At 40.5% G+C, this 60,948-nt stretch overlaps 5 protein-coding genes across 10 annotated transcripts in view; 4 read left to right on the top strand and 1 right to left on the bottom strand.

The window, feature by feature from the left end:
- Window positions 1-5,279: 5,279 nt before the first annotated feature.
- On the bottom strand, window positions 5,280-13,248 carry LOC120804765 (myogenesis-regulating glycosidase-like). 4 transcript variants are annotated; one of them, XM_040154367.1, is made up of 6 exons: window positions 13,179-13,248; window positions 10,787-11,278; window positions 9,291-9,822; window positions 7,555-8,359; window positions 7,328-7,446; window positions 5,280-7,163 (listed from the first exon to the last, which is right to left on the bottom strand). In XM_040154367.1, exons 2-6 carry the CDS (start codon window positions 11,062-11,064, stop codon window positions 6,816-6,818), a joined length of 2,082 nt encoding a protein of 693 aa, XP_040010301.1. In that variant the 5' UTR covers window positions 11,065-11,278; window positions 13,179-13,248; the 3' UTR covers window positions 5,280-6,815. The 4 variants fall into 4 exon arrangements, with proteins under 4 accessions (XP_040010301.1, XP_040010302.1, XP_040010299.1 ...); XM_040154368.1 differs by having other exon boundaries at window positions 13,142-13,236; XM_040154365.1 differs by having other exon boundaries at window positions 13,085-13,187.
- A 440-nt stretch (window positions 13,249-13,688) lies between these two features.
- LOC120804769 (izumo sperm-egg fusion protein 1) lies at window positions 13,689-18,402 on the top strand. Its single transcript, XM_040154371.1, is given in 11 exon segments — window positions 13,689-13,849; window positions 14,774-15,053; window positions 15,332-15,406; window positions 15,593-15,676; window positions 15,795-15,815; window positions 15,939-16,028; window positions 16,299-16,426; window positions 16,653-16,760; window positions 16,762-16,804; window positions 17,668-17,836; window positions 18,292-18,402. Coding segments are annotated over 11 exon segments (1,104 nt in total). The 5' UTR covers window positions 13,689-13,771; the 3' UTR covers window positions 18,320-18,402.
- Window positions 18,403-21,652: 3,250 nt separating this feature from the next.
- dusp2 (dual specificity phosphatase 2) lies at window positions 21,653-24,596 on the top strand. The gene is made up of 4 exons (XM_040154372.1): window positions 21,653-22,315; window positions 22,618-22,739; window positions 22,917-23,136; window positions 23,514-24,596. The coding sequence occupies exons 1-4, from the start codon at window positions 21,928-21,930 to the stop codon at window positions 23,729-23,731; spliced, it is 948 nt and encodes a 315-aa protein (XP_040010306.1). The 5' UTR covers window positions 21,653-21,927; the 3' UTR covers window positions 23,732-24,596.
- A 6,696-nt stretch (window positions 24,597-31,292) lies between these two features.
- adra2b (adrenoceptor alpha 2B) lies at window positions 31,293-36,690 on the top strand. Its single transcript, XM_040154369.1, has 2 exons — window positions 31,293-32,069; window positions 32,302-36,690. Exon 2 carries the CDS (start codon window positions 32,325-32,327, stop codon window positions 33,903-33,905), a length of 1,581 nt encoding a protein of 526 aa, XP_040010303.1. The 5' UTR covers window positions 31,293-32,069; window positions 32,302-32,324; the 3' UTR covers window positions 33,906-36,690.
- An 8,696-nt stretch (window positions 36,691-45,386) lies between these two features.
- gpat2 (glycerol-3-phosphate acyltransferase 2, mitochondrial) overlaps window positions 45,387-60,948 on the top strand; it is a 116,141-nt gene continuing 100,579 nt past the window's right edge. For all 3 annotated transcript variants that reach the window (XM_040155544.1, XM_040155543.1, XM_040155542.1), the window contains exon 1: window positions 45,387-45,527. The gene's annotated coding sequence lies outside the window, so the exon portion shown is untranslated. The remainder of the gene's footprint in view (window positions 45,528-60,948) is intronic.

The following is a 60,948-nucleotide window of genomic DNA, read 5'->3' as shown; positions in this document are numbered from 1 at the left end:
TTGCATTTGTCTCAATTTTCTGTTTCAGTGTGAAAACTCAATGCAAAATGCTTCACTCTTAACATGGGCTGGAAATTTCACATAGCATGCAAAATAAAAACAATTGTACCAAATGAAATAATGTATCTTGCATTTCATTGATCAGTGTCATAGCCTACCAAGTTTGCACAAGTCAGGCAGAGTAAACAATTTTTCAATATGTAAAATCTGTGACTGACTACAGACTGATATTTGTTCAATAAATCCATGATATGATCAACCATTCAATTGATTAGTGTTCTGCATTTCATATTACTATTTATAGCAAAAAAAATAGCTTTGTTATGAAGCCTTAATTAGATGAATGACAAAACAACACATAAAATACGAGCAATCGGGAGAAAATCAATAAATGATATGGATAGTTGTTGATCCTGAGGATTAATGAAGTTGACCTTAATGTTTTGGACTTCCTGGTTTATTGCCTTTGGTCTGTAGTAGAAATTTACTGACCAAATGATTTCTTGCAGCATAAATAGATTTGCTTGACTATATATCATGCTTATCAAATACCTATGTAACTGAAGTATTTAATTTAATCACAGATTTTATGTTTGACTTTATGATATAATCAAACCAATGTATTGTTTTATGTTGTGTAGGTGAATTATGTCTCTGTTGTAACCAGCACTATAAGAGCTAAAATAACAAAGTGCATTGTTTTTTGCTTCCTACAGAGTTGAATGCCAGTGGTCAATGTTAAATAAGCAAAAACGGAGGCTGTTTGGTTTCACTCGTGGAAGATGTGAGGTTGGTCTTCCTTTGAGAGATGTTGAGAACTGCCGCCCAATTAGTGTTGGAGACAGATGAGTTGTCAGTTTAGAGGTTAGGGGTTACACAAGAATCACACAAGTGTGTTTCCTGTTGGCTCATTTATTTTTTGAAGCTGGCATTGATGAGACTTTAATTTAATTGAAGATCCTCATTTAGAAGTTACTGTTTTAACTTATCAATACAAAGTGCTGTTATACAAAGCACTGAAAGACCAACAAGGGGAGTTCCAACGATCCTGTTTATGATTCTGTCCACAGGATAGTCAGTTTATTATGGTTATGTGTCGACTGAACATTTTAACATAAACATGGCCCAGCTCTGAGACCACAGCAAATATGCAAGGGATTAATAAGTTTTATTTAACAGACATTGATTTTGCTGAAAAAAGATGAAACAAATTGTCGATTCTAACAAATTAGTCTGGCAGAAAATATAAGAAAATATAAAACAAACTATACATAAAATCAAAACGACGCAAGAGAGGATAATGCCAGGGGAGAGGGAGCCTCCAGACTACCCTGATTCCCTGGTGGAGCTGGAGGCCATGGAGGAACATTCGGAATACCAAACTGATACTGGGTAGGGCCTCGCTTTGCTCTCAAAACAGCCTCAATTCTTCACAGCATCTACAAGATGTTGGAAACATTCCTTTCAGATTCTGGTCCATGTTAACATGACTGAATCACATCATTTCTGAGGGTTCATCAGCTGCACATTCATGCTGCCAATCTACCACATCCTAAAGTTGTTCTGGTGGATTCAGCTCTGGTGACTGGGGAGGCCACTGAAGTTCTCTGAACTCCCTGTCATGTTCATGAAACCAGTTCGAGATGACTTTTGCTCTGTGACATGATGCATTGTTGTGCTGGCATTATCCATCAGAAAATGGTGAATTCATGGATTCATGCTGTTGATGTCAAATTCTGACCCTACCGTCTGTGTGCCCCAGCAGAAAAATCCAGATTCATCAGAGCAGGCTATGCTTTTCCAGGCTTCAACTGTCCAGTTTTGGTGAGCTTGTGCCCGTGCAGCCTCAGATTTCTGATCTTGTGTGAAAGGAGTGGAACCTGACCTGGTCCACTGCGGTTGTAGCCCATCCGACTTAAGGTTTGTCATGTTTTGCATTCTGAGATGCTTTCCTGCTCACCACAGTTGTAAAGAGTGGTTATCGGATTTTACCGTTGCCTTTCTGTCAGCTCCGACCAGTCTGGAGCTGACAAAAGATGTTTCTGTCCGCAGAACTGCCGCTATTGGATGTTTTTTGTTTTTCGTACCATTCTGAGTAAACTAGAGACTGTTGTGCATGATCAGCAGTTTCAGAAATACTCAAACCAGCCTGGGCGGCACCAACAATCACGCCACAAAGCCACTGATATTTGATGTGAACATTATCTGAACATTAACTGAAGCTCCTGACCTGTATCTGCAGGATTTTATGCATTGCACAGCTGCCACACGATTGACCAATTGGATCATTTCATGAATAAGCAGGTGTTCCTAATAAATTGCTCTGTGATTGTATTTCTCTTCAGCATCCTCTACTTTTGGATGTGATATAAAATGTTCAGAAATCTGTTTTTATGTGTGACAGTATTCTGCATTTCTGTACAGCATGTGGATTAAGATGCTACACTTGTGCAGCCGCTGACCCTAAATCCGGGACAGATTTGAACTTGACCTGCCCTCTTGAACCGTTGTTTCTCCCTCGACGTGAAAGGTAAGTTGTTCTTCCACACCTGAAGTATTAATATCTAATATTGAGCAATTCAGTGATATTATCTATCAGACGGGGTCTGAGCTGACATGTTGCTGTACTTAATGCCTGGTGGCTTTTGTTGTTTTCGAAACTGAGGTTTTTCCATCATGTCTTACATGACTCATCACTAATAGGTGCCAAAGGAGCATTGCCCCATGGCTTGCTGTCAGTGGGAATTGTGTAACAGTGCCCTACCGACTGGTCCCAGTATCATCCTCCTACTGGTACACTCTTCTTTCTCTGAAGCTCTGGAAAAGCTGAAGTTTAGAATATTTTACTTTTTTTCTTACCGAATTTGAAACAACTCAGGAGCAATAAACAAATTTCTAATATGTACAAGCTGTGAATTTATACAAATAAACATTTGTTCAATAAATGAAAATATCATCCACCGTTGAATTGTTTAATTCCTTCAGTTCTGCATTTCACATCTCATCAATTATAAAGATGAGAGACAAAACAGGACATAAATAATGAACAATCATGAACAAATCGATATGTATAGTATATGGTTATTTGTTGATCCTGAGGATTATTGTAGCAGACCAGCAGACCTTAAGATTTTGGACTTCCTGGTTTAATGATTTCGGTTATTTTTTAAACTTATCACTGCAAAGTGTTGAATGGCAAAGCACTGAAAGGTCAACAAACTTTCTCACATCTTCAGACAAATAAAATGCCGTATCAGGGTGCTCTCTGTATCAGAGATGAAGCTGGATGAATCTGTCAAATCTCTCAATGTGTTATGTACTTGGACCTGCCAAAACATTCTACCTTTGTAAAAGACAGCATAAGGCCACACTTTTTTATACAGTTGGAAAAAAAGTAAATCAGTCAATGTGGCATATGTATAGCCCACTGTGAATCAGATAGTCTTTATAGGTGAACAAACTGAAGACAAGCTAATGCAAAAGTATAGTGGTTTACAAGTGAGAATTACACAGTTGGTCAAATATGATATCCAAAATTGTTCTGGTTTTTTTTCGCAGGAGCTTTAACACAGATGCGTTCATTGAATAATCACTGTGAAATGGAGCATAGGGATGTCATGTGAAAACATCTGACTTCAATTTTGGTGATTTTCATGTTTGCAATTCATTTTAAGGATTACATACTTATGTTCAGGATAACACATTTCTTTGACCCCTTTGGAACTTCGTTCAATATATACTAGAAGTCAAACAAGCTTTTCACATCAAACACACTGTAAAATGTATGTATAAAGAAAACGCAAAGACCATTTTCTTGTTCTCTATCTCCATACTGTAGGAAGTACTCAAAAGACCATTATTCATTCACTTAAAAACACTTCTCCTTTAGCATTTCAAACTCTGTTTTATCACGATGTTAATATCTGCATTGATTCCACAAATGTCTTGAACTTTAAAATATGGGGCAATACATTTATTAAGTGTTTTGACAAAATACCCTTGAAAATCCCATTAAATGATGTCTATCGGCACATATCTGACCTTTTGCATTTTGCTATTTATGTACTAATTATAAAATAGAAGAATTGTGAAAATACGGTGGTGTTTTCTTACAATAATTCATCTAGTTTCTCTATATGCCTGCCACAAAGACATATGAGTGATATTATTCCAATGTTGCTGTCGAAGTTGCTGTGTGTAAGCTTTGAGCATTTCTGACTTTGGCTCCATGTTTTGGTGGTATCATGAGTGCGAGAAAGCAACACAAAGACTACCAAATAACAAAAGACTATTTCATCAAAGGAAAAATATCATATCAAAGATGCTCTGATCCTATAACAATTTTTTATTTGTGTACACACACACACACACCAGACACACACACACGTATATAAACATATATATACACACACACATACACACATGTATATAAACATATATATACACACACACATACACACATGTATATAAACATATATATACACACACACATACACACATGTATATAAACATATATATACATACACACATATACACGTATATATACACATATACACACATATACACGTATATATACATATACACGTATATATACACGTATACACGTATACACACATATATACACGTATATACACACGTATATATACACGTATACACACGTATATACACGTATACACACGTATATACACACATATACACGTATACACACATATACACGTATACATACGTATACACACATATACACGTATACACACGTATACATACACACGTATATACACACGTATATATACATATATATATACATATATATACACGTATACATACACGTATACATACACGTATACATACACGTATATACACATATACACGTATACATACACGTATACATACACATATACACGTGTATACATACACGTATACATACACATATACACGTATATACATACACGTATACATACACATATACACGTATATACATACACGTATACATACACATATACACGTATATACACACGTATACATACACATATACACGTATATACACACGTATACATACACATGTATATACACACGTATACATACACATATACACGTATATACACACATATACACGTATACATACACATATACACGTATATATACACATATACACGTATATATACACATATACACACATATACACGTATATATACACATATACACACATATACACGTATATATACATATACACATATACACATATACGTATATATACATATACACACATATACACGTATATATACATATACATACACATATTTATATATGCAGCCAAACAGCAATGACTCTATCTTATATAGTGTAATTATTTTCAAGAAAGGCATATAGATGACTTAACAAGTACCAGTGTGCTTGGCTCTCATGCCAGCAATAACTGTGTAAGAGCAGACAGACATAGTACATTCAGATGGCAGATAAAGTATCTCATTTTAGAATAAAACTCCTCATGTACTTGTTCAGTGACAGTATTTAAAAACATAAAGGTGCAGTGCATCTAGCATATCACTGTGTGCTGAAGTGGGTGTTTTATTACCCCACTGGTTCTCTGTGCTAAGGCTGGCAGACCTTAGTTCAGCTGATAAGGCAAATTAAAGTCACAAGGCAGACATGGACGGCACATTAAAAAATGGCATCTTTGAGAACAATACTTGTTTTACAAGACAAACCAGTATCAGTAGTATAATAAATGTATTTCTTGCTGTAGATCAACAAAATTAATTCTAAAATAACAAATGTTTTCTTTTAAATCTACCCTGAGCTGTGAATTTAGATGAAAGATGAAAAAGCGACAATTTTGGCACTCAAATGACAGAATGGTACTACAGATCAGGGAATGCTGCGATACAAATACACAGTCTGTTGATCACGTCTGATGACAAGTAGCCCCTAATTTAAACCCAGAGTCACATTAAATTATTTTATATACACTTAAATAATGATTCTAATCAAAAGAAAGCAAATCAACAGAGTTGCTAAAACTATATAAATATAAAGAGCAAGAGATTAAAAAATGAGTTACATTTTGTTGTCACAGTTGCTTAATGCAAATTAATAATTTGCATTTGTAATTTGCATTATTACAAATTAATGTATGTTAGCTTAAACAGGTAGTTGAGAATGTAAAAATCAAAATACAGCAGTTGCCAAGGTGACATGAGGTTAAGCATGCCCTCTGAGCAGGGTTGCATCTGTCCAACTCAGAGTGCATATTTATTGCCGGTTCAGTGCCAACCCTCTGAAACCACAGTAAAGACACATATCAGTTCCCTTATCGCAGCTTATTTAATCCACCCTGAAATAAAATTCACACAGAGGGAAATAAATCCAATTCTCACGCGAAAGCCCAAACCAGTCTAGCTATGGGACTCAGGCTTTTAATAAAAATTTGTAATCTAGATGTCCATTAGGTGGAAGTCTATGGTGACAATACAATCTGAGATCGGTTTCAATATTGGCTGTGGAAGGCACATGAGGATGAGGATCATCTTAAGGATGGAAAAAGAGAATCAGAAGTGAACACAACATTCTTTCTAATTCTTTGGGTGGACGGTTAAAATCTGAAGGCAGAAGTCCAGATAAATAGCAGGTCAGAGGAGACATGAGGTTAATCTTTACCAAAATCACACTCTGCTGTGGCAACAGATCCCTAGTGGTCATTTCCCTTTGAAAAACAAACACCTCCTGCTATTTTTTGGCATGTGTGCTCACAAGAATGTACATGTGCATAACGTATTTGTGTGTGTGAGTTTATGCGTCTTTAACTCTTTTAAACATCCTCAGTGAACCCATGTAAAGAAAGCTACCTCATCCAGGTCCACAGGGTAGTCAGTGAGGTGAATGGGGCCTTTATCAAAATGCTCCCCCTTGTAGCTTCTCCATCGTCCTGCAGGCAGGTAGATGTCCCTCTCCTGCTTTCCTGGCTCTAACACCGGAGCTACCATCAGGTCATCCCCGATCAGAAACTGGGAGTCGATCTTATAGGCTGCCTCGTCGTCATTGGCAATCCACCAAAGGGGCCTTATGATTGGATCTCCAGTATCAAGAACCTCGCCCGCCAGTTCGAGAACCCTTGGAGCCACCAGGGTCTTGTGAAGCTCTGTAAACTTCTGCGCTATCTCTACCACCTGCAGATGAACACGAAAGGATACAGTGTTAGCATCACAGTGGCGCATGTCTCCTAACAGACAGTGTAGTATGACGGCTGGTTAATTAAGATACTCCCAGTTTCCTGGGAGGGCGCAATGAAGTCTGAACTATATACAAGTAATATACTGTAAACTTTTCTCACTTCATTGTCATAGGCCCACGGTGGTATAGAGAACTGCATGGCAGGCATAAAAGCAGACAGCTCCAACCATCGGATGTACAGCTCTCTGTCTGGCAGACCATTTTTGCCATCTAAACCACCTGAAATACAATGCAGGTGTTAGACAGTAGACTAAAACCACACCAAATATCAACACAGCCAACTTTTGACTCTAAAACTCTATGGCCATTTGTAATGGAGTACCCTACCTGTAGTGCGGTTGGGGTAGGCATTTCCTCCGATCATATCAGGTAATACAAACTGGTAGCCCAGAATGCTAATCGTCAGAACAGTTGGAATGATGGACTTGAGGCCAAGCTCGTAGCCCCACACTGAGTCTCTGTCGATGATCCTCGAGAAGCACGAGATGTTCTGACTTTGGTAACCCACCCTCAGCTCAGCACGCTCACTGAAGGGTATGGCCATCTCTGTGTAGCGGCGGGTGAAGGTGGAGGGGTCAGAAAGTGGGACCAGGGTGCTAAACTGGTGGGGGAGGTAGCTTGTCTCCCCTGCATCGAACTTGAAGGAGATCACATCATAGTGCGTTTTGAGCATGCGCAGATGCAAGGAGTACCACTCACGGGCTTCTGGGTTGGTAAAGTCCAAGATTCCTCCGATGCCGTTCCACCAGCGAACTAGAGCAGGCAGCTCACCGCTCGGCTCCCGAACAAACAACCCTTTCTCCACAGCAACACCAAAGTTAATGGAGTCGTAGTTGATAAAAGGATGTGTCCAGAGCGACACCTGAAACCCATCCTCTCTGAGTTTGTCAAACATACCGCTGGCATTGGGGAACTTCTGCGGGTCAAAGTCAAACTCTCCATAGTCAGCAGTGTAGCGGTCGTCCAGCTCCAGATGGGAGCATGTGAAGCCATGCTTGGTGATGTCAGATGCGTAGCGCAGCAGCTTCTCCTGAGTTACAGATGTTTTGTGGAGAGCCCATGTGGACCACACTGGATGTTTGAACACTTCAGCAGATGGGACCTTGACAGGCTTTGGGAAATACCGACGCACCTGTGTAACATAGACGCATACAGAGCAGAGAGTTACTATAGGGGCTATCCACATCAACAGTTTTTGGTTTTTCATCATTCAAGAATGCAGTGAAAAAGTTTGTTCCACTTTCGTATTTGGTTATTTTGAATTAAAGAAATGATTTCTAGTTCTATGACTGGAAACGGGAGGAAACAACTAGCCTGGCTCTGGAGTATGTCACCATTCCCTGCCAAGAAATAGTCTAGAACATAACCCCTGTATCGTAAAGCCATAACTTGATGTTTTTACACTTCATTTTTGCACAGATTACACGAACAAGGTGTAACATGTTAATTAGTGAGCTTTGGATGCGCTGTGTTGATCACAGTTTAGCGGAGTTCATGGTTACATCTTTTTGGACTATTGGTCTGTCTGACTAATAGTCCAAAACCCAAAGATAATCTAATTATAATCTATAAAACAGAGCAAGGTAAATCTCCAGCTAAAACCAGAGCCTGTTTGGTGTTTTTCATAGATAAATTACATACAAAAATTAATCAATCCGAATTGTTATTGATTAATTTTTTGCTTTTACACCGGTTAAGGATACATCATGAATCAGATGAACATTAGAGTCAGCCAAGACTACAACTTGGCTCTGGTATTTCCCATCATCTTCACTCCAATTTTGAGTGTGAAGATTACTTACTCTGTAGTGCACAAAAAATGCTTCTGGAAGAGAACCAATACAAACATTTCATGTGTTCTTGGTGTGGTCATTTGGTGCATTACCAAGTGCAAATGCAACAATTCCCACCTGCCCCAAGAAATCTCAACTAGCAAATGCTCCAGACTGTGAATTTGGTACTTTAGGGACACTAAGTTTAAACAAATGATACTTACAAAAAGAAAAAAATTAACTACACCGTCAAAACCGTCAAAACAAAATACACAGTATGTTTATACTCACCATGTATTTGTGAATAGATGTAACATCTGACCCCACACACACTCTATAGCTGAGTTCAGGTAAGGCCTGCTGTCCCTCTGGTGGTCTGAAGGGAGAGTCCTCGTACCGGGCCTGGAACCTCAGTGTCCTGTCCCTCTCTGACCAGCCCAAATGAAATGGTACGGAGTCATTAATCTTGATCGCAGTTGCATTCGATGACAGCCAATAGCGTTCCAGGATTCCCCCAAAAGCGTTCCGATTAGAGTAGACATCACTGGTGATGAAAGGCCGTGGTTCCTCCTCGCCCTGAATCTTGATAGGCCAGTACTGTGTTGCTGTCTCTGCCCCTCCATACCAATGAGAATCATTATAGGCCATGGTGTGCTCCACTGAGCGCTTATTTTGCAGCTCCTCCCAGCGAACACGGTAACACATCACCGTGTCCTTTGGTCGAACTGTCTGGATAAAGAAGTTGAGCTTGCCAGAATCTGACTGAGCGCAGCTCAGAATACTTGCCTCCTTAGAGCAGGAGTCCAGATCCAGAGTGCCAGACCTAGGAGGATGTGTGGACAGAGGGGAAGAAAATACAAAGGAACTGGTTAAGCACAGAACTAACCAAGCAAGTATTATTATCTGAAAGTCATTTTTTTGTACTGATGAAAAGATATCAAGCTTCCCAAAATGTCTGAGACTATATGAATACTACAACAGAGAAGAAATGCAATTGTAAAGACGAAAACAGAATAAAATATTTTATGCTCCATTCAATTACACTATTTCTCTGCAAGAGAAAGGGACTATACTATAGCTATTTCTGTCAATATGAAGCTGAGCTGATAAAGGATGTGACTAAATCAGTCTTCCCTAAGGGTGTAATCATGTGTCTGTCTCATCTGGCTTTCCATTATCCATCCACACATTGCAGACAGGCAGCCTTTTAGCACAGCTCAGCACGCAAAGGGGAACAACTGAGCTGGGGCCAAAAAAAAAAGTGATCTATGTCATGTCACATGGGTTATTGTTCCGCAAGATTTACAGGCTGTTAGTTTCACAAGGGGAATGTTTATTACAGGAACGTAATGGATTGAATTACAGTGTACAGAAGTTCTTATTTTCCTGGTTAGTCTGTGTTTTGATTGCTCTGAAATGGCCAAGGCATCAGCAGGATAATCCTGATTCTTTCCCTCACATCTGGCTTACTTATTAGTAGAGCTGAAGCGATAAGTCAATTGTAGCTATTTTGATAATCAATTAATCCTTTAAGTCACTTCCCAAGAAAAAATGCCTAAGATTCTCTGGTACCAGTTTCTTAAATCTGAGTATTTTTATCTGTTTTAATTTACTGTAAAATTAATATCTTTGAACAAAATGAGAAGTTTGAATATGTCACCTTGGTCTCTGGGAAATTGTGTTGGGCATTCATAACGATTTTCTGACATTTCATGGACAAAAAGATGAATCAAGACGATAACCAGCCGATTATTCAACAATGAATATGATCCCTACATTGAACCCACCTGAAGGTCATAGTGAAGATGACAGCCCCTGCCTGGTTACGAATGATAAAACCATCCTTGTTGAGGTCTAATAACTCAGTCTTCAGCAGCTGAGCTTTACGGAGAGATGCTGAGTAATAGCACCAGGCAACCACGGCAGCCAGCACCAACACACAGCCTAACATTCCTGCCATCACCAGGGGTCGGCCCTCCTGAGCCAGTTTCTTCTTTAGTGGCGAGGATCCAGCTCCCCCGGCCATCTGCTGCTCCCCAGGAGCCACCGGAACAATCTGATACATATTGAAGACTTGAGCCAGTGAGGTGTGCACAGAAACAGGTTTGGAGGAGGAGTGGCAGGAGTGGACAGCTGTAGTTAACTTGCTGTCAGTGTTGGTGAAAATGCCTGGAATTGATCTTCACACTGGCAGCAGTGGAGTTGAAAAAAAACCTGATGTCTACCTGCCGATCTTCAACAACGTCCCCATTTCTGAATGAGGGCTAATATTTCCAAAGCTGCGAGACAGACAGAGGCAGAGAGAGGTCAACATTCAGTTTGAAAGGTGGTACAACATGTAAAACCATGGGTCAAAAAGTGTCAAGAACCAGAAATAGTCCACTACGGATCATCAGTACACAGCCTGTAATGTCATTAACTGATCAACCTAAATGTCCAGCTTGACAATCCAGTTCTAATTATCACCACTGAGAGTTTCCAGGAACTGTATTTATAAATAGTGCTAGATTCTGTTCATACTGCATACTATCACGATTAAATATTAAAGACTTTGTTTCCTACTATACTATCAAATTTGCCAACAGTGCTGCTATATGTGTACCATCCCCACACTAGCGTATTCCAATAAAGCTACATGTTACTGTACTAAATACATTAAATTGTACTTATGTTCTGCAGCATAATTCAGCAGCAGCAGCAGCAGTGTCCAGCAGAGAGAGAGAGAGCGCAGGAGCTATTTCTGGTAAATAGCAGGTAGCCAGGCTCTGTAGCCACAAAGGCACTGAACCAATGAATAACAGAACCAATGGAAACACCAGGCTATCATCAGAGAAAGTCCAGACACCATGTCAGCGTGGTTCAGTTACATATATCTGTCAATTAAGAGCGACTTAGACATGAGTAAATAATATTTATCAGTCACAGCTCTCAAATAACCGTACTGCAGCAAGCCTACAGTTTTCAGATAGAGCACGGGGCCAATCATCCACAACAGAACCCTGTTTATCCTCCCCACAGGTATCATTACGCTCAACATGCTTATTTTATTCTGATGAGGGTTAGTGGCAATGCAGCAGGGAAGGAAGGAAACCTTGCAAAAGCACACCCTGCTAGAACCTGGTTCCTGTACGTAAACCAACACTTCACTGATAGACTGCTGCGTGAAATGTCTCCGTCTTTACATCAGCTTGCTCAAGCCTCCGTTAGAATAAAATCCTATGCCTCCAGACCTGCACCGTTTCAATCCTCATTTGTTGGATCAGTTCTAACTTGGTTTATTGTGTTAAAAAAAAAAAAAAAAAATCAGTTGCCTTAATGGCAAGAGTCTTTGATTTTCAAATCCCAAATCTAAGCACTCACTGGTTTCTAAGGAAACTGTCATAATACACACAATTATTAATACAGACACACAACGTTTGAAACATCCATAACTAGATATGGAGTAAATAGGGCTATTTTAGGACATAATACTGAATTCTTGGTACGAAATGAAAAGCAATGTGGCACTCTTCAGATTATTTTAAATCCACGTAAATTAGCGTCCCCACTGTGACCAGAAATCGTTTTAATTTAGCTAATTTTTGGGACCAAACTCGTGCAATGCAAAGTGCTTACTGTTTTCATACACAGCAGCAAATGACCACTCTGGTCAGTGCAGTACTTTAGGCTGTGCACTGTAGGTTATGCGAGTTTTCTTACAGGCACACGTAATTTTTTTTTTTTTTTGTGGTCCCGTTTGATTTAGCTAAGTACATAAAACTATTCAAATCTGAAAGCACTTTCATCTGTCTTTGCGGTAATTATCACAGTGGACACAAACAGCGCATCCGGATCTATACTGTGGTGTAATTTTTCCACACCACAGTCAAGGTGACATGCAGTATAACCTAAATAACCAAACATTTCCAGTTCCTGATCGATAACAGACTAGCACTCGTCGAGAAGGCTGTTGACGCTGTGTCGGGACATTACACTGACTGTAACCGGTTGTACCGGTTGTCACGAATTAGGTGTCAAAACGGTCGCGTTCACAACATATATGTCTTCTATGTCGACAACACACAAATAGGTTAGAAATTACATACGCGTACACTCAAACTGTCCTTTGCGGCGTTGTGTCTGTAAAAACAGAGTTGTCTCACCCCTGCATCTGACTCCCCGGGGTCAATGTGTACTTACAGCTGTGAGCGCAGCAGCCCACTGCGCAGCCGCGAAGCGGTTCGAAGTTTGCACGGTCCCGACCAACACCAAACGACCTCGAAGCGGATTCGTCCATTTATATGTCACTCATGCACCCCCCCACCCTACCCCACCCCCTCCGGTGGGCTCCTGGGAAATGTAGTTTGAAGATAAGTTGGTCTCTGAACTGAAATTGAAATAAATATAAAACAGATAAACTGATGTTAGGTATTTTTAACATTATTTTTAAATTATCGCCTGTGTTTTTTTTTTTAATCTTATGTGTTACCGTTTCCCATGGAAACCATTCAAATATCAAATACAATTCGTAGAATTCTATCTTTTTTCGGTTTTCATATATTTACAAAATGCTGGGAATACATGTAATTTAGCTGTATTTAAAAAAAAACATATTAACTCTTTGTGTTTGATTACTTTGAAGGGTGAGCAGGCAGTTTTCTTGCGGCTTGTATGTAATAATAGCAGAATTTGGCCGGACTAGTCTGTGTCGCCAGATCAACTGGCACAGGACCAACACTGGACAACTTGTCCTGAACAAAATACAGGGCTGAGATTATCCAGATCCAATAATAATGTTATTGTTACTGTGGCACGCTCCCTGCCACTGGGTGACAGCAACAGGCTATAAAACAATGAGAGAGCATGATAAGGCAAGTACTCGGTCCTTTTTTTTTATCCTTGTTTATCTTCTTAAGCAATGCAGGCATTCCTGTTATTACTGTTCCACTGAGTATCACTTGGCTAGAAGTGCCAGCAGTATTATCGACAGTAGAAAAGGTCAAGTAATTTAGCTAGTAGTTTCCTTTATTACTGTTATTGTTGTTGTTTTAAATAGAAACGAAATTTGCAAGTTTACTTTAAATATCATTAATAAAGAGATCCTGGGGTCAATTAATCGGTTTGTTGATTGAAAGAATAATCAGCAACTATTTTGATCAACGATTGATTGTTTCATATTAATTTTTTTCAGTAAAAAAACTAAATATTCACTACATTCAGTTTTCAGTTGTGAGAAAATGATGATTTTCTTCGTCTTGTGTGATAGTAAACTGAATATTGTTGGGTTTTCTGCTGTTAATTGGACAGAACACGTAATCTGAAGACCTCACCTTGGGCTTTGGGAAACTGTGAGGGCATTTGTTACTATTTTCTTTAGCAACTAAATGATTCATCAAAAAAGTAAAAGATTCATCAATAATTAAAATAATTGTTAGTTTCAGCCCTAAAAATTGTGATTATTCCTCAATAAATTGTGTTACATGAAACAATCTCAACAAAATTGACAGAAAATACTACACTATATATACTATACTGTAACCTTGCCCCAGAAAAAATTAGCCCAACATGGACTTAACAGCATTTTTCTTTTCACTAACAGGTTATCTGGCAGTGGAAATTAGCCTAATGGTAAAAGTAGAGACAGAAGTGATGGCAGTAACACTAGTACTTGTGCACGGTACTAACAGTATGAGTACCAGTTGCAATAAGAACATATAAAGAAGTGGTGATAATGGTTGCAGTAACAGAAATAGTTGTGTTTGTAGCAGCAATAATATTTGGCAAATCTGTTTCAGAAGCTGCACCGACTGAAAAATCACAGGAACCGAAGTGAGTCATCCTCATGTGCAAGAAGTTCAGGGTGCAGATGGAAGATGCTGCTGATGCTGGCGTCTTTGCTGTGGTGTGTCCCTGCAGCCAAGGCCTGTCTGCAGTGTGACCGCAAGATCAGGCTCCTACATGAGGACTTAGTCCTGTCCGCTCCCACTGTGGACGACCAGATTGAAATGAAAAAGATTTGTGACCACGCTTATGTGACCTACAAAGAGACCAGCAGGGAACTAAAGGGAGTCATTGGTGAGGTCAAGACCTGGTTTAGCACAATATGGCATGGCATGAGTGTGGTGTATGCTGATAATTCACATAAAGCAACTTATATCTCATAGCCTGTCTTTTATTTTCATTGCATTTTTGTAAACTGTTGTCAGGCCACCAAGGTTTTTTTTTCTCTGATCTGGCTGCTAAAGTTTTTACCACCGTGGCTGTAATTTTGTTCTGGATAAAAGACTCAGTGAAGTGCCCAAAGTAAAATGATAAAATCAGTACAAGATGACTATCTGTTTCCCGTTACTCAGATCCCACCACTTTGTACAGAGCCAGAACTGAGTACCAGAGTGAATTTGACCGCTTTCTGAAAACCCAGCACACTGGTAAGAAACAAAAAACATCATTCATCGCAGCAATTATTTCCAGATGGATACACAGTACTAGAAACTTGGAACAAAAACTATAGCAAAACACCAAATCATCACCAAATGTGTTTAAATATGACACATTAATCAAGACAAACTCTATATTCACCAGAGTTTTTAAGACAAAAACTGTTCTTTCTAAAGGCTCTGTAACATTTGAAGCCATACAGATCATGGAGAAGGGGAGGAAGATCTTAGAAAAACACTTGGACGCCTTCATCCGTGATGGTAATTGACATGAATAACAGTGAGTGTTCTGCACAGTATGAGACAGGACACTTTGTATAAGTCAGTTACTGAGTACGAGATGCAGTAGTTTCAGATCACTTATTTGTCTCTCCCTCAGGATTATGCCCCAACAAGTGTGGTAAGTTTGTTCTGTCTGGCTCTTCCGTCTGTGTCACTGTAAATCCTTGAATGCACACAGTACCATACATACCGTGCGTGTTTACCAGGCACGTGTGTGCGCATGTGTGTGTTTGTTTCTCAGGGCTTCTGAATCGAAGAGTAATGGATTGCTTCTCTTGCCGCTACAAGACATACACCTGTCTCTCTCCGTCTGGCAAGCAGGACTGCGGTGGTATATTTCTATGTGTTTGTTCGTGTATGAATGTTGTTGGCGAGTGGGTGGGTGAGAGGATGAGGGGAAGTCTTAGCTATGTGGTTAGAGTTCACTGTTCTTCAGAGGACATGGACACACGCTGTCACGAGTGTGTGAGTGTGTTCTTAAGCGAGGCACTGCTGCTGGCTGCCCATGTGCAGGGCTAATGAAAAGATTATTCAAGTAATCCAGATGCAAATGAATGAAGCATCGCTCTCTCTCACCTCCCCCCTCTCACCCTCTCTCCAGAATACCCAGTGCAGGCTGAGGAGGGAGGCCAAGCAGTGTTGAATTGTTTTCTTCCATGGCATCGTCTTCTGTTGGGAAAACCAGAATACCACTACTCCTGGGCCCCAGGAGTGCCGGGAACTAAAAAGGTCTCTCTGATATTACTGTCTCTTTCTCAAATGACAACCAAAACAGAAACATAAGAAGTAATTTGCCACTTGTAAACCACTGAAGTAGAAATTTACCCCTTTTCAACCACTTTGCATACTTCCCGATTCCCATAAATTACATTTATTTAGCTTTACTCGTGAATATGCATATTTGCTGTCCACCAGCTGTCACACCCACTAACTTCCAAGTTTCACTTCATTGCAGCTGGATGAGAGTGACTTCAAAGCCTTGGTAGTGACAGACGACTCGGCTGCGGTGCTAAATCAGCTGCATGTGGATGAACAAGGGATATATCGCTGCTCTCTGCGGGGCCCGAAATGGAACCATCTTCTACCGAGTCACTTTCCTGCTCACCGGTAGAGTTACAGCGCTTAGACACATCGTTACTGAAAAACTGTCAGATAATTCAGCTCCTAAAGGGCAAAAGGCAACATCACATCTGAGTTCATTTCGCACGTTTGAACAGTTGCCGCATAAGAGAACAAATGCTCCAAACATTCGTATACTCTAAATAATTGGCACTGAATAAAACCCGTTAAAATCTGTAAAACAATTTGTAGACAAATGTTCCGGTTTAGATATTCTAACATTCTAGGATGCTGAAGGAGGCCCCAAGAAAAATTAGAAAATAAACTCACTGCGTGCTCAAATTAAGGCTTATAATAAGTTATTGTGTCTGTGTTTGTGCTTTGTGTCTGTTGGGTGGATGCAGAGTGTGTCAATTTCTTTAAGACATTGGGTGTTTTTTCTGTTTTCTCTTGTTGCTCTGTTGGCTTTCTGATATTTTATTTAGTGTACTCTATACATGTTCCATATTGCTGTACGGATTTTAATAAAAAGCACATTGAGTTTACCCTTATTAAAATTTGCTATGTACTGTAAATAGAATTGCCTTACAAAATAATCCCAATCAGAGGATGCATAAAAAACTACTTCTCAAAACTGGCTGGTTTCTCCCAACTAGTACCTAATGCATGCAGTACCAACAATAGCTAAAATAAATTCCCTGTGAGAAAACCTTTTGTAAAGGGAGCCCGTGGCCTACTGTGTCTGTTTGGAAGATGGCGACAAGCAAAATCATGTGAGAACCCCTACTTATAGTCGATCAGGAAGAAACTGAAAGGTGTAAAGTTCTGGCTTTATATTTTCCTCCACACAAAAACTACTCTACAACTCTATTAACGCATCTCTCTGTTACTTTCGTCCTACTTCCGCACAGTCGACCCTTTGCCTGACCGAACTCACCGACCCCTCGTCACCCTGCCCTCTCCGCCTCATGGAGACGAATACTCACCTTTTCAGCCTACGGAGGGCCTGCTGGTGCCAGTCATCGCCATGGTTACGGCTCTGAGTCTGGCAGCGAGCGTAGGCCTCACAGTTGTCCTGGGGTGAGCGGCAGTTAGTGGGTGGAGGGGAGAAAGAGAGGCTGAGAGGTTAGCAGGAAGGGTGGAGGTAAAAGACGTGACACTGAACAGTCAGAGATCATGACAACTTAAATGACGCAAGACGAAGAAAGCGATCATGTTGTCATGCAGCTTGAGGGTTGAATCATGATTTATGAGGCTTAGGTGTATGTCATATGAAGCGACAATAGATATATAAATAAGTTCATTGTTTATAGCTGAACTGAGCGCACCATTAAGTTGTTTTCTCTGAAAGTATCGTCACTTCTTCCAGGAAGTGATGTCAGTTAGATGATGATGTCAGCGCAAAAATCAACAGGTTCTAACTTAAATTTAAACAACACATAAAGAGCACACAATGGGCAGATGTATTTATTTTTAGGTGTGTGTTTAATTGTGACTTAAAGTTAGGATTAATGTGTTAGTGATCTTTTTTGTAGGATGATGAATCAGCGGAGAGCACCGTAGGAGCCGAGAAGGAGGAGGAAGGTGGAAAAAAAACGAAGAAAATGAAGACACTGTATACAGTAAATACACACCTTAATGACAGGGGCGTTTTTTACTCACTTCAGGTTGTACATTTTGCCCTGTGGTTAAATAAAGTTCCCAGCATAAAGTACCAAATCATGTCTAGAAGCAACATGGAAGTGAGAATACATGTTGGCTACATGCAAATGAGGCTCTGTGAGGCAGAAATTGGCACAGGTGTCTGTAAACGTACTGTTTATCTTCGACAATGCATCATGGTGAATCAAGCACTGGGCTCTCGCTCACAAAACAGAAGGTTTTTGGTGTAACATAACCAAGACTCACCCACACTAAAAATCCCCCAGAAACCCACAACTTCCCGTAACATTAAGCACCAACTCGCCAGAACGCATCAATGATCTGACCCCAGCAGGGACACATCCCCCCTGAATGGGGAGATGACGTTGTCACGTGGGCATTGATGAGAGGACTCAGGGATGAGGTAAATCTCCCGGATTACAGTGTTTGTCAGAGATTAATAGCCCCAGCCATCCAATTAATCCTGTATAATCCCCCTGTGGGAGGAGAGGGGGTGACGTGGAGGGGGTAAAAGCTAGCAGCAGATGTTTTCATTCCGATTTCTTTTCATGTTTATTTACTCATATATCCATTCAGAGAGACCGAGTAAGGTCAAATTTTTTGGAATACTTGTAGTGTTCTTAACATTCTGAAGTCACTGTTTTCTTACAACACCGTCACCAGACTTTTAAATTGTTTGTTTCCTTCAGTCTGTGCGCTTTGTACATTTTGATGACATAAGCTGCTTCTGAATCGCAAATAGCCACCTCTGTTTACACAAGTTCTGTCATGATCTCCGGTACCTCCCCGTCATCAGCTCTACAAGTCTGCCACTCAGCATGTTACTGCTCGCTGTTGCCTTTTTGTCTCTCATGACATACGCACTGTGAGCACCTAGCCCAATGTTGATGTAAAAGTCTAATTTCCTTTGATAGGCCTCGTCATCATCGCCATAAACAACATGTTCACGCCCACCCCTCTCAGCATTGTGTCGGGCCTCACATGTTCTTGGCTGGTTCCTTGCCAACATGACACTCTGAAAAATATATTTCTAATCAAATGAAAGTGAAAGCGAGTCATTTATTGTGTATGAACCACCACATCCCGGAATTAAGTAACTAACTTACCACTGAAATCATTAAACATTACTCAGGTTTTTTTAGGGTAATTTCTTAAGAACGTTTTGAATAGGGGGTAGTCAGGCTGGGTTATGAGCTATGACAAATGTAACAAAGGTTGTAATGATGCAGCGTGAGGGAGTGTGTGTGCGTGGAGGGTGAGGCCTGTATGGCCGGTGACAGGAAGTATGTGCGGTGCTGCTTCCTGTCACGCTGCTGGGATGGGGGCGAAAACATTCTTTAAGACACCCTCACACAGAGACGCTCACGTCACAATCTTCCAACTCAACAGACCTCATGGCTTCACTGTGGGTTCATATGTTTGTGCGCAAAGCCTAAAGTGTATGTTGAGGCTACAGTAAATGCACGCTCAGCGGCTCTACGGACAGCCATGCTGTACTGCGTACCAAAATGTGTGCGCCGCTGTGGACTGAAATTGCAGCCTCGGCAGGGAGAGAGCGGGACAAAGTGGGCTCGCTGCTCAGGAACCAGCAGGCAGCCGGGGGAGAAGGGAAGTGGGAAGATGAAGAAAGTGGATTCAGAGGTTTGAGTGGGAGACGTTTGTGGGAAGGCAGAGTGATTTGATTGTGGGTTATGAGGAAATGAAGACAAAGACATCAGATTACACCTTATGATATAAACTGTCCCACACTGCACATAAAAACTATTTTTCTGTAACGAGGCAGTGACTGTCCTGTATCCGGGGTAAAAAAAAAAAGACGTCTACAGCATCCTACTCAATTCATCAAGAAAGAGCCAACATGGCCTCCTGTCCGTTGATACACCGTACCGTCTCCACTTCATTATTGTTATTATTAAAAAGTACTTTTTAATGTGTAATCTTTAATAGGTAACTTTATTCATGGAAAAATGAATGGTCTTTTTAGTTAAATAGTGAGTGGTGACCATCATTTCCCTAAACTGAATATCCTGTTTGATGAACTGAGGGCAAGAGGCTTTCCTTTTATTTAGGGCTCTTTTTTTCTTAATGTCAACAATCCCATGACAATACTGAAACTCATAATAAATCGATCCTACAAACAGGTATTATCTGTGTAGCCAGAGTCTGATATATCTTACTCCTCTGTGTCATGGTTGGAAACTATTAAAACTACATCAGTGAGCCATATTGCATTGACCAAGGGCACTGTAGTTAATTTTGAGTCCATACCAAAAACTTACTAGTGCAGCAAATCCGCAGCTGAGAATAGTCCCCAATTTATTTTTGTTTGAGCAATGTTTACCAGAAACTACAGTGTCCTGCTGTTAAAGGAAATTACTTGGCCTTTTTTGTTTTTAATTATGTATTTGTGACTTGCTTTTAAAGATGATGTCCTCAGCAGACTAAAATAATGCAGTGGTGGTTGATTTTTTTGACAATAACAGAAATATAGAGTTTCACCAGCCTTTTCCCTTGAGTGTAAGTAAAGTGTGCTCAAAGTGCAAGTTTTATAAGTTACTTTCCACCTCATCCGTTTGCATAATGACATGTTTCTATGCGACAAAATCGTGTCATCCATACAAGGAACTCTGTCTGAAAATGCATAAAATGAGAAGAGACAATAGCTGTATCTGTGCGTTTTATATAACCAGTCAACTGTGCAACAGTCAGGCAGAGATTTTTTTTTTTTTTTTTTTTTTTTTTGCAGTGCAATATGCTTTTATCTACTAGACAAGAAAGATACAGGTGCTTTCCATTTCCCATCAGAGCAGAAACAAAGCAATTCAAGTCCGTTCTGGCATTTTATCATTGCAACATTTTACTCCCCCCCCCCAGTTGAATGCATGATAAACAAGAGGAAAGCATGAGGGAAAGGGTTACTTTTGTCTGCATGGGGCAAGGAAACAGAAGCAGTCATGCAGTGGCCTAGAGAAGCTCGGGTTTAATCAAACCCAAATAACAAAATTCAGACTTCACCCTTTCCTCTGAGGGCTGCTGTTTCAGGCAGGATGGGGTGGGGGGTGGGGGTGGGGGTGGCGGGGCATAACGTCATTCAACACATAAACACGGGATAACCCCAAACGACCACGTGCGCAGTAGGAAAATCAGGTTTGACGTCAGTGTCCATATAAGGAGTGCCGGGCAGGCCATATATGGTCGTTCCGCCTCTGACGTCGTTCCTCCCGTGGAAAACGAGGAAGGGCCACGATGACCTCGCCCCACCCACAGCTGTTATCAATGAACAAGTGAAACTCAAAATCTAAAGCGCATTCTAACTGAGCTAACGTTGAAGTACTCTCCAGATACATTACGGTAGATTTTAAAAAACATCTCACCTCATCAACTTTAAATTGGTACGGAAAGAAACACTAAAAAAAAAAAATTCTTATTCGCTAGTAGCTTATTTTCAGTTTTAAAGAACATTTTATTATTTATTACTTTTGCATTATTTCGAACCTACTTTTTAAGCCATGACTTCAAGCAGTGAGCTTTTGGAAATTACTGGCAATGAGCTGGTTCACATACTCAGGACCCCCCGGGACCAGTACACCTCTGCTGGGTGTGTGGTGCTGGACTGCAGACCTTTCCTCGATTTCTCCTGGGCGCACATTTGCGAGTCCCGCAACGTCAACTGGAACTCCATGCTGCGTCGAAGGTCCAAGAGCTCGATGGTGGCTCTGGAGTGGCTCATCCCGGACAAGGCGCTCCTGGGTCGGCTGCGGCGCGGGGAGTTCTCCCCCGTGGTGGTGGTGGATGGGAGCAGCCGCTCCGTGGCCGAGCTGAAGGCAGAGAGCGTGGCCCAGATGCTGCTCACCGCCCTTCAAAACGAAGTCCAGACGCAGATCTGCTTTCTACATGGTAACGAGACTTAAATACCTTTTCAATCTGTTTTGATTCACCCAAAAAACTTTATTATAGTCCACTGTTGAAATTGAGCTTTTGATGTATTTGCAAGACAAAAACATCAGCTACTAATGCGTCTCCATAATCAAGCCTAGAGGATAAACAAACTGTTGAACTTGTAATTTTAAAAATGAATATATACAGACTTCCTTCTCATGTTTACCCCTTCATTACTGTTGCTCATACATCGACACATTTTTAAGCAGGACTTTGGTGAGAGCTTGGGGCTTAGCCAATGTTTTGTGACCTCCATTTAGGTGGATTTGAGGGATTTTCAGAGGCGTACTCAGAGCTCTGTTACCACTCCGCCAGCAACCACCTCTCTACAGTGGAACCGGAGCCAACAGTGACGGGTCGGAGGACGCCAGCATATGATCAGGTAAAAATAAAATGTACCTTTTGTAAAGGGATAAAACATAATGTCGTAGAACTGAAAAATCAAAGTGTTTGCATCAAACAGTTATCTACAGATAGAATGAATGAAATAAGACCAAACTGCATCTGGATTATTGTTGGTTTTAAACACGGTCTCTGTCTTGATCTTGCCAATTCGCAGGATGGTCCAGTGGAGCTGCTGCCCTTCCTGTTTCTGGGCAGTGCTGTCCACTCCTCCCGCAGAGAGACCCTCGCAGCTGCGGGCATCACGGCCGTGCTCAACGTCTCCTCCACCTGCCCCAACTTCTACGAGGGGGAGCTCGAGTACCTGCGGCTCACCGTGGAGGACAACCTGGCCACCGACATCAGGGCCTGCTTCTCCACAGCCATCGCCTTCATCGGTGAGTCCCCCCCCCCCCCCTGAACATCCACAGGCCCTTTCCACCTGTGAACAGTTTGACCCCTCGAATGAGAGTTCGCTCGTTATTTTCTCGCTTTAACGTCCGTCCAAACTCCAGCGAACTTAGCAGATCCACCACAGTGAATTAGACTCATCTTAGTTAAACGAGCCCTTTTTTTCCTAACACTAACATATCAGACCATATGAACCAACTCAATGGTTAAATTTCCGTTAGCGCTCGACTGCGCCTTCGGGCGAGCTGTTCAAAGCTCTATGCGTACTTCTGCCTGTAAGACGTTCTCACTGATCTCAGAGGAACTCGTGTGAAGTTGGAGCACAACACGCTGATCTCTCTACCCCTCTCCGTCCCGCCCACAGACTCGGTGAAGCAGAGCGGTGGTCGGGTGCTGGTGCATTGCCAGGCGGGTATCTCCCGCTCTGCCACCATCTGCCTGGCCTACCTGATGCGCACGCAGCGCGTCCGGCTGGACGAGGCCTTCGACTTTGTCAAGCAGCGCCGCCATGTCATCTCGCCCAACCTGGCCTTCATGGGGCAGCTGCTGCAGTTTGAGACCGACGTTCTCTGCCAGGGATGACGACCCGGGCGTATTGAGAGGAAGGGCATTTACATGACCGAACCTTTTTTGCTTGTTTGTTTGTTTTGTTATATCATCCTGCCTCCTGTAGGCATTGTGCTGGACTCAGAGCATTATCAGGACTCAAAACATTTGTAAAAATGTACTGTTTGTACTATTGAAACCAGTACACAACAGAACTCGGTGCATGCACAGAAAAGCTAATTTTGTGGTTGGTTCATCTGGATTCCTGCTTTCAGTGGAAACTGACGAATGGGATCCTGGTGCACCAGACAGCAGTTGGCAAGATAAACCCCTCTGTAATGACCACATTATGAACAATTGCGACTCTGAGCCAGCAAGTTGGAGCAGCTATGAGGTAATTCCCCTGACGTTTTGCAGTTGAGGGGAATTGTGCCTGCTTGTCTGATTCTGTGTGGGTTTGTGTGTTACTTTGTTTGGTTTACGTGCCTGAATTTGCAAGGGCTGTCTTATTTTCAAAACTGAAAGTCATTCTTACACGGTCCGACAACTGTGACATGTCATGTGTTTTCATGAGACAACACTGTGTTAACTACGTATACAGCAATACTGGATGAATCTCTAGTTTATTGTCTAATTTATAAAAATGCACTAACCAGAATTGGTGTCCAATCATTAAGTTTAATCATTCTGTGTCCTGAGATAGATTACACTTAGTACACTCAAACTGGATGAAGTTGTTGTGTTTTTATCATGTGAATAGAATTTTTATTTTTATTTATTATTTCAGCATTTGTTAAGACAGTGTTACTATTATCTCTGTCTGCTACTGCACTTTATACCTCCAAGGTTTTTGCTGATTCCTACTGTTTTTCTGCTGAAATACAAAACATGGTGGAGCACACACTGAGTCTGTTTACTCTGTATAATAATGTCCTTATTTCATACATGCTGTATAACACACTACATTCCTTCCTTCTCTCAAAAAAAAAAAAAAAAAATGGTCAATTGATATTCTGTAACACTGTACATTACAAAGTAATCTCAGACCAGTTAGAACTGAGTGTGTTGCAGTCTTTTGGCAGAGCACTGTACAAATGCATCATTTCACGCTGACCTTGCTGCACTTCATTCGCTCTTGCTGATTTAGGAAGTATTAAAACTGTGCACTGCTGAGTGTTTTGGAGGATTATCCAAAGAGAGTGGGTTTTGCAGTCTCAAGTCCTTTTGACTTCGACAGCCACTGACATAAATTTCACTTCCACTAACTCACCTTGTGAGGACAAGTCCGAACATTTGACAGAGGGAATTTAGCAGAGAAATACACTTGCGAGAGTGGAAAGCCATCAAAGGCATTGTAATCAGGAAGTCTGGAAATTCCATATCAATGATTGAATTGTGGTCATGATGTTTTGCCCTCATAGCACACAAGTAAAACAATACCTTCATGTTACATAGTGCATGCAGCTGGTTCCTCATTTTGTTAGATTTCAGCTGTACTATTACAGGTATCACATCCACCCTGAGCTACATTTAAGCATGTCAACCACAGGCTTCTATAGGTCACAAGAATTATAGACACGGTACCTCATACCATCCTGGGTAAAAGTTGCCTTTCCAGACACTGAAATTCTACACAGTTCACAACTGAGGTTTGAGCATTGAGTTGTTTAAATAATATCTTTAGTACTTTTTGCTTTAAACAAAATGCAGTAGACTCTAAACTTGACCAATACAGATGAAATGAAAAAGAACTACCACTAACAGTGCATTAAGGACCAGCTGACACCACTAACACATCCCCTAATGCTAATTACAGTGCATCCAGAAAGTACTCAGACTCCGTCACTTTTTCCACGTTTTGTTATGTTGCAGCCTTATGCTACAATCATTTAAATTTTCCCTCATCAATCTACACTCAAAACCCGATCATGACAAAGCGGAAACAAAATTTTAGAAATTTTACATAAGTATTCAGATGTTTTGTTATGACACTTGAACTTTAGCTCAGGTGCCTCCCATTTCTCTTGAACATCTTTGAGATGTGTCTGCACCTTGACTGGAGTCCACCTGTGGTAAATTCAGTTGATTGGACATGATTTTGAAAGGCACACACCTGTTTATATAAGGTCTCACAGGTGACAATGCATATCGGAGCAAAAACCAAGCCATGAGGTTGAAGGAATGGCCTGTGGAGATTGGCGATCGGAGAGAGGATTGGTGTCGAGGTACAGATCTGGGGAAGGCTACAATAATAATAAAAATAAAAATTCTGCTTCACTGAAGGTTCCCAAGAGCACATTGGCCACCATAATTCTTCAATGGAAGATGTTAAGAACAACGGAGCTCTTCGTAGAGCTGGGCGCCCGGCCAAACTGAGCAATCAGGGGAGAAGGGCCTTGGTAAGAGAGGTGACCAAGAACCCGATGGTCCGTCTGGCTGATGCAGAGATCCTTTGTGGAGATGGGAGAAAATTCAAGAAGGACAACCATCACTGATGCACTCCACTGATCTGGGCTTTATGGCAGAGTGGCAAGACGGAAGCCTCTTCTCAGTGAAAGACACATGAAAGCAAACTTGGATTTTGCAAAAAAAAAAAGCCCCTAAAGGAGTCTCAGACTGTGAGAAACATGATTCTCTGGTCTGGATGGAACTGTTTGGCCTCATTTCTAAGTGTCATGTCTGGAGGAAACCAGGCACCACTCATCACCGGCCCAATACCATCCCAGCAGTGAAGCATGGTGGTGGCATCATCATCATCCTGTGAGGGTCTTTTTATGGAGCAGGGACAGAGAGATTATTCAGGGTTAAGGGAAAGCTGACCAGAGCGAACTACAGAGATATACTTAATGAAAACCTGGTCCAGGGGACTCAAGACCTCAGACTGGGCCAAAGGTTCACCTTCCAACAGGACAATGAACCTAAGCACACTGCCAAGACAACGCAGGAGCAGTTTAGGGATTCTGTGAATGTCCTTGAGTCGCCCAGCCAGAGCCATGACTAGAACCAAACTGAGCATCTCTGGAGAGACCTGAAAATGGCTGTTTACCGACAGTCCCCAGCCAACCTGACAGAGCTTGAGAGGATCTGCAGAGAGGAATTGAAAAAGGGCCCAAATGTTTGACTTTCTGAATGCACTACATGCCACCCACACTCCTGCGTCAGCCATATCTCATATAATCCACTTCCTCTCATTTGCAAGTATCCATTGCCCAACATGTTGGCAAGCTTAACTTAACTTTTGCGCTTGACTTCTTCCTTCCATTATCCACAGTTTTCCAGACAGAGGGCAAAGATACCTATCTATCTATCTATCTATCTATCTATCCATCTATCTATGAAAAGGAGAAGATAAATAAATACTAGAATTGGTTTTAAAGAATATAGTCACTGTTGACTGTACAGCTACTAAGTGGCGGAAAATAACTAAGAACATTTACTACAGCTTCGACAGCTATAGTTACCAGTTATTTTTAAGATTAAGAATTTACACTAAAAAACATATGATAAGCCAGTAGTTTCAAACCCTTGGCATGTGACCGCTTCATAAAAAGCAGTGTCTATTTGTTGTCACATGTTAGTATTTACACCAAAGAGATTTCTCCTCTAAATTTCTCAAATGTTTAATTGAAATGACTGAGGCCACAAGAGGTCAAATTATCCAGTATTTCACAAAAAAAGCAAAGATTAGAGAAAAGCTTGAAAAGCTAATACAAATTTGTGTAGCCAGACTCCTCACTTTTAATACTTTAAGTACATTTTGCTGACGATACTTACTTTTACATCAAGTAGGATTGTGAATACAGGACTTTCACTTGTAATGTGGTATTTTTATATTGTTGCACAGGTAGATATATTTAAGTAAAGGATTTGAGTATTTCTTCCACAACTGAAGGTAGTTTCCAAGGAAAACTCAGTCAGATTATCCCCTGTGTCATCACCAAAACAGTGGCACTGGTATTCCAGATTAGTTTGTAGTGAGACAGTGCTCTCTACTGACATCTTTTGAAATTACTAGAAATCAAGATGATTCAGAAGTGTCCAGCAGATGACACCAGCTGACTATTTATTAACTGTTGCAGCCTTTTTATTACCATCATAACACAGATAAGCCAACATTTAACAATTAACATACATTTCTGTATGTGCTAATGACTTTTAGGATCATTTCAATTGGTCATTTATTTATCTCTGGAGTCAGATTGTTCCACCTCCCTTCATTTGAATGTCTCTCTCAACTCATTTGTCAGTCAGTTATTCACACTCCGTGTCCAAATTAAACTAGAGTCAGGCTCAGTCATATTACATTAGGCTGTGTGAATCCCTACCAATGGTGTGTATGCGTGCATGAGAGATTAGGGATTTGCACAGGGATCACGCTTCTGTTGGATGTAGTGATTTACACTATTTGCTATTCCCAGCTGAAGATTGTGTCACTCAAACAAGAAATCCAATTCAGAAAAAACTCCTAATAGATCATATGAGCCATATGTGTGATATTGTTAGCTGGAGGATTACAGTGTTGGGATATAAAACATGCATGCTCAGGCCGGCAGGCACATACACAAGCAGCAGTTCTCATCGTTACAAATGCAGTCAGGAAAATAACTGTTTGACCATCTGGGAGTGCTCCCTGTAATTGTTTGCAGGTTGCAAACACACGCAAACAGTTGTTACGTTATTACTTGTAATGCAACTTCAGAGGAACCGCACCGATATAATGCCTTCCTGAGTCCAGTGGAAGGGGTCAGGAGAATATGAACAGGTGAGAAATAACATGAAAACATATTCTGCTATGTAAATTTTTTCCGACTTTTCTCCCAATCTTTGTTGTTTTTATTGTAAAGATACTGACTATTTCTATGTCTTTAGGCCTCTGAAAAGAGGAAATCGCTCTTTGGTTGGCCTGCTTGCAACTCATAGTCAAATGCAACCAATGGCAGCGAGTCGCAAGAAGACATTACTTTCTTAAGGGGTCACAAGCCAAAAATGGTGCTGTTCTATCTCCTAACCCTAACCTTAAACATCACAGATACATGCCTAACCCCAACCAGTACCTTACTGAACCTAAACCAAATTTAACCAACTTTAACCGTAAACCCAAGTCTTCGCCCTCTGAAGAAGAGAAGACCAGCCAAAATGTCCTCACTTTCCCAAACTCCTGATACAGGTAGAAGTACACCAGCAGGCACGCGTACACACACACACACACGCACAGAAACAGAAAACGGGAGGCAGAACCAAGCCTAAGTGTAAATTGAAAGCATCCAAAGGGCAGGTACTGTGCTGTCATTGATCTGGACCTGAGCCATACTGTGCACATCCTCCCACCACAACCCTGCATTATGCTTGCCTGGCTGCAGTTCATCTGGCACTCATTTGGAAATCAAATTTTAAAGACTCCTTTTTAGTTACGTTAAGTCTTACTATACCATGGGACTTCAGGCCTTTCGTTTGGAAGAGAATTAAACTTTTCCAAAGCGCATAAAGCTTTCTCAAAGAGCGAGTGCCCTTTCTAGACCAGGTGCAAACTTTTCCAGTCTGGATATCAAGCTGGAATCACTGATCCCAAGTGCATGATCTATGACAGCAGAAGGTCCTCAAACCTTGTGTATTATGCTGTATGTGTGAGTGGGCGTACACGTTTGTACATGCTCTTATACAACAAGCTCTTCAGGAGCGGGTGTACTGTGCAGTGAACGCTGCACGCTGCTCGGTCTCTGTAACCTTGGCATCAGTGACACACCCCTCTCCCCCAGAATGCATTTTCAGCGTGTTACTAAGCACAGTTCTCCCACGGAAACAGAGACACTTGATTGGAGTGCACACTCCCGCTAAAAGCTTTATTCTCTCTCCCTTTATATTTAGAATGTGTAGCGTGGGGCGAAAAAGTGTGCAGCCATTATTGGCTGCAGCTTCAGGTCACACAATCAGAGAGCAGGGCTCCCAATTGTAATTCCATGGGTGGCTAGCTGGGTTTCTCTCTCATTAAAGCAGTATTGTGTGAGTGTGTGTGTGTGTGTGTGTGTGTGTGTGTGTGTGTATACGTGGTGGTGGCGAGGGGGTGAGGGGCGCTAGAAAAACACTAGAAAAACAAGCGAGCAGGACCTCCTTCCCACATGCCATTCATAAGATTGTGTGTGTGCATGTGTAGGCTGGTGTGTGTGTGTGTGTGTGTGTGTGTGTGTGTGTGTGTGTGTGTGTGTGTGTGTTGAGTAATGCTTGTTTGAGTTGTTGTCATTGTGACTGAGTTTCCAACACAAAGGCCGCCTACCTGCCTTCAAACACCACGAGATAAAAACTCGGCTACGGTTTAATTTATGGCTTCGGTGAAACAGCCGGCATGACGCAGCTTTCGCTCCCTAACTGAACAATCGGGCACTTGATCTCGGATAGGGCGACAAAAAGAAAATATGAGGGATGCCGCGGATGCTTCTGGGGGCAGGAGCTGTTGTAGGGCGCATAGTGCAGAGGGATTGAAATGGAAGTCAAGTGACGATGTAAATGCATGAGCACAGCGAGCCACGGCAAGTGCCTCGTACCCTCGCCCCGCACGTCGCACGGTGAGCAGAGGTGGAAGGCAACACAGTGCATTGAAGATTCGAAGTGGAGGTAGCCGAGCATGAGGAGACTTCAGATTTCATCAGGAAAAAAAAAAAAATAAAAATCATTTTTACTGCAACATTTCTGTGATGATGGTAAACCAGTTTCTTCGCAGAATACGGTTTTTATAGCCTATGCAAAACATGTAACCTCATAAAAATATGCGGCTAATTGCTCGGGTTTAAACTTCCCACTGGCGTAGGCAGACCACCCACTGTTTGGTGCATCAGTAATTTAGCACTCTGAATATCTTAATTTGTAGACTTTTCTATGGTTTTGCTACACCTATTTAGAAAAACAAAAACAAAAAAACAGCTGAGGGTGAGCCCTTCCTTAACACGCTCTACCTGTGGTTATCTAGGACGTACGGTTGATGGCCACGGTGAAACACGGGTCTCACCTAACCTGACCAAAAACCAGCGAAGAGGCCTGTGGCCAGCTTAGGTAGCCCACGCGAGCGCTCGTGTCCCCCCCCCTCAGCGACTAACTCCATCTCCAGCTGCTCGAGCTGGTGAACCTCACGTGGAGGCAAGAGCAAAGTCTACAGATGCAGACACCATGCAGGCTTTCAAACGGGGTGCTGTGCGTTGTGTGCAATGCCACATGTGAGGAGGAGGAGGATGATGATGATGATGATGATGATGATGATGGTGACGATGATGATGAATTACTAAGTGGGTGTTCAGCTGGACACCCCAGCGTCCCGTGGAGTAAATTGACCGAGGCAGTGCCCCCCCAGAAAGCCATTTCTAATATTCCTGCGCTGGCATATGAATATGCGTGAGAGGGAAAGAGGGAGGGAGGGGAGCTGGAGGGGTAGAGAAAGTAAGGATCCCATGACGCCCACCGCCCCACAATGACATCACCGACTCTCAAAAGAAGCGGAAGAGGGAGATGGGAGGCACCCCACTTATTAGATTTCGTGGTAAGGTCGTGTTCACAAGTGAAGATGCCGCTACGCCTCTCCGAGGGAGCCGGCGATGTGAGCCAGCGGAGCGGCCGGATCTAGGCATCCCGGCGAACTTCTGAGGAGGCAGAAGCGCCGAGGCGCCGCGACACAACTCCAGTCTGTGCTCTGCGGAGCGCTGCGGACCCCAGACTGGAGCTGCTCTGGAGGGACCATTTCACCATCGACGGAAACGACGCGTTTTGACTTACATGCCTGGCTTCGTGCGCAGGGCTGGAGAGCTCGAGGTTAACTTTGAGCTTTCTCCCGTTCGAATCGCTGCAAACGCGGGCACCAGGGGAAACGCCAGTATCTTTGTATGAGCGAATCACTGTAAACACTTACATGAACTTTAATTCACTTTGTGTAAGCCCTTCTGCGACCGCCGTGCGCAGGAGACGGTCATGTATATGCGCGTCTCCAAACGAAGACGCACGGAGATGTGCCGAAAAGTCTCGAGATTATTTACTGTAAACCAATCGCCTATATTCATTGTCGCCTCGCAGTAAACGACCCCAAAATTAGATTATCATAAATTAAATCTTCCAATTAGAAAAACGGATCAATCCTCGTGCGTTAAAGAAGTTCTAGCTCTGTGGGCTGCACTGTAACTCTGCAAAGGCGGACGCAAAGCGGTCAGCGTCGCACAGAAAATTACTTGTGTTCTACAAAGTGGCGAGGCGTTTTAATTGAAATACAGCGATCCGCGTCCTCACTCACTGCCCGGGACTGTTTGTATGCTTGAAATGGACTTGGAAGACCTGCCGTGGAGGATGCAAGGGAGCTAACATTTGGAAACAACACAGACACAAAACGAGAACAACTGAGGTAAATATGACCCGATATAATCACATGTATCATTTAAAATGTAAACCCAGTATTTTATTGTGCACAAACAACAAATGGTAATCTTGTAACAAATTTTAAAAAAAAACCTTAATGAAATACATTCTTCAAACAAATTTTATACAGTGACCATATATATATATATATATATATATATATATATATATATTATATTATATTATATATATATATATATCTTTGTTTATCTGTAAAGACTCCTGGAAAGCTAATCCCAGCATGGCCTCGGGTCTGGACAGCAGCTGCTCCATGGAGCTGAGCGGCTGGAACAGCAGTGTGAGCAGCTCCGGAGCCTCCGTCCCCTGCAACCAGAGCGTCCTGAAGCTCGCCCCTTACTCCCCTGAAGCCACGGCGGCCTTCGCCACCGCCATAACCCTGATGGTCGTCTTCACCATCGTGGGGAACATCATGGTCATCATCGCCGTCCTCACCAGCCGGTCGCTCCGAGGTCCGCAGAATCTGTTCTTAGTGTCACTGGCTGCTGCGGACATATTAGTGGCCACTCTCATCATCCCCTTTTCTCTGGCCAATGAACTTCTCGGCTACTGGTACTTCAAGTCTCTGTGGTGTGAGATCTACTTGGCGCTGGATGTGTTGTTCTGCACCTCTTCCATCGTGCACCTCTGCGCCATCTCACTGGACCGCTACCTGTCAATTTCCCGGGTCACTTACGGGCGTCAGCGGACTCCCAGGCGCATCAAAGCCGCTATTGTGGTGGTGTGGCTCATCTCTGCCATCATCTCCTTCCCTCCCCTGCTCTCGTTGAACAAAAGCGAGGCAGGGGACCTGGGGACAGAGAGAGGACCACAGTGCCAGCTAAATGATGAACGCTGGTACATCCTTTACTCCACCATCGGCTCCTTCTTCGCCCCATGCCTCATCATGATCCTGGTCTACGTAAGAATCTACCAAATAGCCAAACAGAGAACACGATGCCCACCGGGAGAGCCCAGGAAGGACGGGGTTGGCTGTGCCACACCGAGCCAGCCTCCACGACATGTGCAGGCCAATGGGAAGGATGATGAAGAGAGCACACCCCCGTCATCCAACAAAACCTCCAATGCCAGACCCCCCACCCTTGCCATCACCCCTTCTCCATCCCCAGGAGAGTCTCAAACCTCCCACAATCCCACATCAAATAATCTCCTTCAACCCCCATCACCTTCTCCAGCCATGACCCCCGTTACAGCCACCCTTGATACCTCTCCTCGTGGCCCCTCGACCCCCTCCTCTCTGCCTCAGTCTGCCCCCGCCAAGACTAAAAAGGGGAAGAAGGGCAAGCAGCAGAGAGGGAAAAAAGCAGACAATAACAATGGCGACAGCTCAAGCACAGAGAGCGATATGGAGCACAGCCATGGAGGAGGCCGAGGCAGCACCAGCATGCCCGGGTCACCTGCAGGAGGGGGGATCCACTCCCCGGCCTCAGTCAAGCGCTACCGGGACTTGATCGCCACTTCAAAGGGGGCTCGGCTGGTGCCAGGGAGGAAGTCAAAAACAGAGAACAACCCTGGAGCAGCGAGGCGTAAAGCCATGGTCAACAGAGAGAAACGTTTCACCTTTGTTCTGGCAGTGGTCATTGGTGTCTTTGTGGTGTGCTGGTTCCCATTCTTCTTCTCCTACTCTCTGCAGGCAGTGTGCCCGGAGACCTGCGCCATCCCCGATCCACTCTTTAAGTTTTTCTTCTGGATCGGTTACTGCAACTCTTCGCTCAACCCAGTCATATACACCATCTTCAACAAAGACTTCAGAAAGGCCTTCAAAAAGATACTGTGCAGAAGCACCAAGGGTACTTTCTTTTAGCATACAAATCCACTGTATAGGACATGGACACAAAAATTGCTACTCCTGAGGCATAGAAAAAAAACAAAACAATCATTTCCTTTTTTCGGAACACTGAAAGGGCTGTTTTAAAAATCCGTTGAACTGTGGAAATTCCAGCATAAAATTCAGAGCTGAGAGCCACTCTTTTACAGCCACAGTGTGCGTAAACAGGCAACTTGGGCTGTGAAATCCTAGCTGGCAGCTGATACACACATAATTTTTACAGGGTGTGGGTGAAAACAGGACACGGACCAGAGGCAGGGCTAGACTACACTAAACTGCTTACCACCTCAGTATTGCTGACAAGATTTTGAATGCAAGGTTTTACCTCCAGATCACACAGTGTAATGGATATTACTAGGACAAAGAGTGGTGCAACGTCATAGAAGAAATATACAAAAAAACAGAAGGTCTTGAAGAATGCAGGAAACTATTGAGAACACTTAAATAGAAATAAAGATTATTTAATACATAATATATAAGTTTTTTTGTGAGGATTCCAGGACTACTGGGGAAAGAAAACTGATGAAAAGAAGGAAAAGTGACTTTAAATTCCTATGAGCCTAGGGCCCTTTATTTATCAATACAGAGCACAAGGAGCGCACAAGGTTGGTGGTGATTTCTTACGTCTGCAGTCTTAATTTGCCCAGCTGCAGGGCAAACATGTGTTTCTCGATTTTATCTAAAAGTGCAACAACAAGCGAAGGTTTCTGATGATCTCAAACGTAACAGCACAGACAAGGACACCCTTTCAGACTGAACTTGCGGACTATTAAGTAGAAAGACTTCAGGTCAGACAGCTTGCTCTTGGCTTCGCAGGGGCCATAGTGGACACTCAGGTTGTTTGTAATGACACTCTCAGCTTTCTCCTATCACGAAATATAGAATAAGCTTCTGCATCAGCGGAAGACTGAAAATCAAGTAGATTCTTGTTATTTAACATGTGAACATTATTTTCCAGAAATCCTGCTTCCTGATGAGCAGCAGTATTTACCAAGTGGTTATTTACATCGACTGTAAACGACAGATGAACAATGTAATTATGGATGTGCAATGTTACCCCTAATTACACCTACATGGGTTATTCTAAGAACCGTTTGGCTGAGTCACTCTTTACCAATGCCTCTGGCACATCATCGCCCGTAGTGGACCTCGACATGGCACATTTGATTAGTTGCTGAGAGGCGAGAGGATGAATGGTGCATTTATTTTTCTCACCATGAGACTGAGGCTCTGTCAGTTTTCTCAAAAAAAAAAAAAAAAAAAGAAAAAGAAAATGTGTCTGTAACTGTGAACAGCACACAGGTTTATTGACTCAATGGGACAAGGGCTGTCAGCAGCAACACTTCAATTTACTAATTGTCTAACTCTGCTGACCTGTGTGAGTGAGTGTGTATGATGTGCGTGTGTGTGTGTGTGTGTGTGTGTGTGTTGACTTTAAGGTTTTTCCTGTAGAAAGTGTCAGTGCCTCCTCCGGCTGCTATGTACTACGGATCTACTGTAATATTGATAAGAACAGAGACCAGATTTCCTGGTGCAGGCAGCAGTTTGCTGTCTGTCATGCGCATGTTTCACTCGATTGAGAGATCAGTAGTTTATCGTTACGTTTTTGAAAATCTTATTGAGGTGAAACTCAGTGTTTATCAGTGTTATTATGTACATGGCTTTTTAGTGATCACCATCAAGGGACCAAAGGGCCTTATAGGAAAATAGCCTGACTCAGTGATATCTGGCTCTGTGTTGCTTTAACGAAGTATTACTTTATATTTGGTGTATTTGATGGGAGGCGAAGATCGAAAAACACTGTATTATTTATTTCAAACTATTTTGTGTTTTCTGTCTGTTACCTATTTATTGTTCAGTTACTTTACTGTGCTTTTGTTCCAAAAGTCAAGCAAAGTGGAGCTGATCAAAGAGCGAGAAGACTGTACAGATTTTTACTTTGTTGAATAAGAGCAAAAATTGATTTATGCCATCGAGCTCTTGCTTTGTAAAACTGAGCTGTATTTGAGCTTGGGGGGTGTATTTGTGTTGAACTGAAGGAACATTACCTTTGAGTTATGTGCATAATGCAGAACCTAGAATACAACATTCGTCACCATTGTTTCATCTAGTTATAGTACAGTAAAATGTTAAATCAGAGATACAAGCACATTCATGGAGGTACTTATCGAGCACGGTACAGCAGGAAAATTTCTCAAACTTTTCCGGAAAAAGGAATCGAACACGAACACGGCAATAGCCACATAGCCATTTTCACTTGGAGGATTTGCAGGCTTTGTGCAGGACATTATGGCTATAACCCATATCACACAGAGCTGCTTGGAGATTCAAATGACTGATTTTACAAAGTGGTTGAGAGCAAGAGCTCTGTGCATCTGTACACCTGTTCCCTGCACTCAACTGAAATGGTGTTTTGCTCTCCAGAAATACAAACAGCTACGGCAACGCAAGTATAACAATCACAGCTGCAGAGGTTGTGGATTCATGGCTGTTTCCAATAAATATGAATTGTAATGCTGCTCAACCCCCCCTGCCCCCAACTATGGCTTTATGTGGTGAGAAGGCTGCTTTGTTTATTTTTTAAGAAGTATGAATTATGGCTTAAAGGTGACAGATGCGGCAATCTGCCTCTTGATCACCGTCCTTTTCCCTGAATCTGCCTGTATTGTCTCTTCCCTGACTGTGTTTGGACCAAACTACGTGGTCTGAGCGTCACAATCTTTTATCCCCCATCTGTCACCATCCTTCTCCAGTTTGGAAATAAAAAGCTATTTGAAAAAGCATGAGTCATTGTCCAGATTGTTTATTTTATATACTTTCAGAATACAACATCAGGAGGGAAAAGTAAGAAAATTACGTTGTTTAACAAATATGAGAGTTTTAGCAGAAAATTTTTTTTTTTCTAGGATACATGTTGAACCAAAGTGCAATCTAAAGCAATTTCCAGCCATTAGGATATAGCCCTGAATAGCAACACATCTCCAGGAAATAGTTTATAACATTGTGGGCAGATGGCACCTCAAGATGTCATTAGAAGATCTCCTGTCACAGTAGGAAATGAGAATTTGGCCACAGCAGACGCAGCATAATGTTGCCTACTGCCAACAAACACAGGGGAAGTCTTTAAGTAATTACAGCATGTTGCCAAGTATCACGTATGCACTCACGCACATATTCAATGTGTCATCCTGCACCAAGTGTGAGATACTGTATTCATTCATGAAACATGCTCAGTGCACACACAGATGCAGTCAGAGACACACACACACACACACACACACACACACACACACACACACACACACACACACACACACACACACACACACACACACACACATTTGTTGGGACAGCTTTTTATATTTGAGGTCAGCAATACTATGCTGAATTGTAACTGAATTATGCTGATGAGCAGTCTGGTGATTTCTCAGGGCCGAATCTTGCCTCTGCCCTGCTTTCACTTCACACACAAACACAAACACACACACACACACACACACACACACACACACACACACACACACACACACACACACACACACACACACACACACACACACACACACACATTTTCACTCAAAGAAAGATACACCATCCTTACGTCCTCACAGTTTCATTTCCATATTCATGGCTGTGCACACAGAGGTGAACAGATAACATATCTTAGCCAAGTATAGGGAGACGTGAGATGTCTGTTTACAGCATTGTATATTCATACAGACACAGTGTCCCTAAACTCCTAATTCTGTAGTCTCAGCTGGAATATAAAGCAGGCCTGGTCGGTGGCAGTGGACCCTCCGGAGAGCATATGGAGAGAGTCCAAGTAACACGACACGCTCATTAGGTTCTTATTCAAACAAGATAGTAGCGTCAGGACAGAAAAAAATGCACACTCAAGCTCCTATATAAGGAGAGATGTACACACAAAAGACGCGAACACATACACAAAAACATCGAAACACAAACAGACACGAATTAACTTTATTTTTAAATTTCTGATGGACGTAGCATGCAACAGTATGAATATGTATCTGTTTGGAGGGCGTTCCAGCGAGGAGCATTTTCTATTTCCAATCTCCTCCACATTGTAACGCCAGATCGTCACTCTGTAATTTGGCTGTTGAAAACACCCTAGGGGCAGGATGAAAAATGAGAGACAGAAAACAGATAGGCTCTCGCCCTATTGAAGGTAGAGACATTAAAATGCACTTTCGCTTTGTGAAATCTGTGATAAAAATGTCATTTTTAGGGGGCACAGGCAATTATGATTAGAATCGCTTTAAGAGTCTGTGACTGTTTAATAGAGGGGTACTCGATGTGTGTGTGCGTGCGTGTGCGCGTGCACGTGCTTGTGCACCTGTGCGTGTGTGCACTTCTATCTTTGGGAGGACAGAATTGAGCTTTAGACCTTGAGAATAAGACCATTTTTGGAAAATGAGGACATTGTGTTCAAAGACTTTATTAAGGTAAAGAGTTAGGATCTGGGTTAGACATGTAGCTGTTTATTGTTTATTTGACTCTCCATTAGCTGTTACCTTGGCAACAACTGCTCTTACTGGGGTCAAAGTATACACAATTAACACTAGTTTACACAAACACTACCAACAAGAAATGATACATATTAAACCTTCCTGACCACATCTTAGAAATTGAATTCTCCTAAGGATGTCACTATGCTCTATCTGTTTATGTAGATATTTTTCATATCTCTATTACTGAGTAGTGTATTTATTACCAATCCACACATAGTTTCTAAGCTTATATCCTTTGATTGTTTTAGCTCTGTGATGAACAGTGGATTTTTTTCCTCTTCTTCTATTTATTGTGTGTGCATTTGTTTTGATACGACTATTCATTGCTCCTGACTTTAATATTATGTGCCCTTCTGCAGCAGCCCAACAATAGTCAGGGAGGGAAATTCACTTGAGTCAACTGTGTAGAATTTACATTGAAGTAACATAATTTCCATGTCAAAATGAGTTTTTATCAGTGGATTACAGCTGTAAAAAGTTTGGATAAATACAGTAACTGCCCACAATTTCCCCCGCAGGGATAAATCAAGTGGTTTTGAACTGAATTGAATTGAGTTACAATGTCACCATTGATTCAAACACAATCAATTTACATCAAATCAAATATAGGTATGTGACATACAAAACAATGAAACATTTGAACACCCATTACTGGCAAGATATATTGCATCTAAATGTGTTTTATTTTTTATTTTTATTTTGTTTTTTTTAAAATTAGATTCTGAGTCCTAGCATATTAGAGTATGTCAGACTATTGGGGTTGTGGGATATGGCTCTGTACATCGCTGTGTGAGTGTTTGGGGTTAAAGAAAGCATTATCTCAATGAGAGGCCTCACAAATATAGAAGTAAATAACTGTGTGTTTGTGTGAGTTTGAATAGACCAGATTCTACAATACAAAAAAAAAAAGGTTAAAATGACTGACCAACTGATGCAGAAAAGACACATCAAAATAAAAGCCACGTAGTTTCCCAGCTAGAAGTGTGATGCGTTTTAGAAAAATATTCTGGTCTGGCTTCATCGTTGAATTAGGAACGAGACTCATTTCTGCTTTCCTGGGGACACAATTACTCCCATGTTTTTCATGGATATAAACCCTGACACATTATTGTGCCTCCCGGTGATGGTAAGGAAAAGAATTGAGAGGCGAAATAGTCACATTATTATCATGGGCAGCATCAGGCTTTGCTGTAATAACTATATTAGTGCTGTGTTTCTTAGAATAATCGAAGTCTAGCCAGAACTCTGATGAGAATCCAAATCAGAACTGAATCATCTGATTGAAAATTACATATGCAGGAAAGAAAAAACCATAAAAACTGCAGTTCATGTGTTGGCAGATCACCACACAATAAAAGAGATGACTTTTGCATTTGTATGAGACTTCCAAGTAAGGTTGCCAAATGAGAATAGGAGAGAAACATGGCAGTGTCTTTATTTAGACAGGCCATCATGGAAAGGTCACAAGGTTCATTTTGACACACAGATGTGCACGTACGTGCCCTCACACATGCACACATGCTAAGGCAATCACACACACACACAAGTCAGGTTATACACACACATACCAAATCAAAGCACTCAGAAAGAGAAACAAACTCAAGCCAAAAATAGAGAAACAGACTCAACTGCACAAACAGATACACACTTATGAATGTCAGCACACACACATACTGTACATAGCCAAATAAAGCTGTCACTTGAGCACACACACACACACACACACACACACACACACACACACACACACACACACACACACACACACACACACACACACACACACACACACACACACACACACACACACACACACACACACACACACACACACACACACACACACAAACACACACACAAGCACACCGTCCACTCCAAAAAATGTGAGTAAAATGTTCTAGACAAGATTAATGTTGCACCGATTACTGTGGATCAATTAATGAATTATAAAGCAGAGCACCACTTATTTCTCGGGCTTTGTCAGAAAATCTATGAATTTGGACTGGATTCTTTTTTGGGGGTTATTTTGTCTGTGATCCTGTGTGTGTGTGTGTGTGTGAGAGTGTCACTTTTGGCACAGGATGGAGAACAGGATGTGCTGTTTGGATGTGAAAGTGTCATGTCCTTTCTGAGCTATACTGTAGTACAGTAGGCTAGGTAGTTGGCACAACACTTTGCACACAATTTCCATATCAAATATATTTTTAAATCTGTACAGAAACAGTTATGTGCTGGACTATTTCTTAGCTGGGTGCAGTGAAAGGTCCTGCAATTTTTTTATTTTATTTTTTGCATGGGATCAAATGAACAAGAAAGAGAATAAGCATGTTTTCCAAAATATCAAACTATTCCTTTATACAAAAACTAATTGCATTCGATCATTAATTCTTATTAGCCTTAAGAGAAAATGCCAATAACCTTAGCGTGATTTATTTGTCCTTCTGCCTTATAAAAATTAATCAAGCCTAGTCCAAGTCTTTTCTTATGAATACAGTACAGGTTGATTGTGGGTTTCTGCCCACATCAATACATAAGAATAAATTTAACTGCCCTAAATGAAGCTGCTGACCTTCATTTTCTGGCATCATCCCACAGTTTCTCCTCACCGCTTTATAGGCCTAACAATGGCTGATTTCAGTGGTTAGTGTGGATGAAGGGCTCCATGTGACTAACAGGAGGAGAGAATCCAGCATACCAAAGAGAAGAGGCATTTATTCCTTATCACAATCTAAATATTCAAACCCTGTGAGGGTCTTTTGGGTCTTTGTATCAAGAATCTCTCTTCTGGTTTCAAAGCTTTTCAAAGTTTTTAATTAAATATTAATATGTTTTTTAGTCCACCAACAAGAGTGAGGCCAGCAGACAAAAATAGTAAGTAGCAGGACTCTGTTAACACAACAGAGGTTCTGCTTTGCTGCGTTTTTGATCAGATACATAGGTCTCAGATGTTGTCTTCTCTTCCCATTTAGCCCTCAACCAGCATAAACTGTACATTCATCTATTTTTGTGTGGGTACTTTTGTGCTCACGGCACTGAATATTGTGTTATTACATTTTCAATTATTCTAAATTGCGTGAAAAAAGGTTATGACATGTAGGGAAGATGAAGTAGCTCCATTCTGCAGGCATTTATGTCAGTATTCTACAGTAGGTTAATGCTTGCTTTAATCTATCACTCCGTAACATTTAGGCAGAAATGTGTGAGTCCAACTATGAAGAGAGGAAACCCCTGTTTACTATCTATCATATGCCGACTGACTTCTGAGTCAATTCATCTGAGATGCTTAGGATAAATATTTCCTGTAAGCCTCCCTGTGCCAAGAAGATAAATCTCTGTAAATCATTATCCAGAAAAGGGTAACGCTTATTCCTGGATGCTAAGTGCACATACACTGTTCCCATGCCAGTCATTTGGTAATTTTGAATGTCAAATGTCAGAGCTATTTTATGAAACGCTGATGTGATTTTTCCTTGGGTGGATTTTTCTGCTGAAATTACATATTCTGTGTATGTGAATGTATATGCATTAGCATGAAACTGGTACCCCTCAGTATGATGTCACGCAAGGAACAATGAATGAAATTCCATATCAAATTCATCGCTTTCAGGGTGTGAATGACATTTGTTAACTACCAGATGGTCTTGTTCGTGATTGAGCAGTCACAAATCACACAGTTTCTTTAATGGGAGGCGAGGACAACAATTCCATGAGCCAGTCATAGCTAATTAGGTATTAAATAATTTACTTAAGTGACAAACTCTCTCGATTTACACAAACTTTTTCTTTCCAATTTTCCATGCCACTTTTCTGTTTTTCATGCTACTTGGGGAAACCAGCACTTATACCCACGATCTCAGACAGACAATATTGTGTGTGTGTGTGTGTGTGTGTGTGTGTGTGTGTGTGTGTGTGTGTGTGTGTGTGTGTGTGTGTCCTCGTGTTTTTGTGTATGATCCTCTCAAAGACATTTCACACTCTTTTTTCAGTATAATACATTGGGGTTGCAGTCTATGATCAGAGACAAAAGAAGAGCCAGAAGAGCACGAGTGAGTCTTGTAATTACAACGGTGGCAGATGAAAAACCACATGCAAAGATACCAATTAAAGATATTCAAAGCAAACAGTATATGGTGAGTTAGAGTCATTCGGCAATATGGACATAGTTGAAAGACACAACACTTGGCCTGTTATTGAGAAATACATCATTATCCATAAGCTCATTGGTCTTACCTTATTTTTGTGGTAAGCTGTTATTGTAAATCATCAGTTTTCACTGGACTGGGCAGTCATCTATGGTGGAGGGCAGAGGGTATGCTACGGCTTTTCACTACTCCTCCTCGCCATCAGTGCCACTTCTCTCTTCCTACAAAGTAAAGAGAAGAGAAATAAAGTGGAAAAGAGGAAAAGAGGAAGGGGTAAGCTAAAGAGGAAGCCATGTGGATACGTATATTTGCTACACCATAATCAATAGAGGAATTCTGTTGTTGATTGAGTCATCCGGTCATACTGTAAGTGATGTTGCCCAAGTTTACATTACACCTTGTAACCAATAGAAGCTGCGGGCAGCAGCTGCTCGCCCAGGACCAATTAGCAGACAGAGATAAATGTTGAACGTAGTTGAGTATTTAGCAGCTAAGGGGCCAGATATTTCCTCTGGGCTTGGCAGAGATCAAAACAGAGCTAAAAGGAGAGTGAATAGTGGACTTACATCCATCCAGTAGTCAGAGACACAACTTCAAATGGATGCTAATGTTTCTATGCATCTGTCAGATGTGTCAACAGGAGACTGATTGCGAACACATTCCACATAACTACTGTATAAGGTGATAATATGTCAGTGCTCTTATTTTAGCTGGTTCATCTGTCCTCAAGGGGCAATAAAAATGATTTAACGTAGCTTTAATACAGGAACCAAACAACAAACTTGATGATGATGATGATGGAAAAAAGTACATACATCTAGCATAACATGATTTTATTATAGTTGCATTTTATTTTTTATTTTAGTTTATTGTGTTTTATCAGTGGTATCATATGTTGTGTGTAATCCCAGTGAGGCTTCCTGTTTTGAAACTTAAAATCCTTCCTGGAGATGCAACACCTGTGCCTCATCCAAAGGACACTTCAGAAGTAGCTTCTCTCATCTCTTCTTCTACTGAGCCACACCGTGATACAAGCATTGGTTTTCATGTCACAGAGGAAAAGAGGAATGATTTTGGACCTTTTGGGCTCAACCCAAAAGATTTCACTGATTGATATACCTTCACTCCAAGACAGGGAACTAATCAGTGGAATTAACTTGGAAGAATATCAAATTCATCAATGCCTGGTCAATACTTGTATGCACCTTTGATGGAGAAAATCCTTCCCCAGGTGTCTTGGAATGAAGTATCTTCTCATTGGATTGGGCAGAAAAAGATTTGAGATGCGCTGAGTACTTGATTCTGTGTGCACAATCAAGTGTTTGCACCTCTTCATTTCCCCAGCTGTTTAAACTGGCTCATTGTTACATCACAGCACTACAGATATGATGTATCTTTGGAGAGAATCGCTAAGGATACATCATATGAAATTCATTTGAGGGAGTTACACTCAAATGAATTTCAGGTTCAAGCAAATTACTGTAAATTATAGGGAAAAGATACATAATAAAATGTATAAATGGGCACAATAGATCTTTTTGATTTCACACACCAACTGCTTTCAATAAATAAAGCAAATCCCTTCACAAATTGTCAGTGAACAATAAATACACAGATCAACAGTTATTCTGCAATGATTAAAGTTTTATTAAAATAAGGGACACCCTTATAACCCAAAGCTGTGTCCCAGTTACATAATGTATACTAATACTATTAAACTATATACTTGTACTTATTTTTCTCATTTACTGTTTTGGCAGTTGCATGCAAGACATTTAGACATTTTACCATTTTGTACTGACATGAAATGATACAGGATGCGTGTGAAAGGATATTAGTCAGTCTGTGACTCTTGTGAGTTGGCGAACGTGAAACAAAATATTTGTAGAATCTGTACAATGCCGAATTATCAATGTATTTTAGAGCTTGAAGGATAAGTCTATTGACGGAAAGATAATCAGCAACAATTTTAAGTCAATTAATTGTTTCAGTCATTTTCCAAACAACAATACAAAACAATTGAACTGTTCATTGGACATTTGAAGACATCAACCTTGACATTAGAAAATTTTGATGGGTATTCTTTACTAATTTGTGACATTGTATAGACAGAATGATTAATAGATTAACAGACAAAATAATCAGCAGATTAATCGATAATTCAAATAATCATTACTTGCAACCATAGTACATTTTATGGCCTCACTGGTAATACAAAATTTTTACGGTAATGACCAACTTTCAAATTTCAAATAATAGGCAAATGAAGAAGACTTTTCCTCTTGTAATAACATGTTCGGCTGTGAAATCTATATTGAATTTGCTAATTATTTTGCAAAAAAAAAAAAAAAAATATGAACACAAGGTCACCTGAAAAGGTTGAAAGTTCTGGAAATAGTAGCGTCCTAAATGGTTGGAAGCCCTGGAAGAAGCCTACCAAGGGACCTTGAATTAGGATTGCGTAGTCAAAATCCAATTTTCGAGGTCTAGAATGAACTTCAAAGCTTAAATTCTAATTATTGCTTTTGAATCAGTGGTATGTCTGGACCACTTATTAATGGTATGTTGGCTGCACACCATTTCGCCTTGCCCCTTGCTGCATGCCGAGAGGAGGCAAGGACATAGCCGTTGTTGAATTTCAATAATGTGATACCACACCGGAAAACATATAAAAATATTGATATGAATAAAAATAATTTATAATAACATCAATATATATAAATGAATCTGATAATATAAATTTAACGTTCATGTCAGGCATATCAACAAGAAGGTAACGCTATGTCACTTCCGGCCACCATCTTTGTTTGGATAAGGAGAAATAACTTTGGAAACGGATAAAACTTTAATGTTGATGTGCAGCGGATGGAGTATTTTACTCCGGTGGAAAAAAGAGTATTTGCGGATTATATAAAGAAGCTGCGGTAAGTGTTGTCAAACGACTTTCTGTGTTGTTGACGGGAAAACAGATGCTGTAACGTTAATTATGTATAGAGCATGAGCGGCACTAACGGCTGCTAGCATGGTTGGTACCGTACAGGTTAGGGGCGCATCATGAGACAGTTGAACATACGGGTACAAGAGTTAATTTAATTGTTAAGTAGAGTTGTTTTTGTTCTCTGGCTATACGGGTAAAATGTTCCGTGGGCTGTTGTGTTTGTTCTGAGCGGCAGGTGGCTAATTAACTGCGCAAATCAGGCTAAAACGTCAGCTAACTTTAACAGCAGACTACAAAAGCATAACAACTCTGCTTTTGGCTGCTAGACATAATGGTATTATAGTCTCTAGGAAGTACTTTTAACTTTTTTGTTCTAAAAACAAAAAAACAAAATGAAGTGCAATGCAGCTCTCTTAAATACATGGCCTGTCAGGGCAGTGAGACAATTTATACTGATTTGAGATGATAAATCACAGTGTAAATGCACGTTTACTTGCAACTGCTACCTTTTAATGCTTAGGAAGAAAAGACTATTGAAGTAATTTTCTGAAGTGCAAGTAGAGTTTCCACACGCATCAGCACATCTAACTATAAACGGAAGAAACTGTCTGTGTTTTGGTTCGGTATGTGTGTCCTTCGATTTTCTCGACAACCACTCATCAGATCGACTTCAAATGTCATGTGTGCATTGCAGATGACCCAAGGAAGTGTAGTCTCGACTGTGAAGTTTTTTGGATGAGCAGTTCTTGAGAAACATAAATAGAGAAATATTAAACGGCAAACAGTTAAGGCTTGGGCGGCACATCCATGCAACCGACGCCAAAGACAGCAAAGATGGCTGTGTCTGGTCAAAGCATGGATTCCCCTGAAAACAGGTCCCAACTAGAAAACCTTGCACATGATCATCTAAAGTGTGGGACTATTTTAGACAGAGACCCAAGCTCTGCACATTAGAAATGGCTCAGCAGCAGTACAACTGCTATGCATGGCCACTTGAAGCGAAAGCATCCCGGGGCGCTTTGTTTAAGAAGCAGCGACAGCATGACAGCACCATTTTTTTTTACTTTTTATCTCCACCCAAGCATGATATATTAGGATTATTAACAGGCTAAACAAGTAATTTATGCACCGCTGCTGTTATGGTAATGTAATATTACACCAGGTGTCATCTAACGTTATTATTCGGCCCTTGTATATTCTCTGTTTCCTTTAACGACCATGTATGAGTGAGAAAATGGCTTAAACTAATGTTAAAGATCAATATATTTCCTCTCTGATATAAAAATACATTTGCCAGTGATATATAAGTTCGTATTACTCCAGTGATGAAATAAATCCAATACATACCCATTTTAAGTTTTAAGCCAATTTCTTCTGTAAAAATACTGAAAATATCTGTTTAAGAGGATGTTGATTTATTGTAATTGTAATTTTGGAGCCTGAAATGTATGCTGATGTGCTGTTCAACTGTACTGGGTTATACTGAGAGGTGTTCCTAATATATTGTCAACCTTAATTTATGTAAATGGGATGGATATCCAGGATTTACAATCAATCCTTAAATAGCTGTCAAAGCACCATCGGGATGAGAATGAACTGGATTATTCAAGCCTGATAACAGCATGTTAGCCTGAATTAGTGAAGCTATATTTGAAGAACAGGGCCTTGATCAACTTGTTTGGGCTGTTTGTTGCACACCTAGGTTATATAGCACTTTGATTATCTTGGTATTTTAACTTCTGTAAATAGCTGGTATGAGCCAGCCTTTTGGCCCTACAAATACAGGTCAGCTTGGCGGCCATAAAATACAACTTTTGCCTTTTAGAAGATGTACTTACTTCAAGTCCTGTCTGCTCTGCGGTATTTACACCTGTTGGTTATGAAGGGGAAAACTGATCATTTACACCTCTATACTCGTTGCTGACAATGCTGGTTAATGTTTGAACTACAATTCTTAGTTTCTCACCCTGCAGTGAGAACAGAAGTCCATTTCTATGTAGGTGACACTTAAAGTTGAAATGCTGTGTAAGACTGCGACAGAACATAGATCCAGTTGTTTTTTTTTTTTTTAAACAAGGTTAATAAATACCAAAAAAAATAACAAAAAAGGCAATAAAAAGCAAAATAGGATACCTGTAGGATTGCTTGCTTTCATTTGTGTTGATATATCAACAATAATGAAAGAAAATAGCCAGTTCCTACTCCAGCTAGGATTATTTTCTGAGTAATTTTTCTCAGTAATTTTAAAGCCAGTTTCTTATTTTAGGGTGCAGATTTTTGATCCATATCTTTTTCTCTGTTGAAATCAAATGCCAGCATTTGTTCTAGCCAGCCAAACAGTGGACATTAGTGCATGCTTTTCACCATGGCATACCAAAGGTGTGAATTATGTCAAATAAGTGGGCAGATATCCTTGTCTATAATATTCCTATAAATGCACTATGATGATGATAATAATAATAATAATAGTTCTTTGACTGGACTTTTCTTAATTTAATGGTTCTCTTCAACAATCAAAGTGCCACACCTACCACTGTAAATTTAAATCTTGGATTCCCATAGTGGGGATTTGAAGTCTCCTGTGGGAAGAGGAAGAGACTAATACTTGGTTGGCAGACAGACTACTATCTTTCATACAGTATGTTCCAGTCTGTTATCATTTGTTTGTGAGCTGTCTTCACCTTCACTTTAGAGTCAAAGACAGACACATCAGTTGCAAAGCTATGACTGATTTCATTTTTTGTTATCTGCTTGCTTTTTGATACAATATTTTTGATCAGAAAATATCATTTTTGCTTTTCTGCTTTGTACAAGCATCAAAACTAAATGTACGTAATCTCAACCTATCATGTTAGAGATAAAACTTTTTTGCATCATTTAACTTCTTTTTCTATGTTATATACGGGTTGAACACCATAATTTTGGTCCAGCCTCACTCTAAATATGCGGCCTATGTTTGGTGATATAGCACCTTAACTTTTTTCCCTCAAACCATAATATTATATTTCATAAAGGTGTAATAATTTCTTTTGATTTTATCTGAGTTGCTCGTTATTACAGGCAGGGTGCTTCCTGTAATAACAGCTGCTGTAATACTCTGCAGGAAACCCTGGAGACAATACAGATAAATATTGTTTCATAAAAGGAAAAATGCAACAGTTGCCATGTACTTGAGTATATAAGTTGTCTAACTTAAGCTGTACAGTAGCCCACATTCCTGGTTTGACTTTCGCAGTGGTTTAGGCATTAAGTTTTTTAATGTTTTGTTGGTTAGTTCAGATGTTCTTGTTTTGTACGGACTGTTTTTTTTTTTCTGGCTCCTTTTCTAGTCGAGTAATCATTTTCGACTTAAGCTTGATTTACAATAGGGCTTCACTTTTTTCTCAAATCTGAACATTCGTTTGAATATGGGCAAAAACTGTAATGACCTGTTTAGAATCTAAATTTCCACTCTACAAGTGCATCAAACCATTTGAAGTAGCTTACCTTGTTGTCTAGTAGAGGGCACTCTTGAAATTCGCTTTTAGCTTGACATAATTGCATGTCCTATTGACAAATCAGTAAACTAAACTAATCAATAAAAATGGGGGAGGATTATATGAATTACGTTCAGATTAGTTTAGTATGTTCCAACAACCTACATGCGAGTATAAATTCCTTTGAACTCGATTTTTATGAAATGGTGACAACCATAATTTACAGTGCAGTCAGAAAGTATTACGACAGTGATACATCAGTCATTGTTTTAGCTCTGTACTCCAGCAGAGTGGATTTGAGTTGAAATACTGACTCTGACGTTAACTTGCTGACTTTTAGCTTTAATGTTGTTCAAATCCATAATGAGTCAACAGTGTAGGACTTGAAGCCCATTTTAAACTTAGTGATGTTAGCATATTTTAATGTGTCTTAATCACCTCCAACTCTGTCAGAAAATGTTTAATTATTACCAAGGAGACTCTGTCATTGAAAAATAATGTTAACAGTAGAATTTGAGAAGGAAAAACACATTTTAAATGAATTAAACAAGGTTTTAGTCATGAATAAAAAATGACTGAGAGTGAAAGATCTTAATGTGGATGAATCATTTTAAAACAGAGTCTTGGCCAGTGAACATTATAGTCTGACTTAATTATGTAGGAGGATATCCTGAGACCTGCTCTCATAGAGCTCATCTGAGAGATTTTAGAGTCTTAATTCCTCCAAAGCTGTCTTCCTGTCACAGCTCCAACATTTTGTCTTTACTTTTTGACTAGCGTTTTTTTGCCTTTTTCCTACAGAGCTGTCCATCTTGGAGTTTCCCCTCCCTCTTCTTCTAATACATTATTCTACAACTGACTTTATGTGTTAAAATGGCATGTTATCGGGATTTTGTGTCACATAGAGAGTCATTCATCTGAGAATAATTGAGGAAAGAATCACTGATACTGTAGCAGAATTACAGCCCAGTATGAGACTATTGTGTATAGACTGAACAACTTTCTCATATCCTTGATGCCTGAACTGAATCGGTCACTATAACAGTTTCAGCTAGACTGACAGATATTACAAAAGTTTTGATCCGTGAGCCCAACTTTCTGGGTATCTTTAACTTTTTTCTTTTATGCAGAAGTAAAACCCAAGGGGTGTCTCAAATCAGCCAGTACTGCATAACTACACTGAGAGGCTTTTTTCAAATGTAAATGCCCAAAGTGTACAAGTGTAAATATAAAATACTAGAAAAATCTGTGTGCAACTTTTATCACCACTGCCACTATAGGACAATACACTTCTGCTACACATTATGACGTTAAATGGCATTGTATCCATGAGCATCAAGGCTGAAAGGATTAGTCATTTAATTGATCAGTTGATGGACAAAAAAATCAATCGACAAAAACTGTAATACCTGGTTAATTTTTAAAGTAATTACCTCCATTAAGGTAATGACCAGTACTAACACTCAAGTAGTCACAGTCTTAGTGTTAAAAGTTAATCTGCAAGCCGAATGTGGTTAAAATTATTTAATAATTCAGTAATATTGAAGAACTGATTTAGAAAATAAACCTCAAAAGTTACATTTGGCAAAAGTGACTTAAGTGATTCCAGATATCGGTGTTTCTCCTACATAAGGCCTTCTGGTTCAGTTTTATCACAGCTGCCACGGAATCATAAATAATGAAAATTTGATCATGAAACCTTCAGTCATATCACAAAGTTGAACCAAATGGCACATGACTGGAGAAAAACCTTCACAGACCTTGTGAAGATGAGTTTTACAAGGCAAAACAGTAAATATTTAGAATGGACACTTAGTGGACACTTTAAGCTCTGTTCAGATAGAGCTATTTAATAAACAACATCAGTTAGGGAAAGTTTAGTTGAGAAGAGTCCTTATATGCTACAGTCATCGTTCTTGACAGTATTTTAGCCAGTGCCAAATCACAGCAGGTGACCTTTTTAAAAGATGACATATTCCCCAGCCTACTACACACAATGTGCACACACAGTGCTCCATTGCTTCACTGTGTGTCAAATAACTGAAAAACATATACAGTAAATGCTTGATTGCTTTCCTTTGTCAGATAACTGAAAAATATAAAGTGCTCCATTGCCAACACTATGTCAAATAACTTGTAAAATATACACAGTGAGTGCTTCATTGCTACACTTAAAGTGACTACTCCACAGCCTACTTCTAGCAAAGTTTTCCTCCTTTGTTTGAACATCTTATTTTACAGAGCTCTCTGAAAGAATATTCCAATGCCCTATCATATGGGAATGCCTAAGGACGGGCTCCATTTATGGAAATCCTCAAGCAGGCATCCTCCTTGAATCTGGTTTCAGAGGTCTGTTTTCACTTGAGGATAAAGTTTAAAAAAAAAAAAAAAGATACCACAAACTCTACTAATATAAAGAAAACGTGTAATTGTTTGTGTACTTTTCAAAGTGATGTTCTTACCCTGTTTATCGTTGAGAAATCACGTTCACAGTTCACACTGGCAACGGGGATAACTAGCACAATTCCTGCAAGGAGGCTAAGGCAGCGGGGATAGAGGTTGGCCTACTCATCACACTCACCTGCCAGCAGACTCATGATCTCCTCCTGGTTCTTGTTCTTCATTTGGTTTGCCATGGCATTACTGTGTTGTGTGTGTGTGTGTTGTGAACCATAATTGATTGTAGTCACAATCAGTTAATTCACCCACCTTGAATGATTCTTGAACGAGGACCACTCCTGCAGGACCTGATTCTCATGTCGGGGGCAAGATTTCCTGGCAAGAGTATGCAGATGAAAGATGTGGATTGTATTATCTTGTAAAACAGCTGATTGCAGTCCCGAGACACTGAAGACCCCAAGGATGTCTAGATCATGGAAACTCATGTCCAGGCGAGTTATGTAAGGGTGGATGACCTACATTGAACAGATCAACATCTTTTTAGGAAAAGCCTACACCCACCTTTACTACAGCCAGGCAGTGGAGTTTGTTCAGGAGTACAAATAATAATAATAATACAAATAATACATTTTTCTTTGAAGAGGAAGGTGAAAATTCATTGGTTTTAAAATTAGGCGTTTACATCTTGCTGGAATCTGGTCCACTGCTCTTCCGTCAGTACTTCTTGGACATCTTGCCATCTCCTTTTTCTCCTCCTCGTGCTGTATGTTGAAAGCTTCAAGTGCTTGGGGATCGTCAAGGTCCTGATGGAAGCGCTACAGGAACGATCCAGCGAGTGAAGTCTGTTAAGCCTCTTTGATGCTCCTCAGAGTCTTAATTGTGACAGGAACATAAATTTAAAAAAGAATAGCTTCTGTTTAGTATTGGTCAGACATGCAAACAACCCTTCATTTCATTGCGTCAAATCAAAATGATTTTAATAGATAGATGTGCACATTTAGGATAGCTTCTCCTTGATATTTAGAAAGTTGGACAGGCATGTGAGTTAGGACAAAACATCAGTCTGGAGTTAAAATGCTGCCTCAAATCTATATGTAGCACAGAATGTGTAGAATCCCTTTGCCCCTTGACATCTTCTCACCTCGGTCTCCTCTGCCAAGGCTCCAAGGACTTTGCTCAGTTTCCCCTGTAGGGTCTCGATGGCCTAGTGCTGAGAGAGCCTGCGTGTGTCCTTTACTTCCCGGAAATGTTGTAATTAAAGACATAATGATTAGTTATGAATAGACCAAATATAACTACTACTCTGTGGGCAGCACGAGCCACAGCTGCAATCTTTGGGAAGCTGCCTGTAAGCTGCTTTGAAACCGCATTCACATACCCTGAATTTAAATAAAATTATTTAGTGAGGGGTACAACAAACAAAATAATTGCACATGGGCAAAAAACAATTACCCGTTTCAATGACTGTCAGTCCCGAGTCCATACAGTTTGTCTGTTGGGAGGCCTTTCTTCAAGATTACGTTCTTGACAGCTGTCATAACAGTCTCTACTTTGCCATCGGCAATAAGAACCAAGTCCAGGAATTGACTGAACACATGTCCCTCATTATGTAGGTATGTGAGAAAAGGCATAGGCAAGTATGTAGTATTCACATTTCGTTAGCAGGGCCCAGGAATTATGGGAATCTGCCATTAAACAAAATAAATGTTATCATTCCTGACATACAAATCAAGTTGTGTGGACATAGACCCATCTGTGCTCTAATTGGCCTCCAGGCTAATTGCCTGTGATAATTTGATCTCGAGAATCAGCTCCTCGATGACATATATAAGCATCTATAAGCATATGTGTGTGAGACAGACACACACATGCTTATAGACAAAGGGGTCTGAAACAAAAGTTTTGGCACCCTGCATGGTCAGTACTTAGCAAACACCCCCTTTTGCAAGTATCGCAGCTTGTAATGCTTTTTGATGGCGCTAAGGGTCTTTCAATTCTTTTTTGGAGGGATTTTAACCCATTCTTCCCTGCAAATGGCTTCTAGTTATGAGATTCTTGGACTGTCTTGGATGCACTGCTCTTTTGAGGTCTCTCTACAGTTTTTTGATGATGGTTAGGTCAGGGGACTGTGACGGCTGCAGAAAAACCATAAAGTTGCGCCTCTTGATGTAGTCCAATGTGGATTTTTAAGTGTGTTTAGGATTATTATCCTATTGCCATCCTCTTTTCATCTTCAGCTGTATTACAGACGGTATGATGTCTGCTCGCAGAATTTTCTGGTATTTTGTTGAATCTATGCTTCCCTCTACTAGCGAATTGAGGTGTTATTTTCATGAAATTCTGCACCCTTTTTTCTCCAAAAATACCTTTGCTTATTTTGGCCAAAAAGTTCTATATTAACTTCATCAGTCCACCAGGCTTGTTAAGATGTTCCTTTGCAAATTTCTGATGCAGAATTTTGTGGTGAGGACGCAGGAAAGGTTTTTTTCTGATGACTCTTCCAACAAGATCATATTTGGGCAGGGTTCTCTGAACAGTAGAACTGTGCACCACCACTCCAGAGACTGCTGAATCCTCCAGAATGTCTTTTGCAGTCAAACGGTGGTTTTGATTTGCTTTTCCAGCAATCCTACGAGCAGTTCTCTCTGAAAGTTTTCTTGACCTTGACCATTCCTGTTAACTGCCATTTCTTAATTACATTAAGAACTGAGGAAACGACTACCTGAAAACCCTTTGCTATCTTCTTATAGCCTTTTCCTGCTTTGTTGGCATCAATTATTTTAATTTTCAGAGTGCTAGGCAGCTGCTTAGAGGAGCCCATCGCTACTAATTGCTGGGACAAGGTTGGAGGAGTCAGAGTATTTAAATTTGCATCACTTGGCCTTTCCCAATGATGACTGAACAAGCCATAGTCCTAACAAGCTAATTAAGGTCTGAGACCTTGGTAGAAGTTATGCAAGCTCAAATCTCTTGGGGTGTCAAAACTTTTGTATGGTTTTCTGTTCCTTTTTTTCACTCTAAACTAGGACATCACAAAATAATAGACTAATCTTGCTTAAAATGTTGAAAATAATTTTAATCTTTACCTTTGTCTTTTGGAAATCAGTTCATCTTCTACTCACAGTGACTGAAACTTTTACCAGGGGTGCCCAAACTTTTTCATGCTACTGTATATATCCACCATGCAGCCACAACATTAAAACTAGTAACTAGTTTTAATGTTGTGAAAGATCGCTGTATACATTGGACAGGGCTTAATTATTAAAGCACCACCTAGCTGATAAACAGTAAGAAGTAGGGGCTGTAATTCATATTTTGTAGGGGAAAAAAGTCAAAAGTATGCTTCAAACAAGATTACATTTAATTTCATGCAATGCTTAAATTATTCTAATTATTACAGAGAAATAGTTATGTTAGGGCCTGTCGTTATTATTAAGAGTAACTACAACCTTATTTTTTTGCGCTGCACGTACAATCAAATAGAGATTTGTTGGCATATGATGTTGATAGATGTAGTCTTTCCTACAAGTTTCATAATGTGCGTAAAAATGTCTTCTTGCACTCAAATTTAGCTAGTTTCTGTTTGCTTGGATTTTAAGTTCAGTTCAGCCAAACTCTCTGAACCAACCCTAATCGTGACATTATAGGCAAGATTCTAAGGTCCATTTTGTATACTGGCTGTATTCAGAGCTTAACAAGATATCTAGAGGTGACAAACAGTAACGTTAACCATGATAAACAGCATGGCTATGACTACATTGGGACACTCCTCCACAGACACACACACACCGCAAAACCTCTTGCAGAGGGGCTGCCATAGATGTGCTTCTAGTGACTCCCCGTCGTTCCTGGTTAGTTGTGACTGGTTATTTGTTTACACCAGCTCTATGTCCTCCTACCTATGCCTCACCGATACAGTGGTCAGTCAGTCCCCCTTCGTGTCTGCCTATTACGTTACACACTGCATAACCAGGAGGCCACGGCTCCTATGGTCATTGCTCTCTCACTCCTCAGTTGAATTTTTTAAAATATGAAGGAAGAGAGGCTTCTAACTTAATATGATGGTGTCGTTATCCTTGAAAGCCCCTTTTCTTTACTACATTGAATTCAGCTGCACTCGTGATGCTGATTAGGTGTGCTGTCACAATCTTTGCTATCCAGAGTCAAACAATTTTTCTTTTTAGGACGCATCCTAATCAGGTTCAGGTGTCAAAGAAGTTGGAATTTTACTTCTTTTCAATTCAATTCAGTTTTATTTATATAGCGCCAAATCATAACAGAGGTTAATCTCAGGGCAGTTTTCATATAGAGCAGGTCAAGACCGCACTCTTTATAGTTACATTTACAGAGACCAACATTCCCAACATTCCCCCATGAGCAAGTACTTGGCGACAGTGGCAAGGAAAAACTCCCTTTTAACAGGTATAAACCTTGAACAGAACCTGGCTCATGGTGGACGGCCGTCTGCCTCGACTGACTGGGTTGAGAGAGAAAGAGAGATTGGGGGTGGTGCAGGAGGGAGGAAAGCGAACATAGCACAGTACAGGTACCACATAAAGATGTGTAATAACAATGAGACTAATAATAAAACTAATAATTATAATAATAGGGTGAATAATAATACTAATAAAACTAAATATAATAATAGTATGATTAATCATAACAATTGAACCAGTGGGTGTTGAGCAGGATCATGGGGGCAGTAGGTGGTTTGCAGTAACAGATCCACACTCTGCAGCACCAGGGGCATTGGGGACCCAGCTGAGGTTTTGTCAGGCGAAATATCTTAACACACCTACAGATTATTTAGAAAATGCTGCTTACTGTTTACATGCACACTAATATTCCACTATACGGGTCATGCAAACAGTATATTCTGTTTGGATATTCAAGAATTTTCAAATTATGATGTGCGATATGCCGCTATTATTCGGGTTTTAGGAGCATTCTTAGACATGCATACAGTGCATTCGGAATATGCGTCTCAGTTGGGGTTTTTATAGCAGTGAGAGACATAAGGCCTCTTGCCTGTTTACGGTCAGCTCTGTGCATTGTACACAAACCAACTAGATAACTAGGATATGCGCAAATATCGCAACACTGAGCTTTTCAATAAGATGGTTGAAGGAATCAAAGACGGAGTTGTGTTATGTTATTCGGAGTACGAAGTGCTGCGTGTAAACTGGAGTTGGAATATTCATTTTCATTAGCCATGTGAACATCTTAGTAGGAATATTGTTTTGGTTGAAATGAGGGCAAAAACTGGAATATTTTGTGCATGTAAAGGTAGTTGACAGTGTAACTGGAATTATTACAGGGTAACATTATGATGAAGATAATGATTGTTTGTTGTTGTTATGGTACAATTTCCTTTTTTTCCACAGATATAGAGGACATAGAAATTGGTTCATTCTTGCATGTATTCAGTGAATATGATTAATGGAAAAGGTGAAGGTATATTTCATATGAGATAGTGTCCTGCAGGGCTCTCTCTCTGTCATTTGTATGGGCTGAAATGCAACAGTACTATGATTTTATTTCTGCCCTGTTGCCATAAATCTGCAGATATACATTTACTTCCTGTGTGCAGAATTACTGGGAGCATAAATCCTTGAGATAAGCTTCTTCTCTGATGCATTGGGCTGCTGCTTTAAGGAGATTGTTTTTCAAAAACATTGATATAAGACAGCACCCAGTATATAAATACTTGACAGACATTTTGAGTATGATCATACTTGAAGAAATTATTAGCCCCACAGAAAGAAAAATAATTACAGGAAGGGTTTTTTCCACACACCTAAAGCTGCAGTCAAGTCTGCAGCAACATTTAATTAGCATGTCGATAGCAATTGACAGATCTGAAGTCCCACCTGACCTTAGTTAGTCTTGCTGCTTCAAACATCTTATTGACAAAAAACATTCCCTTTGGCACCATATTGATAGTTGTATGGACAAAGTGATGCAGACTCTAATTCATTACGAAAATCTGACATCATCTTCTTTAAGTGTGAGAAACAGGACCTGAAAGTAGTGTATATGGCAGATCTGGAGAAGTGCAGTGCCAATATAATCCACAATACAATTTAAGATATCATCTTATCTTAGTATATGTACAATAGATGTATAATGTTTACAATCAGAATTGGAACATTTTTTTTGTAATTGTAACTTCCCTCACAGAAAAGAATTAAGCTTTCGTCAGACGAAAAAAATTCTCTGTTTTATATAATCTTCATTGATTGAATAAACAAGACAAAGTCAAGTAGCAGCTTGGCTCATGCTGATTACCACCATGTTTGTTTGTTTTGTTTTTCTTCCAAAATGGCACTTTACAGCAGTTTGTAATAAAACTGTAAAACACATATTTACGTAGGATGTTACTAGTCGGTTACCACAGTAGACTGATTTTTCTTATATATACAATTCATGAATATGTTTTACATAAATAAACAAATTGTCAGAGGCCTCTGCAGTCTGTGATCCTCTCATCAGTCATTGATAGTTTTTATGATTGTCATTTGGCACAAACATACTACAGTATTCACTATATTAGTAAAACAGCATAATTACATTAGCTGTTTTGTTTGTTCTGTTGTTTTGTTCTTTAATAGCCGCAGCAGTGACCTAGCCAGGGCTAAGAAGTCATTTGGAAATCAAATCCAAAATGATTTCTAGTTAAGTAAAAAATGAAACAACGCCGATTTACTTAATTTAAGAAATTAAAATTAATCCGTAACAAGTTATTTTCCACTTTCAAGATTTGCTTTTTGACAAAAACCATTTTTAAAAACCCTCCTGATGTGTGGGTTGAGGTAAAAATGAACAACCAGTGAAAGAAACTGAAAGCATGACTGAGGCCTAATATAATGTTTTTAAGCTCTGACAGGATCAGAGGTATCATGTCATTTCACCCTCTGATGGAGAGGGGAGAGGGGAAACCTGTATGTGTATGTGTGTCATGTTGTTACATGAGCTGATCCATATTTCAAGTGCCTGTATGTGTACAGGCACTTGAAATGTGAATTGCTTGAAATGTGGTGAAAATTTGTAGCAACATTAGTAAAATGGATTGACTTTATTAAAAGAAAAAGTCGTGTCCATCTGTGCTGGTTTGCTGAAAGAGTGTCATGTAGTGTATAAATGACTGTATTTGTGTATGTCATAGTAGATAGAAAGGCGTTTGTTCACTGCAATCAAATGAGCTCTGAATCAGAGGTTCCCTCTCCCTCCCCTCACATTTTATCCCTCTCCTCTCTCATTTGTCTTTACTCGCTGCATTGATGTCTTCCCTATTACCTCTGATTTGGCTTGTCTGGTTGTGAATACCTAATCATGCTGAAGATGCCACACTTTTGTTCCTCGAAGGCTATATTCTTATTCCTTTCCTTTCCACTTATCTCATCGTTGGGGTGGCACTTTTTCCTTGCTGGGAGGGGGGATGTGCCACATACAGTTCATACAGCCATAAAAAAGTCCATGGATGTTATGACCATCTTTGCTAAACAAGTCACACATCTGCATGCACATTTTGTACAAAATGCAGTGTAAATGGATTTCTTTGTGCCCACAAGACCAGGCATATAGTAAGGTGAAGCGACACAATTTTCGAAATGTTGCCTCTGTACACCACCACAAAGGATTTGAAACAAAGCCATCAAGAAGTGATTGAAGTGGAGACTTTCAGCTTTAAGTCAGGGGTTTAACAAAAATATCTCATTAGCTGGTTAGCAATTACAGCCATTTTTAAACATAATCCCTCATTTTCAGAGGCTCACAAGTAATTGGACAAACCAACATAATTATAAATATAATGATTATTTATGAAACTTGGATGAAAATCTTTTGCAGTCAATGACTGCCTGAAGTTTGAAACCATGGGCAACACCAAAAACTGAGTTTCCTCCTTTGAGATTCTTTGCCAGGCCTTTACTGCAGCTGCCTCTGTATTTACATTCATGTAGGCATCTCTTTATTGTAGACTTTGAAATGATACGCCAGCCTCCTTGTGAGTGTTCTTCACCTTGCTAGATGTTGTGAAGGGGTTTTCTTCACCAAGGAAAGAATTCTGCAGTCATCCACTTTAGTTGTCTTACGTGGTCTTCCAGGCCTTTTGATGTTGCTGAGCTCGCCAGCGCAATCTTTCTTTTTACCAAATTGTTGATTTGGCCACTCCTACAGTTTCTGCTCTCTGTCTGATATGTTGTTTTGTTTATTCAGCCTAATGATGGCCTCCAACATTTGCATCGACACGTCTTTGGACCACATATTGAGAGTTCCCATGAACAGCTCCCAAATGCGAATTCAACATTGGAATCAACTCCAGACATTTTATCTGCTTAATTTGTCATGAAATAACAAGGGAGCAGGCCACACTTGGCCATGAAACTGATCAATTGTCTGATTACTTTTGACCCTCTGAAAATGAGGGACTATTAAAGAAATGGGTGTAATTCCTAAAAAGTTGGTGTGACATTTTTGTTTTAGAAAGGCAAAATTCTGAAAATTGTGTCACTGTCCAAATACTTATGGACCTAACTGTATAATTATCCAAACATCCTTACTTTGATTATTATTGAGTTTTACTTTTTTTTTTGTACTTTCTTTTTAATTCTTTTGCTTGTCTGGCTTTACTCAGAGATTTTAGAATAGAGTATGTTCGCTAAAATAATCCTAAACTTCAGGCTTGTAACTTGTCCTTTTTTTTTCTTTTAAGACAGCGCTGAATGTGTAGACACCAGTCGTCTTCATCAGACAAACCCTGCTGCTAATTCAGAATAAGGTAGGACAGTCTTCTTGTTGCCGAGAGTGCACAAGAAAATGCAGAATGAGCCCACTGTGTCTTTGCGTGCACACTTGCGTGTAGCATTGTGTGTTTGTATGTATGTGTGAGCCCACTGCTTTTAATCCCCACCAGTGGATGTACTGGGGGCTCTGCTGCCCTTGGGGTTGTTCTCAAGGCCTTGGTCGGGGGGCCACAGTTGTTCTATGGAAAATGTAATGAATAATTCACTTTGTTGCTAAGTTACAAGGGACCATAGCAACAGTCATCAGGATCACAGGGAGTGTTTTTCTGTATTCTGGGGGAAAAATATCCTCTGAAATTTGAGTATGGCCGACTGAAAGTTTCCGTATGTGAAAGATGATTTGATTATAGACTAGTAACTACCATAGATAAATTATATCTCTTTAGTAAGGAGGAAGTTGTGCTATATTATGAAGCTGATCTCATGCATTACACTGAAAAGTAAACTGGCCATCTGAACTGTTGTGAACTTGGTAGTACTCTCTCTCTTATGTGTCCATTACTCTTCTAAATACAACTGCACTACAAACTTTGGACAGAGAATGTGAATACAGCCCTAGTTTTCAGAATTTTTTTTTTAAATCCAAGTGGGATATAGCCTATTTGATTTGCATGTGGTACTTTGAAGTGTTGTGCCTTGTGAGTGTCTTGTGTCAGGGGAACTGAAGCAGTTATTCATAGTATCTGGTGGGCAATGATTTAATCCGTCTCCCTGTCTATGAGTGCTC

This window comes from Xiphias gladius, chromosome 19 (assembly GCF_016859285.1).
Source record: "Xiphias gladius isolate SHS-SW01 ecotype Sanya breed wild chromosome 19, ASM1685928v1, whole genome shotgun sequence".
NCBI lineage: Eukaryota > Metazoa > Chordata > Actinopteri > Istiophoriformes > Xiphiidae > Xiphias > Xiphias gladius.
Note: the sequence above shows the minus strand (reverse complement) of the source record. Positions and strands in the feature narration are given on the sequence as shown.

Coding starts and splice junctions, on each gene's coding strand:
- LOC120804765 (XM_040154367.1), bottom strand. CDS start 11,064: ATGTATCAGATTGTTCCGGTGGCTCCTGGGGAGCAGCAGATGGCCGGG. Junction 9,823..10,786: donor ATCTTCACTATGACCTTCAG/GTGGGTTCAATG, acceptor ACATCCTCCTAG/GTCTGGCACTCTGGATCTGG. Junction 8,360..9,290: donor CATCTATTCACAAATACATG/GTGAGTATAAAC, acceptor TATGTTACACAG/GTGCGTCGGTATTTCCCAAA.
- adra2b (XM_040154369.1), top strand. CDS start 32,325: ATGGCCTCGGGTCTGGACAGCAGCTGCTCCATGGAGCTGAGCGGCTGG.
- dusp2 (XM_040154372.1), top strand. CDS start 21,928: ATGACTTCAAGCAGTGAGCTTTTGGAAATTACTGGCAATGAGCTGGTT. Junction 22,316..22,617: donor GCAGATCTGCTTTCTACATG/GTAACGAGACTT, acceptor ACCTCCATTTAG/GTGGATTTGAGGGATTTTCA. Junction 23,137..23,513: donor CACAGCCATCGCCTTCATCG/GTGAGTCCCCCC, acceptor TCCCGCCCACAG/ACTCGGTGAAGCAGAGCGGT.